Source organism: Lissotriton helveticus, chromosome 3_1 (genome assembly GCF_964261635.1).
Source record: "Lissotriton helveticus chromosome 3_1, aLisHel1.1, whole genome shotgun sequence".
Taxonomy (NCBI): Eukaryota; Metazoa; Chordata; class Amphibia; order Caudata; family Salamandridae; genus Lissotriton; species Lissotriton helveticus.
In genome coordinates this window covers 1,517,716,334-1,517,788,422 of record NC_136061.1, presented here as the reverse complement: position 1 = coordinate 1,517,788,422, position 72,089 = coordinate 1,517,716,334, and positions in this window count along the sequence as shown.

The following is a 72,089-nucleotide window of genomic DNA, read 5'->3' as shown; positions in this document are numbered from 1 at the left end:
CTCTTCAATCTCATCGCGGCCGCAGTGGGAGGGGGACCGAGGGGGCAAAGAACTTCATCTACCAAGTGCCCTTGCGGCCCCGCTTCCGGGGATTATGCGCCAGGAGGCGCTTAAAATCAAACTGCAACCCCCGCATCACAGGAGCGTCCTGGGAGAAGCCCGGGACAAGGGCGGGTCCGTCCTAGGCCGTCACAGGCCGGAGGAGGCCGGGCTGGACCTACCCTCTTATATTTGCTATCCAGGTCTGCTTGCAAGAAGGTACTGTTATCACCATCTGTAGTGTATGTACGATTGTGTCCGGTCATATTTATTTTAGTTCGGTGGCACCTTGAGTGGGTGTCCTCTTGATAATGAGTAAACGCAAGGGGGCTGCGGGAACACTGGATGATTTCTTAGTTCGGGCTGACAATTATATCTCACATGAAATCGAGCTTACTGTTCGGCGCCTATCCTTGGATGCACTAACTACGGAAAGACGTGCATCGTTGGATGCATTACATTAGGGTGATGTCCTCTATCTGCGGTTGTCACTGTCGCCTAACTTACAGCCATTGCCCGAGGACCAGCCCTCTCCAACGCCAACTTTATTAATTATGGATACTCCATCCACTATCCCACCTGAACGTCCCAAACTCGTAGCCTGGACACGCGTCCCCAAAATTACGGCTTCCACCAAGCTACAGGAGCCTGAAGCTAAACGGAAACAAGCTGTCCCCCTTGGCTTTAATACATCTAAAATTCCTTTTAAAATGAGTAGAAGTACTGTTTCACTTCCACTCACATCCTCCACTTCCACTACTGGTCCCCAGACTGACAATGTACCACCTCTATCTAGACCTGACAACATAATGGATGCCCTGGAGTCTTGTATGAGAACAATGATGAGCCATACTAAAGCTCTTTTCGAAAGGAATATCGGCTCATTACAAAAAAAGACTTGCGATCTGGAACGATTGATCACTTTAGGGCCTACCGCAAGTAATCATGTACATTGTGCCCCCCCACTGACCATTGATCACACTCTGGTGACTAAGGCGGCCACTGTTAGTAAACCACCCACTTCTGGTCAGGATGTTTCTATTTTAAAAACTGCCACTGCGGGGGGGGTTCTAGGTCGGTGGACTATAATAAACAGCCTCCACCTCAGTTACCTCCTAATGGCGGGGGACCTAAGGATAAACAGACTAACTCGAGACCATTGCCTATCCATAAAAACCCTAGCACTGATGTCCTGAACCTTACCCTGGCCTCTTGTCCTTATGTCGTGGTTTTGGCAGGCGTCCCTTGCCTATCAACTAATGGGAGGGAGTCTTGGGTCGATTTGCGGAATAAGTGCGTGGACTGGCTTAAGAAATATAAAGGCTTTAACCCCGCTAACCTGCACAAAATATTAATGGTACGCTGAGTGGGGTGGGTTGGTTTATCCCCCAAAAACATTGTAGGGGATTGTATTGTCATTCATTTTAGTAAACCACAGATGGTGCGTAATGTTCTTTCCTCACGGGAGCAGTCTTTTGGGCCTTACACCGATATTTGCGCTCTCCCTCTGGGTTATTTTTACAAACCACCCACCTATCCGCTTTTAAATACACCTGCAGAACTACCCTTGGTTAATCGCTTTTCTGCTTTGTCAGACCTAGATATCCCTGACTGACAATCATTCCCACATATTCATGATGTAGAGCATGTTAGCGTCTCTTCCCCCCAGTCCCTTCTTTGTATTTTAATCATTCACACAGATTAACTAAAATAGCGGGAGGCAATGATTTAAAAGTCTTTACTTGGAACATTGCTGGTCTTCAATCTAGGCTGGAAGACCCGGACTGGCTCAGCCTGGTGAACCAGCAGGACATCGTGATGTTCCAGTAGACTTGGGCCACACAAGAATTGCTTCTTAATGGGTTCCAGTGCCACAACACCCTAGCTGCTAAATCAAGAATGGGCCGCCCCTTGGGCGGCCTATCAACTTGGATTAACATCTCAGATGGTGGGTGTGTTAAGTGTTTACCAACCAATAATCTGCATTTCCAAGCTTTTTTATATAGACGGAAAGTCTCGTTTTTCTTGATTAACTTTTATAATAATGATTTTAATACTACTCCAAATAGACACTTTATAGATTTATTTAATTTTATCACTAGTCTAGAGTCTAGGCAAGACTTTGACAAAACCCATGGTATCCTTCTGGGCGGAGAATTTAATGCCAGGCTAAATAATAGGACACTGTTTAATCGGACAACTGTCTCTCAAACCGATCTGTCTTAGTGAGGTGAGAGAAGCAAGACGTACGTATAAAGTTATTATAAGCAAAAGGAAAACTGAGATCTTAGAAGACCGCTGGGCTGCTTTGGCTAGAGCCGCAGACTTAAAGAAGGGAAATATTTTTTGGCCAGCTGTGAAAGACTTACGCTCCTCTGGACAGCTTATGACCCCAATTAGCTGCTCTATTACAGCCGAATCCAGGGTTACCCACTTCAGTGCAATTTATACTGCACCCCAGTCTGATTCTGCCCTATTGTTCTCCTCTTACCCCCCCAAGGCTGACATAACTCTGTCTGAGGTAGAGGACGGTACCATCAGAGTGCTGGGAATAAGGCTCCCGGCCCGGATGGCCTACCTATTGATATTATTAAATCAAACCCTGATGTCTGGGCTCTGCTCCTATTAAATGTTTTTAATAATCTTACGGTAGCTCCCCTTCCCTGCACCTGGTCAACAAGTATCATTGTCCCCATCTTTAAAAAGGGAGATTGTTCTCAACCAAGCTGTTACAGGCCCATCTCCCTTATTGACAACACGTTAAAAATTCTTGGCCGGATTTTATATAATAAGATCTTGTGCTGGACTGAGGAGAATGGTATTTTGGAACAATGCCAATTAGGTTTTCGTAATAGGGTTGGAACCATTGAGCAGTGTCTTAATCCTAATCTAATCTTGGGGAAATACAATATTGCGCGTAGATCACCAGTGTATCTCGCTTTTGTGGACCTGTCCTCTGCTTTCGATTATGTTAACAGATCAAAGCTCTCGACAGCGCTTTTGGATTATGGTCTAGATGAGTCCCATGTGCATTTTCTGGCCCATTTGCACAAGGATCTGAATGCTTGTGTTAGAATTGGTCAGGGGGGCGAAGTTACAAATACTTTTAAAGTTCAACAAGGGGTGAGACAAGTTTGCGTCTTAGCCCCTCTTCTTTTTATTATCTATATTAATGGTCTTCATAAAAGCCTTATTTCTTTATCCCTTGACGTCCCGAAAATTCTGGGCAATCCCCTACCCGTTCTGCTTTACGCAGATGATGCGGTCCTTATGGGCCGCACACCTAATGCTTTACGCATTCTGGTGAAAGGATTTGTTGATTATATGGAGTCCCTCCACTTAAAGACTAATTTTAAGAAATATTTTATGTCCTGTGGCCCCAACAAATGACACCTAGGCAGAATTTCAGTAGGCGCAGATAAATTGCGGTCTACCAATAATTTTCCCTATCTGGGGGTGGTCTTTGCTGCGAACAGCTCCTGGACTGAGCATATCGCTCACTCCAGGGGAAGGTTCTCAAAGGCCAACAACTCTATACTCAGTCTACCGCGCTCCAAAAACACTGCCACTTTATTCGCTGTTTTGAAAATGTATAAAGCCCAGTGTTCCCCAGTCGCCACTTATGGCGCAGAGGTCTGGGGTGTGGCCAAGTGTGGACCCATACAATTGGAAGAAAACAGATTTCTTAGAAAGCTACTTTGCGTTCCTATCTCTACTGCACAATATGTCTGCCATAACGAGTTAAACTTGAATTTTATCGAAGACTTCATTCATGCCCGCCCTGCCTTATTTTGGCTTTCTATTTGGAACAATCCGACAGACTCACTTATTAGGGATATTATTACTGATTGCCGGAACTGTGATAATTGTTTTGATATTCCCTGGCTTTCCGGAGTATACAAAAGTTTGTGTAGCATTAATTATGGGTATGTGTTCACTAAACACAACGAAGATAAACACCCACCCAAAAACGAAATAAGGAATGCTTTATACAATCTATTTTCTGAAGAAAGATTTATTCGGGAATCCTTTAAGACCACAGTTTCCACATACTTGGCTTTTGACCTTTTTACTTCGCCTATCCCTTATTACTTGACACTTCCAATGAATCACTGGGTGCGGGGATTATTATTTCGCTTAAGGGTAGGCTCAATTAAATTCGCACTCTGTTTTCCCCTTGGTTATCAGAAAGATTTTGATTGTCTCCTTTGTCCGTGCGATGGACTGATCCATCAAACCACTGTGCACATTTTATTTTTCTGTAAATTTTATGTGAAATACACTGAAGTGTTTTTAACCCCATATTTTAGAAAATTGAAACCTATCAGCTTGGAAGATGCTTATCTAATGATTTTAACCATGAACATTGATGAACTCATATTTCGTACTAGCACTTTCTTGCGTATAGCTGTCCGAGCCCGACAGTCTATGCTCGACTTTTGAATCTGTATGTACCATGTTATTGTATGCTGTTTCTTTTAAAACTGTTATTTTTTCTGATTTGCACTTTTATGGATACTTCGTTATCCGAATAAAGTTTTATTGAATTGAATTGCAAGTCAGGAACTGAAGTAAGCAGAGATACAGTAATTAGCCAGGTCGGCACTGTATGGTCGGAAAAGGCTAGTTAGAAGTGAAGCCTGTTATCTAGCTCTCAAATCAACACTTTGTTAACAAGTACTCCTTCCTCAAGGGTTACCGGTGTTAATTAGGGATTAGATATGAGAGCTTTAGATGTCAAAGGTGTGCAAAGTCCCCATGGACACTCAGAGATGCTTAGTATGCGATGTTGCTGTCAAATGAATTTTGCTTTGATCTTCTAAAGCTAAACATATCACAACCCTGTATTTGAATGAAGGATTGTGATATTATGAATCTCTGCAACAGTGGTTCCTGTATTAACATGAAGCTTACTCAGAGCCCTCTCCTACAAAGACTGATTCTAAATAAACGTAGTGGAAATGGGCCAAGATAGGGCCTGGGGGAGGAGTGGGCATGCCAAAGTCAGTGGGGAGCAAATAATAACATCGCGATAACATTTCATCCTTAGCTGCTGAGAGGAAACTGAGGTGACAGGTCTTACCACATGTTTGACTAGTTTGTCTAATGATAAGTGTGTCATCAACGCAACAACGCACTTCCTCAAAGATAAGAATATTCAGGTTCAACAATAATCTCTGTCTCTCCAACAGTGGCCTAAGAAAAGCAAAGGAAGCCTCAATGCAAGGTAAAGTGAGGGCGCCCGTGCACTGCAGGGGATGCGGGAGATCATGTTATGCTCCTGGCTGGGGCTGTGTTGAAGAGGCGGAGCTACATCTTCAGTCCCCAGAGTGACAAGGTAAACATCTCCCTTGCCTTACCTGTTGTCCTCATTGGGCTTCTTATTTCGTCACTTCCCATTCTTTCTGACAATTTTCTCTTTTCTCGCTCCTGCTTTCTCTCTGTGGTTGTGCTTCTTCTCTCCCTTTTCTATTTCATGCAGTGCTTTCAATGGGCCGGTACTCACCGGTACTGAGTACCGGCACTTCTTATTTTTACCGATCTGAGTACCGGCACTTCTCCCCTTGCCAAGGAGAGTACCGGTACTCATGAAGGTAAGGTCACTGATGCTAGTGCTGCTGAGCTCGAGGGTATCATAGCGGGGCAGATCTGTACGGAACAGCCAAAAGCACCTTGAAGTTGCTATCTCTTAGCTGAGTCACTGCTGAACCATTCAGCGGCGGCTCATTTGCATTATGAAAGGGATGCCCAGGTGTTGAAAATGTCACCGTCCTGCTGTGTTTGAATGAGCAGGCCCATTCAGGCCCTGCTTTGTCAATTGCATTCACACTATCCTTGCTGTGAAGTAGGGCAGGAATGGCCTCAACTGAACCTTTTTTGAGAGTATCTGTGTGCGTGAGTGTGGAGCTCAGACAGGAAGGGAATCGGGACATTCTCAGGAGGTAGTTTCAAAGAAATGCGTGGAATGCTTTTATGTGTGTATGTCTGCTTGTTTCTTTGTGAATGTGTGTGTGCACTCTAGAATAAATAGGTATTGTGCCAAATGCAACCAAGTAAGAACAGTATTATAGTAAGAAGATGCAAATATTGCAAAATAAGGAAAGATTAACATATTGTGCTTGGTCTTCATTTTGTGTAATGCGTTAACATGTTTTGTAATATTGAAACATTTCTCACATGTTTTGATATGAACTGCAACAGGTGTAGAACCCATTATTAATGCTGCTATTTAAAAGTCTCTCTTGTTCTGAGGCACACTGAATTTTAGCCTGAATAGTGCTGTTGTTGGTTTGCATATATTTAAACGCTTCTTCTATTATGATTTAGGGCCTGTGCCAAGCAGATCTTCACACCACCCTCGATTAGCATATCCATATGTTAATCTGCAGATACAGGAATTTTAAAACTACTATCAACAGAAATGTAAAGGCAAAATGAATACTCAATAGAAATGTCTATCACCATGTTTCGCCCCGCCTGTAGCCCCGCCCACTAGCTACGCCCCTACCACAATTTAATGAGTACCTGCACTTATTTTACCCCATTTAAAGCACTGATTTCATGTGTCTTCTTCCTGTCTCTTACTTTCTCACCCGTCTTAGTACGTAATAGGTATCTCACTCTCATTTAAAGCTGTTTCTTTCTTTATCGCGTCGCACACAATTCTCCCTCAGTAATATCCCCTCTGTTCCATTGGTCGTCTTTCCCCTCATTTGTCTTTCACATGTTCACCTCTTTATTCCTCCCTTTAGATCTAACACAAAAGCGCACACGCGTTTCTTTAGAACTTTTCTCATTAACTCACTGGTCTGTCGGGGGTGCCTCCTGCTCTTTTCTCCCGTCGATCGTCTCTCCCATGTCTCACATCTGGTCTCGCATTTTTCTCCTCTGTCTCAGCTTTTTTTACCACCTGTTGCTAAATAACCCTTTAATAACCGAACTTGATCTCCCATCTCCCATCTGTCTGTCTTCGCTCTTCCGTCTCTTTCTCCCACTCTCTCACCTGGATGACTCGTACACGTTAACACACTACTGATGCAGAATGTATCTCTCTGTATGACAGAAAGTTCTTCCTTAATTGGCAAGCCACTGAGACTATTTAAAGAAATTTCTACTCACACTGCTTTTATTTCTAATAATTGTTTGTTTATAACTGATAAGGTCTGATTTAGAAGAGGTTAGTTCTTGGTTGCTAGCCACAACCCCTCCATGCCGTAGAACATTTTGAAATAAGTGAAATTATACAGTCTTCTGCAATGTTTTATAGTGGTCTTCAGTAAAATAGGCAACAGAATGTTTTACGATGAATTTGAACATGTCCTCTGCTCTGAAAGGCAAATTCATTGATGGGTTTAGGAGGCAGGTAGGATATGAATGTCACCACCATGCACGGTGGATCATACAACTCTGCTCCTAATTACCTTTACAGTGCGTCCCTATTCATTTGTTTATTTTTTGCCTTGGTTAAGACATGAATCAATAATGGATGCTGAGGACTTTTGCCGATATAAAATGAGACCCAGATTTGGGCTCTGTAGTCTGGAACGGCATCCCCTCTTTTCTGAGTATGTCCAGACATGGGACCCTTGGTCACTTTACCACTGGATTCAAGCTACCCTGGCTGATGAGGGGTGTTAACTTCAAACTGGTCCCAGGATGTTTGTTTCCGGTCCATGGAAGACCTGTCTTGGCAGACTGGACTGGACTGTACTGTTCCCTTGAGGCACAGGGTCAAGACTTATTTGCATATGTTTAGGTCTGAACTGGGTTGGCAAAGTGAGCTAAAGAATGATGATGGATGATGGATTCAACCCAGATCCGTTACTGGGGATGAGTGTCTGAAAAGTTTCAGCGCTCCGTCCATCATCTTCTTGTGTCTGCTCTGTTCGCCCTAAGTTGGTAGGGTATGCCCAGAAGTGGGTGCCTTCCTCACTTTGTCACTGGATTCAAGCTAGCCTGGTTGATGAGAGGTGTTACACTGAAACCGGACCCAGGATGCTTGTTTCCGGTCCAGGGAAGACATGGCTTGGCAGTTCGGGCTGTGCTGTTGCCATGAGGCACAGGGTCAAGACTGATTTGCAACTAGCTGTGTCTGAACAGGGGTGGCAAAATTAGCTAAAGAAGTGAGCTAAAGAACGATGATTGATTCAACCCAGATCTGTGACTGGAGGTGAGTGCCTGAAAAGTTTCAGCGCTCCATCCATCATCTCCTTGTGTTTGCTTTGTTTGCTTTAAGTCAGCAGGGTATTTCCAGACATGGGTCCCTTGCTCACTTTGCCACTGGATTCAAGCTAACCTGGCTGATGGTGGGTGTTATCCCGAAACTGATCCTAGAATGCTTGTTTCCGATCCATAGAAGACCTGGCTTGGCAGTTCAGGCTGGACTTTTTCCATGAGGCACAGGGTCAAGATTGATTTGCATATTGCTGCGTCTGAACTGGGGTGGCGAAGTAAGCTAAAGAATGATAATGGATTCTACCCAAATCTGTGAGTGGGGGTGAGTGTCTGAAAAGTTTCACTGCTCCATCCATCATCTCCTTGTGTTTGCACTGTTCACCCTAATTTGGCAGGATATGTCCAGACATAGGTCCCTTGCTCACATTGCCACTGAATTCAAGCTAGCTTGGCTGATGAGGGGTGTTACCCCGTAACCAGTCCCAGGTTGCTCGTTTCTGGTCCAGGGAAGACCTGGCTTGGCAATTTGGGCTGGACTGTTCCCATGAGACACAGGGTCAAGACTGATGTGCATATGGATGGGTCTGAGCTGGGGTGGTGAATTGAGCTAAAGAATGGATACAAGCTAGCCTGGCTGATGAGAAGTGTTACCCTGAAACCGGACCCAGGATGCTTGTTTCTTGCCCAGGGAAAACATGGCTTGGCAGTTTGGGCCGTGCTGTTGCCATGAGGCACAGGGTCAAGGCTGATTTGCAACTAGCTGTGTCTGAACAGGGGTGGTGAAGTGAGCTAAAGAATGATAATGGATTCAACCCAGATCTGTGACGGGGGGGTGAGTGACTGAAAAGTTTCAGCGCTCCATTCATCATCTCCTTGTGTTTGTTTTGTTTGCTATGAGTTGGCAGGGTATTCCCAGGCATGAGTCCCTTGATCACTTTGCTATTGGATTCAAGCTAGACTGGCTGATGAGGGGTGCTACCATGAAACCGGTCCCAGGATTCTTGATTCCGGTCCAGAGAAGACCTGGCTTGGCAGTTCGGGCTGCACTGTTCCCATGAAGCACAGGGTCAAGACTAATTTGCATATCTCTGGGTCTGAACTGGAGTGCGGAAGTGAGCTAAAGAATCATGATGGATTCAACCCAGATCAGTGACTTGGGGTGAGTGTCTGAAAAGCTTCAGCGCTTCGTCCATCATCTTCTGCTGTTTCATATAGTTTGAGACCCAGATTTGGGATCTGTAGTCTGGAAGGGCACGCTGTGTGCATACCCTCTTTTCTGAGATTGACTGCTGTCACTATTTGCATTGAAAACAACTGGATGCAATGCAGCAAAGCATTGTAGGAACAGGCGGTTGTACCTGTTGCCTTCAGTGGAAGAGTTTCCTACTGGCCTCTTCCAGTTAAAATGTCCACCAGTTCCTTTCATCTAGGTATCCAATCTGAGGTGGTATGGTGGGCAAAATAGTGATTGGTTGGATTGCTACCTAGAGTGACTGCCGTGAATTAGACACATTGCAAGCTTTTCTCCTTTCACCTTTTTTGAGTATGAATATCGTGATACAAGAATATTGTGGACAGAAATATCAAATGTATGTTCATATAGAGAAATGGTACCATTACTAACCCCACATCTATGTGCCTTCATGAAATATAGATTGTCAATGTAAATATATGTGGAGTTAGGTATAGTAATGCTGTACTTACCTTTCGATATTTTAGATTCAGGGGCTTATTTATGAGCCCTTGCAACACTTTTGTGTCGCCAGTGCATTACTTTTTGTGACGCCAGTGTGTCACTTTTTGTGACGCACCAGCGGTGTAAAAAATGTGCCTTGTTGCGCCATATTTACAAAGTGACGCCTCTAGGTAGAAGCGTCACTTTGTAAACCCCTGCGCAACATTATACCTGCGCCAGGTATAATGTATGCAGGGGTGGGTGTTCCAACGCAAGAAAGGGTCGTAGAAGTAATGCAGTGAAATCTATAAGATTTCACTGTGCTACTTCTGTGACGCAAATGCGTCAATATCTTACGCTTGCCTTATGGCAGGCATAAGATTAACGCAGGCACATTTAACAAAGGACTTGCCCATGTGTAATGACCCATTGCTGGAGTTGTGTCACTTTTGTGACACACTCCAGCAATGCTTCATTTTTGCACCTACAGAAACGTCTGAATTTGTGACGTATCTGTAACTCCTTGCGACATGATGCGTCAAACTGTAAATATGATGCATCCTTGGCGTCGTAAGGAGGTTGCAATGAAAAGTGAGACATTGCTGTTTTCTCGCAGCGATTTGTCACTTTTCATAAATGAGGCCCTCAATACTTTGTCCTCAATATTTATACACCTCGATATTCGAGCTTTGATATTCAGGGGGCATACTATTTAAAGACATCTGCTGAGCTCCAAGCCTGGGTTACTGAAATGCCAGTCGTCTTACAGACTTAAATAATCATGAACCCTGCTAAACATGCTGTTAGACTCTATACTTGAAGAAGAATGTGAAGTAGAGAGAGGAAACGGTGCAAAGAAGGGTCTTTGCAGCAGGAGAGCTATGAAGCAAAGGACTATAGCAAAGCAACCAAAACTTAGTCTAAATATGCCCAGAGGAATTTGAGGAAAAACACAATACCTACATTGTAGAGCCTGGGGCAGGAGTGAAAGACTGTGTTGACCTCTCCTTGATAGCCTCAGAGTACATGTTGTCCTTTTGCCCTCACTTTGGGCCTTGAGACAAGCTTAGCCTTGCTCCCAAGCCTTGGAGAGTTGGAAGGTTTGCCAGTGCAGCCACATTTTGAACTTCCGACAGACTTCATTAAAAAACTGCCAACAGTTGCAGAATTGCTCAAAGCAAGACCAGCGTAAGTAGTAGCCATTGTGTGACCTAGTCATCAAAAAATATTGACCATGCTTAGTGGGGTCCCGAACGTTACGCTGAAGCATGACTGTGATTGTGCGGTCCATTAAAATATTGGCAAGTTGACTTGCAAAAATCTCCTTGGTCTCTCTGACATATGTACCAATCATCCCCTCACCACTAATGTGGGGTTCCAGGTTTGCAGGCACAGTGAGTATACATAGTCTAGTAACAAGGACTCACACCTACTCATAGATCCTTCAAGACTGCTAGAAATGTGTGGGCTCTTCTTGTCACAGAAATGGTCTCCTGCATGTCAAAGGAGAGCATGCATCCGTGAAGTACATTGGCCATAGCTAATTCCTGATGGTGTTATGAGTTTGTTTGGCCTGCATAAACAACAATCATGTATGTTTGATGAAGACCCACTGTGACATGGAATCCAATCTAGAGTGGGTCTTTGTAATCTGAAATTGTAAACCATGTGCCCCCTTCCCTGACGGATCATGACTACCCTGACTTGTGGAGAACTGATAGTGGTGGAAGCAAGAGTTTATAGCAGCAGGACAAGACACATTGAATGTCTTCTACCAATGAGAGGTGCCTAATACCCTCTCCTGTTTAAAAATCCTCTGTAATAGAGTCCTTTATTTCACCCATGTGGGAAATATATGGTGCATGCATTCTATATGTGCAGTAGGATGTGTATAGAGCAGGTGTGATGTGCATGGCTGGGGAGCCAAATAATTAATTTTGGGTTCCTACATGAGTGCTACTTTCAATGAAGTCTGGAGACAACTTGCCATCCAACAATGTGAATTGCAGGACGTCTCCAAGTCTTTTGGAGTGGATCAGACTCTAAGATGTGAAGAATAAGTGATAGAAGGTCCCTTTCTAGTGCATGGCCAGTTTTTCCTCTACAAAAGCCATTCGTTCCAAAGGGTGATAATATTTTTGGGTCAAAAGGTAGTTAAATTAAGAAGTATCTCCATCTTTTGTGCCTTGTTTTGGGTCTTCCCTTAAAAAGAGTCCCATACCTAGACCAGTTCCTACTGCTACTAGAGGACCAAGACCATGATGACTTGAACAGTCTGGGAGGAATACATAAAAGTCAAGAACTGCTGTAAATAGGTGGCAGGGATAGACTTGTGGAATAGACAAACTCTGGGGCATATTTACAAACAAGTGATAGAGCGTGTTGTTAGCCTCCTTTGCTTAACAAACACATTCCACCACTTCTGAAATGCAGGGCTGCACCATATTTACAAGAATATGGTACAGCCCTGCTTTTCCCCCTGCGTTGGAGCTACGTTTAGCAGCCTAGCGCCAATGCAGGCACAATTGCACCATAGTGCAATTGTATCTGTGTGCAGGGGAAGATTTTTTATGTGCAGGAAGGTCCACCTTGCTGCACATAAACAATCTTTAAATGCCGCTTTGTAACTTCTATGTGTGCTGCACACACAGAAGTTGCAAAACGGCATTTTAAAAAAATGATTGTTTATGTGCAGGAACGGGGACCTTCCTGTACATAAACAATCATTTCGCTTTTGCTGTTTTCATGTGTGCTGCACAACGCAGCACACACGAAAACAGCACACGAAAACAGCAAAAACGAGGAGAAATTAAATAGTTTTCCTCGTTGCACCAGGGTAAGACCAGGTTTTACCTGGTCTTAATTCTGGCGCTGCCTCCTATTTACGCTTCCCTTGTCAATAGGAGGCAGCATCAGAATCAATGGGTGTTGTGGTAGAACTCCCATAGCAACACCCATTGCCCTGCCCTTTCACCCTAAGCATAGTATGAAAGTGGGCCTTATTCACAAGTCAGTATTAAGCCATGTTAAGTGGCTTGACACTGCCTTGTAAATAAGGCAAGGCCCTTATCGCCATCACAACACTGACGTTGTGATGGCGATAGGGGCTTGTTAATATGCCCCGCTGTCTGCAAACCTATGGACATATTTATCAAGGGTTTTGTGTCACTCTTATGCCACACATGGGGGCACAGTTTGGAACTAAACCTACAATGAGATTTACCAAGCTGTGCAGGCCACCTTGCGTGGGCCTGCGTTGCTTGGTAAATCATGAGTACTGCAAGGCAGCACCAGTCACTGTGTGCATTACACTGCCCCAGGAAGGTGTTCCATGGAGGAGCATGTGTGTTCTAATGCATCCACCCATGGATCCTTAAGCCTTCCCAGATTTACTAGTACAGGTCGACCTGGGAATGATTCAGAATGCTACGCCTTCGGGGGTGGGGGGGTGGCATAATGATGAGAAATGTTTTTTTTCTCCTAGCTTTTCCATCTTTCTACGTGTGTTGCAGAATGGAAGAGGATTATTATTGTGCAGGAAGGTGTCTCTTCCTGCACAAAAACAATCATGTCTGTAACACAGGCATCATTGCACCATGGTGCAAGGGTGTGTGCATTGGCGTTAGGAGGCAATTTGCACCAGTGCAGGAAGATAGCAGGAATGTGCTGTATCTTGATAGATTCCTGCCATCTCAATTTCACTCAGCGCATATCAGCAAGGTGTCTTGCTGTGTTGCACTTCATGAAAAAATGATAAATATGACCCTTACTGTGTGTATGGCAGAAACCAGCTGCCCCTGTGCCAGGATTTCTCTTCACCCAGTATCAAGGGTCCTATACCAATTGAGACCAAGAAAGCCATAGAACTAGAGGGCTGGGTTCACTGACTCTCAACTACCTTTGCAAAGTGTGGAACCAGAAACTTGGAACAGCTACATTTTGCCAGAAAGATGCCTTACAACAATTTGAAGGAAGGAATGAAGGACTTCACTCACTGCTGAAGAGGAGTATTGAAGGAATCCTTGAACAAATGGCCAACCATAGCCTAGAGAAGGATTAGGTCTTCTAAGCTATGGATGTGTCCCTGTATTCTGGTCTTTTTGCGTCATACTCCAAGTGACTTGCACTCCATATGCCTTCTTGTGGTATCCTGTGCTCATGTCTTTAAGTCATTGTAAAGGTTCTTGAAAAGAACCCCTGTGTAATTGCCATTCTTTGGTGATGGGACCTTGTGTGTCTAAGCTCCATGGAAGCAGTGTATTTCTTTGAAAGGGAGAATTGTTGGTAAGCTGATTGGAGCTGGGACTAGCAGGCTGAGGTGTATGAACCATCCTGAATAAAGACATAAGCACAGGATACCACACAACTGTAAGAAACAACCCAAAGAAGAGTGCTCTGGATGCTGGCTCCAGAATCACTGAGCAGAGGTTTCCTTTAGACTGTCCCTCACAGTGTACCTATTTTTTTCCCCAGACTTTCTCTTAGACATTTTCCATGAGCCAAGTCTGAAGCGCCCATGTCCCTGTCCCTGGCATCACAATTTAGGTTTATTAGACGTTTCTGAGACCCTGAAGCTCTAGCTAGTGCTCTGGAGTGCTAAAAAAATAATGAAAGGAATAGGTTATATAGTTTTAGAGAGAGAAACTCAGATTAACCCACGTAAATGAGATAGAGCTAGACATTATGGGGGTCATTATGATGGCGGATTTTCCGCATACTCCGGGCCGGCGGAAGCCACCGCCGGCCCGGAGTATGCGGGAAATCCGCCGAGGAGGCCTGAAAGACCCACCGCCAAATCAGGATGGCTGGTGGGTCTCACAATCTGTCCGCCGCTTTTCCGCCGCGGTCGGAAGGCGACCACGGCGGAAAAGCACTAACATGGCTGGCGGTGTCTATCAGACACCGCCAGGCATATTAGGATGTCTGCAATTTTATGCTTTTCCACGGCGGCTCTTCCGCCGTGAAAAAGCATACGGACCTTCACTTCGGGGGCCCGTTGCGGGCCCCCTGGGTGAAGGGGTGGTGGGGGGTGCACATGGGGGGTACCTATGGTACCCCCCTGCATTTGCATGCACAATGCAGCAGGCGCCGCGCGGTGCCTGCCGCTTTGTGCACGCAAATGCTGTGCATGCATTTTTTACATTGGGGCGGGTGCAGCTTGAAGCTGCACCCGCCGCAATGTTAGAGATAGAGGATGTGACCGCCACCCTGGCGGTCACATCCTAATCAGATCGGAGGGAACGCCGCAGCCCATGCGGACGTTCCCTCCTCCTCAGGGGTCGCGGACGGACTCAAGTCCGTCCGCGATCCTAATCGACCCCTTTGTGTGGGTCCAGGGAGAGAGAAAAAGGGAGCAGAATATTCAGGAAAATAAGAGATTGGTATTAAGAGAAAGAGCTATTAGTTCTGGAGAAAGAGAGGCTCAACATAGCATACTCTGGTAATACTGACTGTTGTGTCGTATGCCAGAAGGAAGACACAGCACCGCTTAAACAGCTAGACAACTTTTATTTGTAACTCACACCAGCAGGCTGCTCACAAGCACACCTGCTGAGCTTTATCTGTCGAACCTAAAACTCCTCATCCATCTTCCACCTCCAGCTGGCTGTGTCGTCACAGCTTCAGCCTCAGGCAGCCCTTAGGCCCTATGCCCAAATCTACAACTCCTCCCATTTAAAGATGAACCACAGTTCTTCTTCATGAGTCTAGATGTCTTAAATATACTGTTGAAGCTTAGTTATTACATGGACTGACCCAATGGCCATCACTCGGGGAGTTGGTTCTTTAACTACCAGGTCAAAAGAGGCATCCATTGGTGTCTAAGAGTTCATTGCCGTACCAGGGCAGATGTCATTGTTCTGCATGTGGGCTGGTGTCTTAAAGTGCGACGCAATCCGGGTGATAGACTTCCCCGAGTGAGTCACCATGACCATACTTCCTTTTACGGCTGTCACTTGGAGTGGTTTGGTATCAAAAGGAGTGTCAGTTTTCCTGTTGTCTCTGCTTTACCACTACCCATTCACCAGCTTCAGTGAGAGTTTCTTCCGCTCGCCGCATGGTGTCCACATGGCTTTCATCTTCTTCTCCCAGTCAGTGGCCTTGACCTTGACCAGGTTCACCTGAAACTGGTGTGACCATTGCGGCACTTTGGTGCAAACGGATCAGCCAAGCATAAGTATGGTAGGGCTGTCCCCTGTCATTGAGTGAGGGGGTACTGAGGACCTCTTTGATGTCAGCTCCTGCGAGGTTCTTGAGGTATCTAATCACATTGATTTCATTGGGTTTGTCCAGAGCTTCAATTAAGTCATCAAATTGTTGGATCCAGTCAGCCCACTGCGCCCCATTGTTATGCTTCATAGACATGTCAAACAGGGCAGTGGTCTCAGAAACGCGGCAGCCTACTTGGACCGTCTGTCAGTAGGCATGGTAGCTGAAGTCATGTTGCACGCTTTGTGCCCTCAGTGCAGGTGACGGGCATGCAGACATTCACTAAGTCTGCCTCCCAGCGGGAAAAGCTGCCACCACTTGATGATGGCGCGTAGCATGAAACAATTGGTAGTCCATCCCAATCCAAGATGGCTTCCTGGTGGATGCTGGCACTAAGGAAGCAGTGCGCAGGCCTCCCCAATCCAAGATGGCCACCAAAGGAATGCTGGCACGGGGCAAGTGGCAATCAGTAGGTCTCCTTAGTCTAAGATGGCTGCTGGTAGGGTGACAGGTCCTGGACACTTGCGCATGCTGGCAAACACCAGGGGGTACCTCAGAGAGCCTCGCGAGGGGCTGCAGGAGCTTGGGCGTACTGGTAAGCAGTGCAGAGGGAAGCGTTGACAAGCTGCACTGGAGACGGGGAGGTGCCAGGAATTCGGCAGCTGCTGGAATGCCATGTGGGTGGGTGCTAGGAGTCATGGGCGCCATGTACACACCCTTCAGTGGTCAGGCGAATGTGCTTGACAGCTGGAGGAAGGGCTGATGGAGGCATGGGAACAACAGTTGCACAGGCTCATCATTGCCATTTGACTGGTGTGTATGTGGGTTTCTCCCCTCGTCACCAGTTGTCATGTCGTATGCCAGAAGAAAGACACAACACGGCGTGGACCGTATGCCAGAAGAAAGACACAACACGGCGTGGACTGCTGGGCAACTTTTATTTGAAACTCGCACCAGCAGGATGCTCACACGCAAGCCTGCAATGCTTTATCTGCTGAACCTAAAACTGCACCCACCATCTTCTGCCTTCGGCTGGCTGTGTCGTCACAGCTTCAGCCTCAGGTAGCCACTGGGTCCTAAGGCCAGACTTTATAATGACTCCCTAAAGTAACCAAGGTACTGATACAGACATATGTTCCTGGTCCTGATATTTTGGGGTAGTTCCATAGCTTTGAGATTACATATAAAACCAGGGGGGGGAGATGTACTAACATTTCACAAAACGCAGCACAGCAAGGCAACTTACTGCACTGCTTTGAGATAAAGGAAGACATCGGAAATGCACCATAATTACAAAGATATGGTGCATTTCGGCTACCTCCTTGCTCTGGTGTGCTGGCTAGTGCCAACATAGGCACCCTTGCACCACTGTGCAATGGGGCCTGCTTTATAAGCAGGATTGTTTTTTGCAGGAAGGGACACTCTCCTGCACAAAAACAGTCCTTTAGAGTATTTTCATTTTTCTATATGTGATGCAGAATGCATCACACATACAAAAAAGAAGTAACAAAGAGAAATATATTTTTCCTTGTTACACCTGTGTCTTAGAGGCATACCATTTTGACTCATTCCCTGGTTTACAACTCTTTGTAAATCTGGAAATGGAATGTCTGACAAATTATCGAAATACAGAATATCGTAGTACACTAATATCGGAACAAAAATATCGACTACACTATTATCGACTTTCTATACTTAACTATAGATATACAAATATATGGGATACTTTATATCGATATACACAAACATCGTTTTCATTTATATCGACTACTTTGATATCGGTAAACATCGATATCGATTTCTGAAAAATACATACACATTAAATAAAATATCGACATCAAAAATATCGTCAACATTAATATCGGTTTTTCAGATATATCGACAGTTTATATACATATATTTGCACATTTATTTAACATATTATTATTTTATTTGCAAATAAATACACACTACTTAATTATACATTTTTATTTTTCTTATAAAATATTCAAAACTTTTCTATATTATCTAATATATAACCTACACATAGAGAATTATTGTCTGCTATTGCTATAATTATATAATTATCTTTCTTTTCCCTTCTATTACATAATACTCACAACTGAAATTCTAAAATACTAACTAACCAATCAAGACACTGATTTTTTAAAACAACCAATAGCAAACTAATTACTAATGACACTCCTCTATATAAACAATTAAACCCAAAACACAAACTACTTGCTAAAAGTCACGGAAGGAGATACATCTCTGGATGAATTGCAGCACACCTACAAGAACATCACGACTATCAACATATAATCAAATCTTCCAAGTAAGAACATAAATTAAACACTAAGTAAATAGCTGCTACTACATTACTTACCTGCTAAATACCCAGTGCTCCTTTCCTATTACTACTACTGAACATGCTAATAATTTATATATACAAATGTTTTTATAGATACTACAACTAGAGAAAATTCTACTAAAAACAACTGTGAACAAGATAAAAAAACTACAGATAATAATAAGTAAGTAAGTAAATTGTCACTTTTAATTTACTTGTAAAATATTCTAAAACACAAACAAACAATTACATTTATCACACATATGTACTTTTTTTCTCCAGATTCTACTACTGAAAACTACACTACAAATGAACCAAGAACATTATTCCTATTTCTACATTAAATATTACTAAGTAAGTATTTGTAAACTGAAATAAATGTGGTAAAAACCGACAAACATTAGCACTTGTTCTAATTAGTTGCTATTATCTATTTTTTATACACAGCTAACACTACAGATAAATATACTGGAAATATTCAGATCTCCAAAATAGGAATACCAAAAATACAACTCACTAAGTAAGTATATTAAAGAACATAATTAACTGCTAAGTTGTTGAAAACCTACAAACATGGTGAATGTTGTAACACATATGTACCTTTTTTTTTTTTAGATAACACTACAAACTACTCTCCACAAAAAGAACATACAACTATACAGGAAAACCCTACCTAAAACAAAATAAGTAAGTATCTTGACAATGTAAACTAAAATCCTACACTTATTAGGATCCACTTTTGTAGTAGAAATTAGCTGTAACATTGTAAATATACACAAAATTGAGTAATAATATTGTCTTTTTATGTTTTTCCTAACAGCTCTAACAACATCAGAAAACAGTATCCACAACGAAAGAATAAAGCATATCAAAAGATTTCACTGATTTCTAAAACACGTAAGTATATACATTACTAATAATCACTTACTTAAAATTATAAACACATTTTCCTTGACATTAACTATTATATATATATTTTCTAGATATACAAACAACAAAATGACAGAAGGAGCAGAATTTGTAACCAGCCAGAAAGGAAAGCTATTACTGTGCTACATGGGTTACACTTATACACAAGAAAAGCAATATGGCATGAAAGTTAATTGGAAATGTTGTAAATATTATTCTAACAAGTGTTATGGAAGGGCAACAACAAGAGAAGCTACTGTACTGTATACTAGGGAACACAATCATCCACCAAATGTTACTGAATTTGAAGTTAGAACAGCATTGGAAAATATAAAAGAGGCAAGTACAGGTTCCCAAAAACAAACCAACGTCATTTTAAAAGAAGCAATTCCTAAAATCCCTAAAACTGCCACAACCCAAATGCCAAATATTCTTTCCCTAAAAAGAACTATAGCACGAACTAAAAAAGCTACTACTACTACCACACCAGCTCCCAGAACATATCATGATATCAATTTAAATGCCAACCAAATTATAACTTTAAACAAGCAACCATTTATAATTTATGACAATGAAAACAATGACAAAAGACTTATTATTTTTGGGACCAATATGAATCTAGTAAAACTTCAGCAAAGCCAATATTGGATGATGGATGGGACTTTTAACATCTGTCCCAAACCATTTTTCCAATTATACACAGTACATGGCCTCTACCAAAACTGCAACATACCACTACTATATGCACTACTACCAAACAAAAATAGTTCCACATATATGGAATTATTAAATAGAATTAAACAAAAAACTAATGATTATTCTCCAGAAAAAATAATTCTAGATTTTGAGCAAGCAATGCTTTCAACTATCCTAAAAATCCACCCCCATACCTGCATTCAAGGCTGCTACTATCATTTAAACCAGTGTCTATGGAGACATCTACAAAAAACTACCTTAAGTGTAGAATATGCTACTAACTCATCTTTTGCATACCAAATTAAAAAACTCATAGCACTGGCTTATGTTCCCGAAACAGACGTAGCAGAACACTACAACATTCTTATAGACAGCCCCTTCTACAAACAAAATGAAGCAAAGTTGAGTCCATTTCTGGACTACTTTGAAGACACCTGGGTAGGCAGACTCCATAGATCTGGCCACAGAAGAAACCCCAAATTCCTAATACCCTGGTGGAACGTTTACAGAAGCACCTTAAATGGAGAATCTAAAACTAACAACGCAGTAGAAGGTTGGCACAATGCCTTTATACAATCAACTGGCAGAACAAAACCAACTCTAGAACATTTTATTAAGTGCCTACAGAAAGAACAAAGCTACCAGGAATTCAGAATGGACCAATCCATAACTGAACTAGTCCCAAAAACATCAAAACAAAATAAGCAAATGCACACATACCTAGAAGAGCAAGTGAAATTATACCCTAGTACAAAAGGCATTCAATACTTAAACATCATTGCCAAAACTCTACTCTGAATAAATAACAACACCAAAGCAATCCCTAAAACTATCACCTAAATATGCATAACTGTTTAAACTTGATGTTTAAAAGTATTTAATGTATGTAAATTGATACTTGTAAATTGATACTTGTATAGCGCACTACTCACCCGCAAGGGTCTCAAGGCGCTTGTACGAATACCGCGGTGGAACCCATCCTGGCTTTCCCTGTGAGGTATCCACTCCTGGGCACCCCCAAGGTGGAGGCCAGGCATCCTTAGCGTTGTGGGGGCCGTTGTGGAGATTAAGCAAGCTATTGCCCAGAGTTGCAGAGTGGGACTCCATGATTGGAACAGGCACCGAGGCAAGAATTATCAGGTCCGTGGAATTTTGAGCCCAAGACCCGCCGAGGCGGGGAATTGAACCCTGGTCCCGGGCTAGACCTCTGCATCAGGGTCTGCCGCTCTAACCATTGAGCCACACTTCTCCAATGTATGCAATATATAGAGATATTAATCACATATATGCACACATTAAATAAACATAAGAACTATTAAACAATGCAATATTAATAATCACATTACCCACCCACAAAAGACCAAAAATAAATGACTTACCAATCATGTTGTAAATCCAATAACGTCCTTCTCCACCAAAGTAATCCAGGTAGTGCAAATGTAACCCAAAATAAAATGCAAAAATACAACTGTTCCAAAATAACCAAATCCACGGTGTGAAGAGCCACCAAATAACCATAAAAAACCCGAAAAATAGTAAAAAGTTTAAGAAACGCTTCAGGAAAACCGAAAACTTAAAAGAAGTGTTTGCAAAGCAGTGGTGAATAAAACCAACAAACACTTCCTTTAAAAAAAAAACGGAACTTCCGATATAGCGAACACCTATAACAAAAACATAGAAAACAGACATTCCCACCCAGATTAACCAACACATAAATAAGTACTAACATTAGTAAAAACATTATTTTGCTAGTACATAAACTTAAAACCTAGATAAAGTTACTCTGTAAACAATCCTATAACAAAGTAAAACTACGTGTATCTACCACATGGAAATAATCGTTAGAAAAATCTAAAACACAACTCACTCACATATAAGAACACTAAATAGAAGCACACTACTCTCAAAAGTACATTAAAATACACATAAAACATATAAAAGAAACCTTACCTGAAGCGACGTGAAATCTCTCCCAACCGCGAGCTGCTCTTCATCCAAATGACCCAAAACGACCTAACCCGGTTACAAAATAAAGAACCCAAAAGTAATAAAATAGTCCAAAGTAAGAAATATAATAGAAATTATTTTGACAATTACCTGAAATCATTTAAAAATTGCTAATATTTGCTAAAAAATGTTACTTTTTTGCTAGTATGAAATTATTTACAAATATGTATAAAAAGTTTAAAAATAAATATTATGAAAAAAATAATATTTATGACAACAATGTATAGAAATGTAAAAAAAATGTCACACAATGTTTAAATGTACTAATTATGTTTACAAAAAATATCCCTTTTTCAAAGAAACTGAAATGTAAAAAATGTAAGTGTTTAAAAAATTATTAATAATATTATTAATATTATTATTAATGTTTTATTTTATTTACTATATAATATGTAATACTATAAAAAAAATATTACATATTAAATATAACCATTTTATTTTATCTTCTTCTTCTGTTAATTTTATTGTAATTGTGTTTGGAAATTATTATCAGAAATATAAATGTTTCATAAAAGTGAATTAATTATGATTTAAATTGTTATCTCTGCTAAAAATACAAAACATAATAAAAATTTTTTTACAAACATCTTGAACATTTTCTATTTTGTTATTACTATAATCTCACAATAATATTATTGGCAAAATCCAATTAGGTACAAGATATTAATAACATTTAACTTACTATTCCCACTCCAATCTATATGACATTATAATTGATGCTGGACACTAATTTAATAAAAATAATTATTCCAACTCCACTCTACTTAATATAGAAATAGTCGCTAAACACTAAAAAAAAATTACTTACTATTCCCACTCCAGTGTACATTAAATAAAAGTAGGTGCTGGACACTAGATAATTAATAATTACTATTCCAATTCCAGTCTACATTAAATTGAAGTAGGTGCTGGACACTAATTAATTAATAATTACTATTCCAACTCCAGTCTACATAAAATTGAAGTAGGTGCTGGACACTAATTAATTAATAATTACTATTCCAACTCCAGTCTACATTTAATTGAAGTAGGTGCTGGACACTAATTAATTAATAATTACTATTCCAACTCCAGTCTACATTTAATTGAAATAGGTGCTGGACACTAATTAAATAAAAAATACTATTCCAACTCCAGTCTACATTAAATTGAAGTAGGTGCTGGACACTAATTATTTAATAATTACTATTCCAACTCCAGTCTACATTAAATTGAAGTAGGTGCTGGACACTAATTATTTAATAATTACTATTCCAACTCCAGTCTACATTAAATTGAAGTAGGTGCTGGACACTAATTAATTAATAATTACTATTCCAACTCCAGTCTACATTAAATTGAAGTAGGTGCTGGACACTAATTATTTAATAATTACTATTCCAACTCAAGTCTACATTAAATTGAAGTAGGTGCTGGACACTAATTAAGTAATAATTACTATTCCAACTCCAGTCTACATTAAATTGAAGTAGGTGCTGGACACTAATTATTTAATAATTACTATTCCAACTCCAGTTTACATTACATTTAAGTAGGTGCGGGACACTAATTAATTAATAATTACTATTCCAACTCCAGTCTACATTAAATTGAAGTAGGTGCTGGACACGAATTAATTAATAATTACTATTCCAACTCCAGTCTACATAAAATTGAAATAGGTGCTGGACACTAATTAATTATTAATTACTATTCCTACTCCAGTCTACATTAAATTGAAGTAGGTGCTGGACACTAATTAATTATTAATTACTATTCCAACTCCAGTCTACATTAAATTGAAGTAGATGCTGGACACTAATTAATTATTAATGACTATCTAAACTCCAATCTACATTAAATTGAAGTAGGTGCTGGACACTAATTAATTAATAATTACTATTCCAACTCCAGTCTACATTAAATTGAAGTAGGTGCTGGATACTAATTAATTAATAATTACTATTCCAACTCCAGTCTACATTTAATTGAAGTAGGTGCTGGACACTAATTAATTAATAATTACTATTCCCACTCCAGTCTACATAAAATTGAAGTAGGTGCTGGACACTAATTAATTAATAATTGCTATTCCTACTCCAGTCTACATTAAATTGAAGTAGGTGCTGGACACTAATTAATTAATAATTACTATTCCAACTCCAGTCTACATTAAATTGAAGTAGGTGCTGGAGACTAATTATTTAATAATTACTATTCCCACTCCAGTCTACATAAAATTGAAGTAGGTGCTGGACACTAATTAATCAATAATTACTATTCCAACTCCAGTCTACATTAAATTGAAGTAGGTGCTGGACACTAATTAATTAATAATTACTATTCCAACTCCAGTCTACATTAAATTGAAATAGGTGCTGGACACTAATTATTTAATAATTACTATTCCAACTCCAGTCTACATTAAATAGAAGTAGGTGCTGGACACTAATTAGTTAATAATTACTATTCCAACTCTATTCTATATTAAATTTAAGTAGGTGCTGGACACAAATAAAATATAATTTACTATTGCCACTCCAGTCTACTTAAAATTGAAGTAGGTGCAGGACACTAATTAATTAATAATTACTATTCCTACTCCAATCTACATTAAATTGAAGTAGGTGCTGGACACTAATTATATTATAATTACTATAATTTAGTTAAGATATTTTTAGTAAATGTTTTATATGACACTACCACCCTTATCCCCTATGAACACAATTACCCTCTCCTAATGATTTTTATGTAATATTAATAAATTTTTATAAAAAATATTTAAATATTTAAAAATTCTTGTATTATCAATACATATGATTATTTATAATTTTTTATTAAAATATTATAAAAACAATTATTAATTGTAATACATTTTAATTAATTTTTATAGATATATTTTAAAACACTCCCCACCCTTATCCCCTATTAACCCAATAACCCACTCCTAAAACTAGATATGTTTATTTCATATAATTTTTATTTACAAATATAATAATAATATTTAATAATTTTTTTAATTTTTAAATATTTTTTTAACATATATTTTAAAACACTCCCCACCCTTATCCCCTATTTACCCAATAACCCGCTCCTAAAACTAGATATGTTTTTTTATTAATATTTTTATTAATAAATATAATAAATTTTATAATTTTTTTATTTTATTTTATTTTTTTTAATATATTTTAAAACACTCCCCACCCTTATCCCCTATAAACCCAATAACCCGCTCCTTAAACTAGATATGTTATTTTAAAAATTATTTTATTAATTATATATTATTTTTTTTTAGTATTTAAATATTTTTGATTATTACTTTTTTCTAATGGCATTACATTTTTTTACTACTTTAACTTTTTTTTTTCCACTAAAAAAACGATATTTTTTATAGTCGATATTTTGTCTAACGATATTCTTGCTTTCGATATTTTGTTATACTTACTGATTACGATATTTTTGTATTCGATATTTTCATATTTCTATATTATCTACCTTCGATATAAAAACTTCGATATTATGTCTTGTCGATATTATTTTTTCGATATTATGTCTGATTACCCTGGAAAAGGGCCAAAACCCTTCGGTGGATGCACTAGAATGCCCACACTCCACCTTTGGTAGGCCTCCCAGCCGCAAGGTAATGTAAGGCAGCAAAATTAGTTGCCTTTTGTGCTACCTTGAATTTACTAAAGCACACAATGCCACACAATATGGCTTTGTGTGGCTTAGCAGATGCCAGTAAAGACTAGCATTGCCTTGCCTGGCACATGAGCAATGAAAACCCTTTGTAAATATGTGCCAAAGTTTGAATAACAAGTCCAAGACAACACCAGTACTGAATCACCTCCCTTATGAATTGATAGACAATTACAAGGGTGCCTGAAAATGACAATTTGACATAACAGTGCATGAACAAAGCTTTGATTACGCAGGTTAGAGGTTCAATGAGACCAAGAGGTAGATGTGGCTCCATTAGAGAATCTGATTCATGACAAAGTGATTGATTGAAATGAGTGGGTGCAAAGGATGGAAGTGAAGGGCTACCAATATATTAAAGCTTGATGGTCTACATTGGTTTAGAAGAGAAACAAGGTGCTGGGTGCTTCATCGCAATTACCTGGTAGCACCACATTATTTCCAGCATATGAGACTGACATGCTCAGAATTAACATCAGTGGTTCTTACAAGGGCACAGATGCTTGTCACCCTAAAGAGAAGGGTGTTGTCACTACAGAGGTGGTACAATCTGAGAAGTGTACTACAGTGTGGAATAGAGCAGGCTCTACGAAGAAACAGCCATGGTTCCCTTTGCTCACCTCATGATGGGAGGCAGATGAGGCCCCAAGTCGGACCAAATGTTAGAGTCTTGATTAGAGGTGTGCGAAATTCTCATAATTTTCAAGAGTGTAATTATATGAAACGATCGCAAAAATACTGCAAAAGTTTGGGAAATAAGAAATCCATCTCACACTCTAATGATTACCCAAGAAGTCCATTCGGATAAAAGTTCAAATGAAAAAATTTAATTTTGAATTGATTTCCACTTTCTCACGTGCATGACATTTGCATGCAGATTTGTCAATCACAGCACGGGCTCTTCAGTAAAAAATCTACCTGATGCGTTGTTGACTGCCCACGCTAAAGGAACTGATGCTCGAATACAAAACACTGCCACTCTCATTCAGGTGTGCTGTGTTGCACACAAAAAGTATCTGAAAAATGTCCGCTTAGGTAAAAAATCCACCTGAAATGCCACTCGCATCCAGAAATTTCCAAATCACAACACCTTGCATTAACATTTCTGACGACTATGATGTGATGTGGCGTAATAGAATACTCGCTGTAACTTTGCATACATTTTGTTACACGAAAATGCCAACATTATGTCAGTTACACCAGCATAATTAAAATGCCATTGATGCTTAGTCTGGATCACTGCAAAGCTGCTAGTGGCTGAAGGTTCCACTTAACACAACAGAAGTGCCCTACACTGTGGGGCCTTCATAATGTGAACACTGGAATGATTGGCACAGACATCAAGGTCTGGGAAGATATGTTCCTGCTCAGTGTGCCTCTGGACCCAGGAAACCAGTGCCAGCAAAAGTGTGGTCATCCCATAGCCACTCAGGAAATTTCGGTTGCTTTGGTAGAGAACATTAAGAAGAACAGGGAACACTTTCTACGATATTACTTGTTCACTTACAAGAACATTTGACAAAAGGGAGTAGGGTTTTGACCCATTGAACTACTGTTTGGACATCATGCAGTAGCGGCCCGTGGAGGGAGTTCCGTGGGGCGGTAAGGCGGGGCAGGGGAGGGGCAGGTTCACAAGGCCAATGGAGGTACGTATGGGTGAGGCAGACTGGCCTCAAGGGCAGGGCCAGCCTTAGCACTGGTGGTGTCCTGTGCATTAATGTTTGTTAATGCCCCCAATGACCCCCTCTGCCATGAATTCCCTCACTACCACCCTTTAACTGTGCCCCCCCCAAGTTTCAATAACCACTCTCTCTCAGTTGCCTTTAATTTGATGTACAGCGCCACTCATACCATTGTAGGGTGTCAGAGCACTTTACATCACACACATTACACAGAGAGAATCAATATGTGTGTAAATCACTGTATAGAAAATGTAACATAAGACTAAGGACTACAAGGTGTAGGAGTCACATGACAACCATACTAGTAGCCCGTATAGTTTTATAGTGATTGGTCTGGAGAAACACAATACCCGGAATTTAAAACGTAATACCATGGTTGGGGGTTCTCCTTCATAATCAGAATTGATTTCTGTCCAAAAGAACACTTTTTGGGACATTAGGATAATCAAAGACTGGGGGGGGGGGGGGGCGACATAACGCTCTAATTTATACCTTGCAGTTTGTATGCAGCTCTTAGATGACAGTTAATAGCTCACTGTTCCAAGTTAGGATTTTAACTTATAAACTGCAAGTAACAAAAGGATCTCTCTGACAAAAGCAGTAGCCCACTGACCTATTTACATTATGTGCACTTTGTAATCTGCATGGCGCATGCTCTTTGCAGCCGGTACATTAACCCTCTGAGCTACCTTTCCATGAGTCAAAACTTCCACTAGACAAAATTCTGATCTCTCTCTAGGAAGAACATTAATCACCAGAGTCATCATGACATTTTTATTGTTGCCGAAAATTGCTAGAGGTCAGGAAGGAGGCAGCAAGCGATTTAAAAACCATAATATACTTGCAAACATGATGCCTCCACCTAAAGTCAGCACCCGGTGCGGTCACACTGGTTGCACCGCCCTAGAGCTGGCCCTTCTCAAGGATCCTGTGACCTCAGTGACTGTTGTTCTAGGGTGTGCTGCTTCATAGGCCTTCCCGTAAGACTGGAGGTGAACTTCAGTATGGATAGTGGTGGACAAGCCTTGAAGGTTAACCTACACTTGTCATGTTAGGGTCCATCTGCTGGTGCGAAGACACCAGGACTTCTAAGGTGTTGCAAAGCCTTCTAAGGTCTAACATGTGATTGTGCTCTTGCAGGAGAGTGGTCTGGTGGACTGGTTATTAAGGCTGAACCTGGTTCCCAGTTCCAAATTCAGCAGCTCTGACCATACTGCCACATCCTCTCCCCCACTGAACACTGTACTGCCCCATTGAGAAAAAGTCCCACTGTCTTCAACTACAACCCAATTGTTGCCCGCTATAAACACCTGGATGTGGCTTCATTTAAATTACGCACTAGACAAGAGCAATATGCGGCCTACAAAAAAAAAAGTAACAACATCCTAGAAAAAGCAAATACTTATAGGGAATGCAAAATTTAGCAAACCATGGGAAATGTAAGCAGGAACAACATGGTTATCTTAGTGCGTTTGCACTCACTATTCAGAAATCAGGGAGTGCTTTTGCCTGAAAAGTTAAGCACACGACTACAGGGCCCTGAATGGACTCATTTCAATGGCCATTGCTTATATCCTTACAAAACGTAAGCAGTATGGTAAAAAGACAACATCCCTGGACGCAGAGCCGCAGCACACATTTTGTTTTCCAATCCACACATTTTTTTTTGGGCAGAGTTTTATATAGCGCGAACTAGACCCAAACCAAATCAGGTATCAGAGCGCTTTACATATTTTCCTGTTACGTTACATGAGGACACATTTTAGGCACGGGGAGATTAAGTGATTTGCCCAGAATCACAGGAGGTTTTGGCATCGTTACCGAGACTCGAACCCAGATCCCCAGGTCCGAGGTCGAGCGCCCTAGCTGTTAGACCAACTCCTCTCCACATTGCAGTACCTCCAGGATTGGTGCACTAGTTCCAAGTCCAGGGAAAACAAAGACAAGAAAACAAAAATAGAGCTTCACTGGCAAACTCTCTAAAAGTGGCGCCAATGTGTTTCAGTGTGAATAAAATCAGTTTGGCCAGTTTGCTACCACTCTGCCTTACTTTATTTAGTTATTTATCTATTTTTCATATGTTTATCCTTTTATTCCCAATGCTGCACTTTAGAATTAAAATTTCAGAAAAATATGACATTTCCAGCAAACGCGTCTTTTTTTTTTGATCCATTTCACAGGGAAGTAAATAAAAGAAAGGAGAGGAAAGAGAGTGAGAACCCTGTCTTGAAGTCACGGTTTTCATGGGCATCCGCAGGGGGGGCAAGGAGGGTCGCTCCAGGGGGGGCAAGCGCCCCTCCTTGCCCCCCCCCCCGCCGCGGACGCCCATGGCAGGGTGGAGGGTAATGAACACCGGAATATGGATGATCGGAGGTAAGTAAACAATTAAATAAGTAAAACAAATTGCGTTCTGCGGGCTGTATCGCATTTTGCGATGCACCGCACACAATGAACTTCGTTTTATTTATTTCATTGTTTTTTTACATCCGATCATCCATATTCCGGTGTTTACTACCCCCCACCCTGCCCCTCCCCCGCCCCGCCTTACCGCCCCATGGAACTCCCTCCACGGGCCACTACTGACATCATGTCTGTGGTCCACTAACTTGGTCAGAGAGGGCTGGGAAGGTATCCCTCAGTCTCCTTCCCTTGATGTAATAGACTGTGTTCAGTGCCTCAGGAAGCTATGACTTAGCTCATGACCAAAGTAAAATGGGATGGCTGGGCCAGTCAAGAGCTGGTGAATGAGTGGTACGATCAGAAGGTGACATTAACTGGGTACCAGGAGGGTCAGGAGGCACCAACTTGCCTTGAGCTATGAAAGATAAATGGAGTGGCTCATGCACAGTGGTAAGAAAGGTCTCTGATGTTAACTATTTGGTTGACAGAGGTGTCACTTGGAGGCCCCAATGGGTGTTTCATGTGAGCCAGGTTAGGTCATACCATCACAGCATCCTGGTAATGGCAGAAGAGGTCAAGGAGGAAAGTGAGCACTACCCTAATCGGTTGCACAGCGATGAGAAATATGGCTCCATAGATGCTGAGATACTTTCTCCTCATTTGACTCATGACCAGAAAACAGAATTTAGAGATGTATTGGGAAGGTTTGCTACCTCTTTTTACTCATATCTGGGTTGACCCTAGTCTGTGTATATGACATACGCTTAGGTAGCCTTGGAGTGAAAAGCTATAAACACCAGTGGCGGCCTGTGCAGGTAAGCATGGTGGGGTGGGGTGAGGTGTGGGTGGGGCAGGGGTGGGCGGTTGGAAGTGACGAACGACACAATAGGGAAAATAAGATAAATAAATAAAACCACTTACCTTGCGATTGCCGACTCGCGACGTGGAGAGCGCAAAGTAAGTGGTTTTACCTTTGTCACTTCCACTATCCCCAACCCCGCCCTGCCCCACCCCACCGTACCGCGCTTACCTACAAAGGCCGCGACTGATCTACACTAAATGTCAGACCATGTCTAGGAGCACATCAAGGTAGAGGTTGCCACCAAGTTGGACCTGGGAGTGATTGTACACTCACTCCGACCATGCTCCCGTCCTGTAGTGCTGGTAGATAAGCAGTAGCACATAACATTTTCTTTTGCATGGATTATGGAGTTCTCAACACCATCATGAAGACAGATGATCATATTATCTCCCGATTTGATGAGCTTGTGGACAGTTTGACTGATGCTTAGTGGCTTAGTATTTGTGACCTGACCAATAACTTCTTGCAGATTGCCCTGGAACCTAGTGTCAAGGAGAAGACTGCATTTTCCATCTCAGATAGCCTTTACCAGTTTAAGATTGTTCTTTTATATTCTCGGAAATATAGAGTGTGCATCGCTACCCAAGGGCCCTCCCAGTGCTAAACATAGCTGACCAGACTTCAACCATAATTGAATCCGTATTCCAGACTCCAACCGGACATACCTAGTTAACAACCAGCCATGCCATTAAAATCTTCCTAAAGCTTATTTTTGTTTTTGATTTTGTGAATCCTGACAGGTAAGGAATGCAAAAGCTTAGGGGTCTTTGGCCTCCACCCCTTACTTTGCGGAAATGTGGAATGGCCATTCGCAGTGCACTAGCGGTCCTTAAAGCCCTGGCTGGTGTATAGGGCTATAGTAAAAACTGTATCAGTTAAGGACCTATTTTATGATAAGCCCTATAAGCAATAGATAGGGCCTTAAATTGTATCCTCTGCTCAATTCATAGCCAATGTAAGGAAGCCAATGACCCTGACAATGACTTATGCCTGAGAACTTTCAAGAGAAGATGGGCCACCGTGTTTTGCACTATCTGCAGTCTATTGGTAACATAATGTGGTGAGGGAGTTTGCGTAGTCAAGGCATTACAAAATAAGCTCCATTACAATTAGCCTTCTAGAGAGGAACGGAACATGGTCTAGTATTTTCCTGAGCATTCTAAGCAAGTCGTAACAGTTTGCTGTAACCTTCCTGAGTGTCCAAGATAAGTGTGCTGTCCAGCCAGATGCCTAGAATTTTTAGGAAGACTTTAGCGATAGAAGGGCTTCCTAAAGACTCTGGCTAGCATACCAATGGCCAGTTGTTTAAGTCATTACCAACCACAAGAACTTCGGTTTTGTCACCGTTGAGCTTGATGCAGCAGTGGGCCATCCAATCTGCTCCTTCCTTAATGCAGGGTCCATGTTGGCACCCTTTTGCACGGTTCTCTAAGGTAAGGGACAGAACTATTTGTATGTCATCTGCATATATAACTATTGAAAGACTAAGGGGCAGATTTATGAGGCACTTGCGCCACGTTTACGCCGCTGTTGCGTCACGCAAGGCGGCGTAAACGTGGCGCATCCCTACGAACGATTTACAACGTGACGCATCTAGGCAGATGCGTCACGTTGTAAAGCCCTGCGCCGCTTGTGGGCGTTCCGGCGCAGGGTGGGCGTTCCGGGGCAGGTGCGCCTCGCAAAAGTGGCTGAGTGAAATCTATAAGATTTCACTCAGTCACTTTCAGGCCAATGCTGCATCAAAAGCCTGCGCCTGCTTGAAGCAGGCGTAGGTCTTGACGCAGCATTGTGGAGATGGGGCACCCCCGAGCCTTGCTGGAGCTGCGTCGCGCTTGCGACGCAACTCCAGCAATGCGTCACCTTTACGGCACAGATGCGTCACGCATCTGTGCCGTTTTTGCCCCATGGTGCGCCGCATCATAAATGCGGCGCACCATGGGTGGCGGAGCTGTGGCGCACTGTGGCGCATGTTAACTGGCGCATCCCTGGGGATGCGCCAGTTAACATAAATCTGCCCCTAAAGGTTTAGACTATCTCCACAAGAGTGGCCCACAGAGATTAAATAAAAGCGGGCTTAGTGATGGACACTGAGGCACCCCACATTTCAGGGGGAAAATCTCCAAGCAGCAAGGTTTATCAAATACTTGAGAGTGACTATCATCAAGGAATGATGTGAGCCTGTTCAAAGGAAGAACCTTTACATCCAAGCTCCCAAGTCTCTCTATGAGGACTGAGTGGGATACAGTATCAAATGATGTGCTTAGATCCAGTAGTATGACTGCTGCCGTGCTGAGTTAAGGTCCTAAACCTGTCTGTGTGGGGTGCAGAATTTCATAGATTAAAGAAACAATGCTAAATGTTGTTTCACATGCTTTTCCAGCAACTTCCCAGCTCCCATTATCAGGGAGATTGGTCAGTATTTTCCAATAGCAGTGGATCTGAAGTGGATTTCTTAAATAGAGGTTGTTGAAATTGGCCGCAGGGTCATCCAAAAAGTTTTTGCCTACTATTTTCCTGACCCTGTTTTTGTTGGCTATACGTATTCTGGGCACTTTACCACTGCTGATCAACATGAAAACATTGGGAAAAACAACATTTATGCTCATAATGCACAGTTCCTAAAATGGATACTCATTATTTTTCCTTCAAAAAGATTGTAACAGCATAGTACTTCCCCCCAGGGCACAGGATGCAATAACCCCTATGAATCATTATCTGGGCCAGGAAGACTCCCTGTAAATCAGGCTTTGAATGTAGGCAGCAGGAACATCTGTAAGTTTATTATCAGCATTGAGGTAATGGCAGTAGTGGACAGAAAAAAAGAGGAGGAGCAGGAGGTATATTCCGCTTGATGGTAGTGATCTTCTCGATGAAGAAGTCATTGAGAGCATTGCAGAGAGATTGGGAAGGGATGGGCTTAGGGGCAGCTCTGTCAGAGGCAGCTAGCTCATGTACGATCATGAAGATCTCTTTGTGCTTATTAGCTACACAATGAATTTTCTCAGAAAAGTATTCCAATTTGGCAGCAAGTATAGCATTTTTATAAGCCCTAAGGAGGATCAAGTATTGGGCCTTAAGGTCAGGACAATATCTGCATCGCCAGTGTCGTTCAGCCTGTCTGAGCACCAATTTCTGGGATTTGAGGGCATTGGTAAAGCATCTGTTGGCGTCGCGTTCTGAACCGTCTGAGAGGAGCAACTTGACTGCAAGCCTCCGATAGCCAGTTGTTAATGATGGCAACCTGTGTGTTGGGAGGAGTATCTGTGAGAGCAGGGGCAGAGGAAGCTGAAGAGTGACCTAATGTGGCCAGATCCACCCGATTCCAATTACGGGCCCAAGTGTTTTTGGGAAGAGGGAGAGAATTAACCGCCCCCAAGTGGACAGAAAAAGAAATCAGGGAGTGGTCTGGCCACACACAGGGGAATATGGTGGTGGTAGAAATTAGCAAATTGGCGCAGTATGGGTAGGGAGAGAATTGATGCAGTGAAGAGTATCAGAGAAATCTTTGGACATAATGTCCTCGTGGGGATCACCCGGCCAAAAGTTGAAATCCCCTAATAGTAGAACAGCGGAATTGTTGACCACGAGAGTGGCCAGCAGTTCCTGTATAGCCGGGATGAAATGAGGCATAGCCTGAGGGGGCCGATAGAGAAGCACACAGGTGAGTGGGGTCGCGAGGTTAGTAGAGCGAACAACCAAGAAGTTAACTGATGTTATAGGGCGGTGAGAGAGGAGTTGGAATTGAAGATTGGACCGGACTATCATTGCCACTCCACCGCCGGTCTTCCCCTCAGGGCGGTCGTAGCGGAGGATATAATATGGGTCGGGAAGGGTTGTGAGGACATCTGGCAGGGAATCAGGGGTATACCAGGTTTCAGTGAGAAATAGGATCTCAGGCTTGGTAGTATCCAGGAGGTCAAAGGGCTCTACTTGATGTCTGACCGCAGAACAGGTGTTAAGAAGAGAGACAGAGGCCGTGGGGAGGGGATTTGCACAGGGTTTAGGCCGTGATAGCGGGGAGGCAGGGGGTAGCAACACCATCGAGGTCCAGGCTTCAAGGCTGGGAGGTTAATATGGTTGGACTGAGCAATATCGAGGGTGTTAATCCGAGCCTGAGTGGATAGGCTAATAGGCCAAATGTCATGACATGCCAGTAGCTGGTTAGATGAATAAATCAGGGGACTGGCATAGTGAGGGGCCCCGGAACCCGGCCTGGCACGGACAGGCGCAGACGGGCTTGCCTTTGGCGCACCTTTGGCGCGCCGCCGGCACGCCCGCTGCCCACGTCCGCTGCGCGGCTGGGGGAGGCACATCGTAAAATAGGTGGAAAGGGGTGTGACCTAGCATCAGCAGGCGTGGCCAAGCTTCGTCCCCCAGGGTTTCCCCCGAGAATGGCAATGATCCTCCCCGTGGCCGTAGCAGCGCCTTAATCAGCTGCACGGGTGCAAGCGCTGAGGGGAATAGAGGAAGAGGGTAAGTGCCCAGTAGTTAAAACAAAACACAGATTGCACAAAATTACAATTTAAAACACAGCGTTGCTCCCGGCTTCCACCTCAGGAGTTAGTTTCTATCTGCAGCGCACGGTGCTAGGGGCGCGGTTAAGTAGAGGAAGGAGGGGGCATGGCCTAGCGTCAGCGGGCGTGGCCTAGCTCTGTCACCCAGGGCTTCCCCCGAGAATGGCGGAGATCCTCCCCGTGGCCCGTAGCAGCGCCTTAATCGGCTGCACGGGTGCAAGCAGTGAGGGGAATAGAGGAAGAGGGTAAGTACCCAGTAGTTAAAACAAAACACAGATTGCACAAAATTACAATTTAAAACACAGCGTTGCTCCCGGCTTCCGCCTCAGGAGTTCGTTTCTATCTGCAGTGCGCGATGCTAGGGGCGCGATTAAGTAGAGGAAGGAGGGGGCGTGGCCTAGCATCAGCGGGCGTGGCCTAGCTCTGTCACCAGGGCTTCCCCGAGAATGACGGCGATCCTCCCCGTGGCCCGTAGCAGCGCCTTAATCGGCTGCACGGGTGCAAGTGGTGAGGGGAATAGAGGAAGTGGGTAAGTGCCCAGTAGTTAAAACCAAACACAGATTGCACAAAATTACAATTTAAAACACAGCGTTGCTCCCGGCTTCCGCCTCAGGAGTTCGTTTCTATATAGGCTTGCCATAAGCGATACACCTTGATGAAGTAAGAGATTGATTGATCAGAGGGACACAATATCCCTGGATATGTTTGCATGTGGATAAACATGTATCCTGCACACTAAAAGCTTTATCCCTCCATTTCATTACACTTTAGAGTGCAACTACAAGGGTCCCTATTCCCTTCGTACATGGGATGTAGAAAACCCATCCTTGGGATAAGATCGTGAGCTGTTCTCACAACTGTAAAAATGACATGATTGTACCTCTCGTGAGAAGTACCACTACACCACGAAGCATGCAAGTTTTGCATGCTTTCAAATATACAAGAATTGTGATGCATTGCCCACAGGTAGAATATGGAATGGTAAGGATATTCTTGACTGCCCACAGGTATTGGAGAGCAAGATTAGTTAAGAGGTAGACACAGGTCACTCTAGTTTGGAGGCAAAGCACATTGCCTCATTAGGATTCTGTATGCCCGCCCTGATCAAAGCCATGGACTCAATTGAGCCACAAGGCAGAAACATGTTGACGGTAACAGTGATGATGGGGTACTAATTCCCCTTATCTCCACAATTGATTTTAATCACCAAGTGCCATCTCTATCAAACAAACTGTTTTAGGATGCCACATTGTTTTTAACACACTTATATTACAGATCCATTCTAAATTAGAAGTGCCTCCCTGACTCCAAGGTATAGGCCTGCTTTCCATCAAGCTGAGGTTTTGGAGAGCGAGTATTGTCCTACAATGAAACATGACACCTGGTGGTGTTTGAGTAAAATCTGTTACATTTTTGTGTATCCCCAACACTTGCGCTGAGGAGCGCTGGGAGGGATACATCACATATCTCTATAAATTGCAAAATTCTCGGGGAGCTTATTTTGAGTACATATAAAGTAAGAAAATTCCCACTTTCCAAAAGTGGCATTTTCAAACACAGAATTAAAAAAACACCTTTACCAAAAGGTGCATTCATACATTCTGAGTTCAGAGGGTCTAAACTCAGTTGTTCTATCTTGTCCTTATTTCAAGCTACACATGTAAAAATGTTACAGTGCAACCCCAGTGATAAGCCTATGGGGCAGATAGCCTTTCAATAATAAAAAATGAATTACACAGTATTTCACTATCCAGACATTTCACACACACCAGTACATGTTTTATCTTTCACATACAAAGCACCCTGTCCATGGGGGTACCCGGGGCCTACCTTAGAGGTAGCTTACATATAAGGAAAGGGAAGGTTTGGGCCTGGCAAGTGAGTGCACTTGCCAGGACAACATGGCAGTTTACAACTGTGCATGCAGACATTACATTGGTAGGTCTGAGACACATTTACAGGGCTACTCATGTCCGTGGCACAACCAGTGATGCAAGTCCACTAGTAGAATTTGATTTACAAGACCTGGCACACACCGTGCACTTTACTGGGGAACTACCGGTAAATCAAATATCCCAATCATGGATAAACAATAATTGTCATAATTTATACAGAGCATATGCCCTTTATCACTTATCAACAGTGATAAAGTATCCACCAGAATCCTTATAGCCAACAAAAACAGGGTCAGAAAAATAGGAGGCAAAAGGCAAAGAGTTTGGGGATGACCCTGAGGAAAGGGTCAGTTCCAACAGTGGTTTAACTACCGCATGTCTCTATGGGGGGAGTGGGAATTGAAAGGTGGGGGGAGGGAGCACCTCCATTCCTTAAAGAAAGATTAAGCAGTTTTGTTAGCACTGTGAATTATGCCCTTTGGAGTAAAGAATTCTCTTGCAACCTTCCTGTCCCTTGTTTTACTGAATGCTGTCTGCCATTGCTGTTCTCAGAAGGGCATGGAAGGACTATTTAAAGCGCATAGAGCAGGTACTCTTGAAGATGCAGGTGGTCAAACTGGCAATCAAAGAAGTGACAGGTGGATCAAACCTTTGTAGTCTGTATCAGACATCAAGCAGGAAACAGACAGATTCATCCTTTGGATGTGAAACTGTAGGTAGAACATGAATGGATAGACATTGAAACTCAGATCCGGATAGCAGCATTCTTAGGCCTCACCTGGTACTACCAGAACTTTGCAGCCAACTATTTGCTCATAGTTGATCCTTTTACAGTCCTGCGGGCATATTTACAAGGGCATTGCACCACCGAAGCATCAGTTTTTAGGACACCCCAGTGGCACAAAGCCCTGCTAAATATTTACAAAGTGGCGTTAAGCCACTTTGCGTGACTTAACGCCGCTTTGTAAACATTGTACCCTTTCACACAGGTATCTGCATGAAAGGGGCGTGCAATGAGTGTTTCTGTTGACCTTCCACCACAACACCCATTGCTTTTTGATGCTGCCCCAGATTTACAAGGATGTTTGAATCTGAGGCATCTCCAAAAGCTAAGGCCACTGAATAGCAGGTGTTAGATTGGTGCAATGAGGAAAAATACTTTTATTTCTCCTCGTTTTTGATCTTTCTATATGTACTGCATTCTGCAGCACACTTAGAAGGAGCAAATTACATTTAAATATTGTTTATGTGCAGGAAGGTGTCCCTTTCTGCACAAAAGCAATCACCCCTGCAACTCAGGCATCCTTGCACCATGGAGCAAGGGTGTTGGGGGTAGGCAGCTTTTTTTAGTGCCAGCGCAAGGGAAAACACAGGGGTGCACTGCATTCTTGTGAATACTGCACATCCCTGCTTTTTATAAATTACGCAGCGCTGCACAGCTAAATTGCTCACAGCGCCACACTGCTCCATTTCTTTATATATATACCCTTGATTTTAATGAAGAAGCCAAGGAAGAAAATTTACACTCAGAAGTATTAGAAGACCTTCAGTGACCTAAAGACTGCACTTGTACAATGCACTAGTTCTTCAGCCCTTCATTGAGTGGAAAGGCACTTCCTATAAGAGAACTGGGGTGCAAGAAGCAACTGGTGTCCTTCATAACTGATAGAATACTGAATATGGTGCCGAACTGGGCTTGCATTGAACAGGAGTGTTTTGTCAAAATGTTGGCACTTCACGTGTGTGATGAAAGCCCACTGTGACATGGAATGTAACTCAGAGCATGGCTCTAAGGTCCTACTCCTGAGACACACACCAGTCCACCCATCTTTACTTCGCATGACTTCCGTCAGCTCATCAGGCTTAACTGTGGTGCAAGCAACAGATTATAATGGCTGGTCTGAAACTTTTACTTGTCTACTGCAGCTGGGTTGTTTGCCCTATTCACGTGAGACATGGATAGCAGATGTATGATTACCTTTGATATGTGCATCAGGGTATGTGTGAAGTGAGTGCTATATATTGTTGTGGCAACCAAGATGCCAGTTCAAACAAATGAGCTCCTTTTAACCACTACTATTGTTCTCAGTGGTGATATTCTGTATTCTGTATGCACAAATGTCTAAAATCTCGTGCCTGGATTCTCACATCGAAAACATACTTCATTCAAGTTTTCGAATCAACCTTAAAATTTCACAATTTAAAAACAGTGGGGCATATTTACAAGCCCCCTGATCCACTAGTACATCACTTTTTGTGACGTACTGGTGGCACATTTTACTGCTCCATATTTACAAGGACAGGAAAAGCCTCCCTGCGTGACTATTCCTGTCCTTGTAAATATGGCCCCTTTACACACAGCAATTTGCGTGCAAGGGGCGTTCCATGGGTGTTGCTGTGGGTGTTCCTAAGCAACACCCTTGGAACCAGACACATTTCCAGATTTACGAGGAATCGTAAATCTGGAAATGCGTCTGAATGCTACGCCTCCCCAGTGGAGGCGTAGGAAGGAGCAACGAGGAGAAAGTTTTTCTTTCTGCTAGTTTTTTCCTCTTTCAATGCGTGCCGCATTCTACAGCACACATTGAAAGAGGTAAATGCCTGTAGTGATTGTTTTTGTGCAGGAAGGTGCCCCTTTCCCTTGACCCAGGCATCCTTGCACCATGGTGCAATAGTGCCTGCACCGGCGCATGGCTGCAGTTTGGGCGCCAATGCAGGGGGACGCACAGAGATGCAACATATTGTTGTAAATATGTCGCATCCCTGTGCTTTGAAAGTGACTTAGTGTGGCGCAGCCAAATGGCTTGTGGAATGCAATGAGTCACTTTCATTGTATATCTGCCCCAATATCTTTAAAAACAGCACACAGTGGGAACTGATGTACAAAAGATATCGGCTTACCTCTATTAATGTTACCTTTTGCACATACAGTGCCAGATTAAACCATGTGGAGGCCCCTAAGCAGTCAAAATATTCGCCCCAACCCCCTCCAAATGACCGCCTATTACCAAATGCACCAGGTTTTCTTACAAACTGACAGCAACCAGAAGATGTGCTTCTAAGAGACATATTATTATGTGAATCTGATGACTCTGTTTTATGTACTTTAAATTGTTAATGGGTACATTATATTAATACAGTATTTTCTCTATGGAGTCTTTAATGAAAAGTTTTCGTTTCTTTGGGTTTATTCATTTTTTTCTATCTGTTGGAAACAATATTTAAGAAAGCTTGATTATAATTTGCTTTCAAGATTAAATCAATATTATTTTGATCTGTTGTCACGGGGCACCTAAAAGGAGTGGGGCCTATAGGCCTGTACCTATTTGGTAATCCGTAACTGCGCACATACAACCACTCTGTATCTAGATTGTATTTTCTTTCAACCTCTGTGAAATCTTTTCGAACAAAGACTGAAAACAAGCCCCTTGCGCCGCCGGTACCTCACTTTTTCCCATGTTAAAAGTGACGCACTGGCGGGGCAAGGGACTTGTAAATAAGCCCCTCAGTGTAAACAGTAATTTTTACCACTGCTCCCTCTAGAGTGCGCCCCTGGACGCCCGCACATTGCAATTTATAACTGTGCCAGGGACCACCAGGAGCGTGCATTACAAAGGCACTTTCTTTGGAACAGCAGGAGATCCCATTACGTGCTAAGTATATGAAAGATCCCGAGCAGAAAAGAATAGAGAGCTGCTGTATACAATGAAACAAGGAAGGGGGAAATGGTTCTCACATGAAAATGTGTGCTAAAACTATTGTTGCATTTGCTCTGTGTTTTACTAGTGTCTATGTGGACTATACATAAGGACATAACTGGTCAAGTAGAACACTTGGGGGCCTATTTACAAGCCCCTTGCGCCACTTCTGCGTCATTTTTTCCATGTTAAATGTGATGTAAAAGTGGTGCAAGGGGCTTGTAAATCTGCCCTTTGAAACGTAAATTGAAAGGGCCTCATTTATGAAAAGTGACGCATCGCTGTGTGAAAACATCGATGCGTCACTTTTCACTGTGCCCTCCTTACGACACCAATGATGCGTCAGTTTATACAGTATGACGTATCATGGTACAAGGAGTTATAGATACGTCAGTATTTCTGACGTATCTGTAGGGCGCAAAAGTGACGCATTCTGGAGTGTGTCACAAAAGTGACGCAACTCCAGCGATGTGTCCTTTCACATGGGGCAAGCCCTATGTGAAATGGCCTACGTCAGTCTTATGCCTGCTGTGAGGCAGGTGGAAGAAATTGACGCATTTGTGACCTAGAAGTGGCGCAGTTAAATCTTATAGATTTCACTGAGTCACTTCTATGACCCTTTTGTGCGTCAGAACGCCCCCCCCTGCATACATTATACCTGGCATAGGTATAATATAGTGCAGGGGTTTACAAAGTGACGCATCTACCTAGATGCGTCACTTTCTAAATATGGTGCAACAAGGCACATTTTTTACACTGCTGGTGCTACACAAAAAGCGACACACCGGCGGCGTAAAAGTGACGCACGGCCTCATAAATGAGGCCCAAAATGTCTAACTTAGGCACAAACACATATATGACAAACAGAGGTGTATTTTCTGTTTTTTGATAATAAAATGTTTCCTGTTTGTATCCTTTACACGTTTTATGGAAATCATTTTCTTTATAGGCCTAACCATGCACCTTTCTGAACGCCTACTAAAAGACAATAGTAATATAAACAAGTTCAGATGTGGCCAGTAACATGCAGCCTTTCTAATGAAAGGCCTAGAAACATTTTCGGGTGTAAATGAAGCAGGTTGAATGTCTCCTGTTACATTGAACGGCGCCACCCGATCCTAGAGGCATGGTGCCCTTAGTGGCATCCGGGGGCGGAGCCAGCAGGGATGTCTGCAAGGCGGAAACAAGGACAGGGAAGAGCCAGCAGGATAGGAGGATAGGCATGACCATGTGAGCCTACCACGCGAGCCTAACGTCATCAGGAAGGCAGGGCCGACCTTCCCTCCCCCGAGGGTACAAAAGCCTCGGGGGAGGCTGAACAAACCCTCTTTGTCCTCTCTTAACAGTTCCGGTGGCAGCAGACCAGAAAGGAATTACAGTAGTAGCTGGGTAAACTGTACGTGGAGGAAAGGAGAGGGCCTCACAGCGTAGTCATTAGGTGAGTGTAAAAAATGTCTGTGTTGCTGACTAGGACGAGTGCTCACCAAGCGCAGGCGGCGCTACATGTGCAGTAGTGCGAGATTCTCAGTCTAAATGATTATTTTTATTTTTCCTTACTTCGAGGAAAAGCGCTGGAGAAAGGATTGCAGTTGTGGAGATTTTCCAAGCCCGGACCAGGAGCCTAGCCCGGTAATATTGGCGACGAACGTTGGAAGAAATCCTCAGCGTGGCAAGCAATGGCGGAAGCCTCAGGGCTAGTGCATAAAGGGTATGGTATGGTGATGCAGATAATGTAGTGCCCTCCTGTAGTTGTTTATAAAAACGTGGATAATAGTGATGCTTCCTGTAAAAGTGGTTTAGAAATGCTCCTGTATGCGTAGGATTCAATATTGTTGTGCATTCCTAAACGTTACATGCTCATATTCATATGTCGAATGCAGTTCTCTGTCCATTTTATTGTATTCCCTGAGACATGTCCATTTTGTAAGAGAAGACCTATGAGTTAGCCTCACAGCATACGATGGGTATTGCAAACAAAATGACACAAGTCCAGACGCGCTGCTCATAGTTCTAAGCTTAGTAAAAAATCGGACCGTTTACTACAAAGGTGCTTTCTCTTCTTGCCCGATTGAAGCATAGTTAAATGGTAGTAGGCTGATACCTCTAAGCCCAGCATGCGCGACCATTCAGCCATAACGGCTAACGCAAGCTCAGACGCGCTGATCATTCGGACCGCTCTGCACCGAGTGTGCTTTCCTTTCTTGCACGATCGAAACATTGCTGCTTATTCTTTTCCACTTATTAAAGCGGACCGCTCTGCACCGAGTGTGCTTTCCTTTCCGGCACGATCGAAGCATTAGTAAATTGCGTGGGCTGATATCGTTAAGCTCAGCGTGCACAACGGGGTAAAGAGCTCCTCTAGTGAAGCATATGTCACGTGATATTTAATGAAATATAACTATTTTCAGACCGCTTCACACATTATCAAACAGAGGGAAACGCGATGGCAGCGCGGGTTAACGTGCCTTAGGGCATTCATTTGAATGCGTTGTACTAAGGAAATGGACGCCGATCTGGAGAGCTGAATGTTGTTTAACTGGGTGGCCATTTAAGGAGAGTCGGCAGTTTAACTGGGCGGCCATTTTAAGAGAGTCGGCAGAACACAAACAAAACCGGACCAACATAGGAAACCCCACTTAAACACACACTCCTCCTAAAGTAACCATGGGATGAATAATTTTGGTCATGCCGGCTCATGCTGGAAACCACAACAGAGTGGTGTCGAAACACAAGCAAGGTGATGTTTCTCTTACTCCTAAAACAACCAAGGCACAAATATTTCTGGTTATGCCGGCTCATGAAAAATATTTTATTTTTGTTTGCAACTCGCATCCCTATTGTCAATTAACAAACTGTTTAATTAACGTCTCCTGCTGTACCATCGCTGTTTTCTTCTTCCGTGTGCTTCAAATGGTTTCAAAAGGTTATACGCTAGTTCTGCACGTACAGCTCACTCCTGACTATTTCATGAGAGGCTTGTTTTGTGGAGAGCTTCAAAATGCTTCAGCTATACTTATTTTGTCCTAGAGCAGCGAAGCACACACATGACTTTTCATGTCACATAACTAGCTGCTCAAGCATGCACGTAATTAAAGCTAGCAGAACTTGGGCTGCTTCGCTTAGGTGCACGTCCATGTAATGAGCTACATTCATAAATGAGTATGTGCTTAGTAAGAGAAATTCATTTTCGTTTTATTCTTCAACTATGAACAACATAAATCCTTAATTTATATAGTGCCTCTCAACAAGTTTTAAACTGTTGACAAACAGAACATGCGCAACGAACACGTCCATGTAATGAGCTACATTTAGTATTGTGCACAGTCTACATAAATGAGTATGTGCTTAGTAAGAAAAATTCATTTTAATTTTTATTCTTCAACTATGAACAACATAAATCCTTAATTTATATAGCGCCTCTTATCAAGTTTAAATTGTTGACTAACAGAACATGCGCAACGCGAAATGTAGCATCACTGTTTTGATGGTCGGACTTGTGGGGGGTAAACTGATAACTTGTATGGTGTCAGGGAACATAGTTTAGTTCAACCCTAAAGCACTGCACAAGAGCTCCGCCTACATAGAACAGAGACTTAGGCAGTAGGTGTTTTATACATGTATGCTGCAAGTCCATGACAGTCAAGATCGATGGACCCCGTGCAACTTCCATCAGCACCCTGAGACCCTGAATGGAAGAGTAGTATGCGCATGAAAGGAAAGGCCACGATATGTCCCAGTCCAGCAAATGCAGGCTCACCTCACAGCTGTAATATAGGGTTTTATGGCTTGATATAGTCAGAGCTTCCAAAGCAACGCCTGGTTCCTCTTTTCTAAGAAGTCTCTTTCACCTGTCACGTTAAAGAAGAAAGCTACCGTTGCCTCTGGCCTTCCCATAGAAGTGGATAAGGGTTTCCTTAGTCAGGAGGATGGATCACAGTTTGGTTTGGACAGGCGTTTTCCTTCGTCCCCTTGTGGTAAGCAAGGGAGGGCCTAATCGCAAAAGCGTATTACCAGAGTTATGTCAGCAGGTCTCTGGTGGTAGTAATGTGTGTCAAGAAAATAGTTTACAACATTCTGTGGTGGTGATGATGCGTTCATTGTTTCTATGCTTTTGTGTTGTATTTTGCATTTCACCATTATAATAAGAGGAGTTTTACTATGGTATAATCCTTTATTCCACTTTTAAATTGCAAATGATGCATACAATGCGGATCGGGACCCTCAGTTGCTGCCTAGTGTGCTGTGAGAGGGAGAGGATATCAAACGGTGGGACACCACATCGCTGCCCCACAAGCTAGTCTTTGAAACAAATATATGCATTCGTGTTGACACGCACTTAAGCAACATTGTAGCTTTTTCAGGTTGAGTTACATTTTTCCCTATGCAAATTTAATATTGCAAAACTTTAATATATGAAATGTCTCCTTTTACAAATCAGATTATGTTCCTATATCGTGCCCTGATGCTTCTGCACGGGTAGCCCTTCCTGGAGGGACTCAAATCCAAAGGATCCCATTAGAGAAAAAATATTCCGTGAAATTGCACTAGCCCTTTTCTCAATATTTCAAATAATATTGGTAACTGCCATCATTATATAGTTGTGTTAATAGCTAGCAATGTGCCAACGCACACTGAGCACCCATAAGCCAATGACTATCCCATTCATTATAGATTGGTAAACGATTACTTAACAAGCGAAGTGAACCGATTGTTCCCCAGCTTCATATTAGGTATTGCAATTCATTACATTATTCTGTTAGATCGGACATCCTTAGCGAGGTATGCCTATTTGCTGAAATCAGATTTGTTGGCATGAGGACAATTAATACGCGGTTAAGGTTCGTGCACTTCCCCCTGTTAAATAAAAAAGACATACACGCAACTGTCTCATTCTCTGTACTTATTAGTTCCTTTTAGGTGTTCAACATGCACCCAGGGCCTGTGTATTAAATACTACAAGTGGGCTGCAGCACTCACTGTGCCACCCCATGAAGTAGAATAGGAAAACATTCTCAAGCCTGCACTGCAACCTGTTGTGCATTTTTAACCTGTTAATTATCCACAGCAAATCAAACCTCTTTGCCTAGCTTATATGTCCCCCTTTTTAACGCTGTTAAGTCACCCATAAGGCGGGCCCTAAACACTAATAGGGCATGGGGCTTGGTATTTCAAACATAGGACATATGTGATGATGTTCCATATGTCCTGACAGTGAAAAGCGCAAAAGGTCGCTGTCATCATTGTTTCATGGTTCATTTTCCAATAGACCAGCACTAGGTTACTTTAGTCTTATAACTGATAACCTCATTTCTGGGCAGAAATGTTTAATTTGTTTCCCACTCTTTTGAGTGGTATTGTAAGTTGCACTTTAATAATTAAGCGTAAATTCTAGAAAGATGCCATTTTTTCTGCCTAAACGAATGTGCCTTTCTGGAAACGTCCATCTCACATGACTGTGGATCTTTTCTCGGTGTCTCCCTTTCACTCTCACTGGCTCACCCATTCAACAAACCAAACATGCGAAATTTGACAATAAATGGGGACCAATTACATTTAATTAGAAAACAGATATATTTGGTATGTCATTATCATGAATGATTGGCGTTAATTTGCCATTTTATCAGAGCAGGCTGCGAATGTGTACAATATAGCCTGTGAATCAGTGTTTCAGTTTATAGGTTCATGGTCGAGGCGTTCACATTCCCCATTGTAAAGATGTGAAGCTTGCATTCATTTATATATGGAGACGTCTTTAACGTGATCGCCTGCAGTTACTAAGGGTCATAGTTTACATTCACGGCAAATACTTCATTAACTAAGTTTAGGCTCCGTCAACCTTGGGGAATGCTTCATACTATTAATTCTCTGCATCATCTTTCCTCGGGAGTCGCGTTGTCAGGCATCATATTTGTCAATGGAGTAAAGTAGCCTTCAAGAACATAGAATCTCCAGATGCTCCCCAGGCTGGCAATCATCAATGTGTATTTTATTCAGAGGATCATTGCTGCCAGGTAGCCTGACAAAAATACTTGTCACTACAAGTATTCGCAGTCAGCCTGGAAGTTAATTTTATTAACTGTCTACCTTCTACGGTAGGACTGGCAGCCACAGGTCAGCGGAGAAGCTGCAAGTGAGGAAAGCCACCCTGGAAATGAAGGGAGGTTTCCAAGGTCCCAGAGATGGGTTTCGGGGGTTAATCCCAGTCAGCCCACTACGGTGCAGTTGTCTTGATCAGCCCTCAACATAGGCATCATGAGGGAGGGGGTGTTACCGATGGGAGGCCCTGCATGCCATCAGCTGTGAATTTGTACATGAACAGGGAGTGGTGCGGAGGTGGCACCCAGCAGCGAAGGCTGTTAGGTCGGGGGAGGGCGAGCGCGCCAGTAAGGTACTCGCCCTGTGGCGGGGTCCCAGGCAAGAAAAGGGTGTGGACTTCCCCCTTTTGGTATGGACTGGCTGCCCATGGAAAGGGCAAGCAGTCATTGTGGGGCTCTAGGCTGGCGGGAGAGGGGGGACTGACCTACTGGTGGTCCTGACCACTCCTGCCCTACCCGTGATGACGGGGTGTCGGTTTATAAACATTGGAGGGGGTATACCCCGGTATGTTTGTCACAAGTAGTGGCAGATTATTTACCTGCGGCTCTGTTGACCGGAGGGCGGTCAACTTAAGGAGAGCAGGCTATCTTGGTTGTGGCCTGCTGGCACAGCCCGAAGGGCAAGCAAAAAGGCCCCTTGGAGAGGGGGGCGTAAATATAATGGCAATCTATAACTTTGAGACTATTTAATGCTGTTGTGTTGATAAGCAAGTATTTTTAAAGATTTACCTTAAACCTTAATCAAGATGAATAAAGGATAAATGACACTGCTTGAAGTTTTAATAAAGACTACGCGGTGAACAACAACAATCTGCTTCATGTCTTTTATGGGGAGGGAGCGACTTGCACCCGGTATGCACACTATGAACGGCGCCACCCGATCCTAGAGGCATGGCGCCCTTAGTGGCATCCGGGGGCGGAGCCAGCAGGGACGTCTGCAAGGCGGAAACAAGGACAGGGAAGAGCCAGCAGGATAGGAGGATAGGCATGACCATGTGAGCCTACCACGCGAGCCTAACGTCATCAGGAAGGCAGGGCCGACCTTCCCTCCCCCGAGGGTAAAAAAGCCTCGGGGGAGGCTGAACTAACCCTCTTTGTCCTCTCTTAACAGCTCCGGCGGCAGCAGACCAGCAAAGAATTACCCACCCACCCATCCCTGCAACAAGGAAGAGAATGGCGGGCTCCCAGGCAAGAAAAGGGTGTGGACTTCCCCCTTTTGGTATGGACTGGCTGCCCATGGAAAGGGCAAGCAGTCATTGTGGGGCTCTGGGCTGGCGGGAGAGGGGGGACTGACCTGCTGGTGGTCCTGACCACTCCTGCCCTACCCGTGATGATGGGGTGTCGGTTTATAAACATTGGAGGGGGTATACCCCGGTATGTTTGTCACAAGTAGTGGCAGATTATTTACCTGCGGCTCTGTTGACCGGAGGGCGGTCAACTTAAGGAGAGCAGGCTATCTTGGTTGTGGCCTGCTGGCACAGCCCGAAGGACAAGCAAAAAGGCCCCTTGGAGAGCAGGGCGTAAATATAATGGCAATCTATAACTTTGAGACTATTTAATGCTGTTGTGTTGATAAGCAAGTATTTTTAAAGATTTACCTTAAACCTTAATCAAGATGAATAAAGGATTAATGAAACTGCTTGAAGTTTTAATAAAGACTACGCGGTGAACGACAACAACCTGCTTCATGTCTTTTATGGGGAGGGAGCGACTTGCACCCGGTATGCACACTACGAATTTTCGCATGTATCTGTGCAATAGACTTCTCGCCCTTTGGCTACAGTGTCCACTGGTTTGAGCTGCTGCGGGTTACAGTGATGAGGTAAACGTTGGATTTTCTTTGACCAGCTCTGTGTATTCTTGGACTTGTGGTCTTGGTTCACATTAGCTGATTTTTCATGCATTTGAACTAACACACATGGAAACAATGATTTGAAATAAAGTCATCCTTGGGGACATGGAGACATCTGGTAACATGAAACACACCTTTGCAATTACAACTTTACTTTGTGAGATGCTAATTTTAGCAAGCACATAGGTGCACTCTTTTTTTTTTTTAGAACAAACATTGGCTAATGGAGCTAATCTTTTCAAAAGCAGTGCTTGTGGTGCACACACTAAATGATTTTGCTCTAACCACACACTGCTCTGCAAAAAGTCATCCGTATGTCTTGGATTTATAATCAAATGGCATTCATGTAGTTAGTGTTATAAAGAGCATCCATGTGTTTTAGACTTATTGGCCATGTGTTCTGTTTACGTTTCACATTTATTAAAAAAATTATTAAGGTTGTTGATGTTTTAAAATAAGTGTATCTGTTTGCAGACATTTGCAAGCATGTCTAAGTCAGTTTACAGTTTATCTAAGCATGTCTTATATGCACTTTCCTAATACAGTCGTAGCTTTCTCTTTTATTCCATGTTTTCGAAAGGCCAATTTCAAAGCGAATCACACACCCACTCACACACCCAAAAAGCCGCTCACACACCCACACACAGACAGTGTGATACATTTATAGAAATTGCAGTGGCATATGTTTGTATTAAATGTGTTGTAGTTTTAATATTGAATGTGGGCTTTCGGTTGGGAATAGATCCGAGGATCCTTAAAATGAATTTAAAAAAAGACTTGGTGCATTGTATGTATAGAAAGACTACATAAGTTACATTACCTTCATTTAAAAAAAATGTTGTTTCAAAATATATAATAAGAATAAATGTGTGAATAAAATGTATTTCTAAACTTGTGAAAATATATATTGGTATATTGAACTTATGGCTCAAATTGCAGTACAATTTATAATTTTTAAAATTGTGAAATTCACTAAAAAACAAAGGTTGCAGGGACGTTATAATTAGGAAATAGCATTAAAAACCATAGAAATGCACTGAAAAAAAACAAATATGACAGGGACATTATAGTTAGGAAATAAAATTGAACAACCTGGGAGCATGAGCCTGTGGCTTGAGAGAGCTTCACTGTGCATGAGGTGTTTGGCGGGCCTGAGACAGCAGGCCAAACACCTCATGTGCAGTGAAGGGAGTGCCCACCACTCCCCCATCAGAAGTGTCATCCATCTGGACCCACCCCCAAGACTAGTCAGAGTCCTGGGGGCGGGTGTGCAAAATTGCACACAAAGACACTGCAGTGGCAGGTCTGAGACGTGGCTGCAGGGCTACACCTTTGGGTGTCATACTCAGGTGCTGCAGGCATACTAGTAGCGTTTGATTTACAGGCCCTGGGCACACCTGATGCACTTTACTAGAGACTTACTAGTAAATCAAAATTGCCAACCATGGATAACCAATGCCCATCATAATTTACATAAGGAGCACTTGCACTTTAGCACTGATTAGAAGTGGTAAAGTACCCAGAGTTCTAAAAACAGCAAAATCAAAGTGCAGCATACAGTCAAACAAAAACAGGAGGTCAGAAGCAAAAAAGACAAGTGAAAAACACGCCAAAGATGCCAGATTTAACACATACATACTGCTCCAAATCATCCATAGGGTGAGGGAGCACACAGCCAACATGCAGCACCAGTTCTCACTAATGCACTCAGGTTATTGTGGTTCATATTAATTTCAAGTCTTAACAAATAGAAAATATTCGCCATTGAAGCTAGCACAGCCAATAATTGCACTTCTGTACATGTTTAGTAGTCAGTACTATTCATCAGCCTGGAGTATCTTTTTTTTTTGCAAAACAATTTTCATTATTTTCTGAGCATTCAGGTACAACACATCATTACATGCTTCTTCCATCCCTCTGCTCAATCCGAGGCCTTATACATGTGCACAATCCAGGTCAGCCTATCATCCCTGCTCATTCTGCTGAAACCCCTCCCAACTGCCCTCCCTCCTCCCCCCGTTGTGTCATCTTGATATTTTTCACGTCAAGTTGTCAATAGGTATCATAGGTCTGCCTAGGCCATCCTATCATGTGTACCCCCTGGAGGCGCCAGTACTATCAATCCTTTCCTATTCGTCTTCCCGTAGGGTATCTAGTCCCTGTACCATTAGTTCCCACGCCCTCGCCATTCCGAAGTCCTTTTCCTTTTTGGTGTGTTGCGCCTGTGCAAATCTAATCTTACTATCACTGCTGGCCCATTTCTGCAGTTCCAATTTCCACCGCCCGCTGCTAGGGCCCTCTCTCGCCTTCCAGTGTTTCGTTATCTCCCTCTTGGCCAGTAGCAACCCTAAATCCACAAACTTACTGGTCAACTTTGTCTTGGGCGTGTGGGGAAACCAGTGTAAAATGCAAGTCGCCATGTCATAAGTCAATGCCCGGTCAGTGACCTCGTTCAGTATATTGCCCACTTCCCTCCAATAATCCTGTAACTGTGGGCACTCCCATAACATATGCTCTATTTCCACTCCTTCTCTTTCACATCTGGGACACAGAGCCTCGTCCACCCGAAAATATTTCTTAATCTTCCAAGAAGTCAGGTACGCCCTATGTAGTATAAAGAAGTGAACCAACTGGAATCGCGCGTGTTTCGTGCCCTTCCATGCTCTATGCACTATGCTGTCCCACGTCGGTTCCGGTATTGGCTTTCCAATCCCCTCCTCCCATCTCCCTTTCAAACCCTCCAGGGGCGCTACCCCTTTCTGCAACAGCCTTGTATACAAGCACGTGACCGCCTTGAAAGTCCCCGCCGCCATTACCACATATTGACACGCCTTCATCAACGGGGGCTCTGCCGTTCCTTCGCGCCAGTGCTGTCTGAGGGCATGCGTTACCGCTGCATGTAACAAAAAGCCTCCCCAAAGGAAGATCATACCTCTCCTGCAAAGCCCCATACGGCATCAACACTCCTTCCTCATACAAGTCTCCTACCATCTGTATCCCAGCATCCTCCCATTCCATCAATGGCGTCCAGTCACTCCTGTGTGGCAACGCTGTGAGCATCCCCAGCGGAATCTCTGGCGCATAAGGGTGTAGTACTCCCGCCCTGCGCTGGGTGCGGTTCCAGCACAATCGTAAAGTTTTCTCCTCCTGCGTAAATTCAGCAAGATCCAACTTTTGTTGTAGTATTATGTAAGACAGCACATGGCGCGGCATTCCCTTCCCTCTCTGCGCTTCTGGGCCCCGAAACTCCCTCGCGACCTCCTGCGTTAATACCTGCAATTGCGCCGCCAAGTAATACAGCTCAAAATCTGGGACCGCTAGTCCCCCTTCTGCTTTCGGGTGCATTAAGGTGTTCAAAGCCACCCTCCTTCGACCTGTGCCCCATAAGAACCCTATTACAATAGAACGCAGGGAACGAAAAACCGAGGTCGGTATCCAGATCGGCAGCGTCCTAAAATAATACAGCAGTCGCGGCAGCGCCACCATTTTCAACAAAGCTTTCGGCCTATCACTGAGAGCGGCAGCGCCGACCAGAAGGCCACATTACCCTTCAGGGCTCTCACACATCGACCAATATTGCCCTCTAGTAAGTCCGTTGCCCCATGGTATACATGCACTCCTAAATATTCGAGACAGGCCGGTTCGCATCGTACCATTCCTCCCTGCCTCGGTGGGCCCCCTCCGGGCCTCACCGGAAACAGACAAGTCTTGGCCCAATTCACTTTCAATCCCGACATTCCTCCAAACTGTGACAACAAAGACGCTGCTCTGTCCAGTGCCGCTTTAGCGTCTCCCAGAAACAGCAGCAAGTCGTCCGCATACAATGATATATACTGCTGGTCGCCTCTAAAAACGAAACTGTCATAATACGTTCCTGATCTCGCTCTCGCGGCCAGGGGTTCCATCGCCAAGGCGAACAACAACAGGGATAAAGAGCAGCCCTGCCTCGTCCCTCGCGCCACACCATATTGACGCAATACCAATCCTCCAACCTTCACTCTGGCTACTGCATCCGTATATAACACCTTCGTCCACGTCACAAAATCACCACCTAACCCAAAACGTCCCAGAGTCGCATTCAGGTGTCGCCATTCTAAGCTATCAAAAGCTTTTTCTATATCCACCGAGAGCACCACCGGGTTCGCAACCTCCTGATCCACTTCCCCCATAATCCTAATTAACTTCCGTATATTATTGGCGGTATTCCTGGTCGGGATAAAACCAGCTTGGTCCTCCCTCACCAGTTCCGTCATATGCTGCATCAAACGGGTCGCCAGTATCCTACTCAGGATCTTATAATCCGTGGTCAGCATTGACAACAGTCTATAAGCCGTGACATCCGTACTGTCCTTCCCCGGTTTCAACAGCAGGATAATCAGCGCCTCTCTCATAGTGTTAGGGAGGTGACCCAGTCCTCTCGCCTCATTATAAACCGCCAGTAATCGAGGAGCCAGAAGGTCAATAAAATATAGATAAAAGTCTATGGGCAAACCATCTACTCCAGGCGTCTTATTACGTGCCATTTGTTTGATAGCGCACCTTACCTCGTCTATTGTGATATCCATGCCCAAACACTTTGCCTGCTCTTCCTCCAACTGTGGCAAGGGGGTAGCCTCCAAAAAGGCCTCTATATCCAATTCCGTTGCCAGCAGAGTGCTTTCATACAATTTTCCATAGTAGGTCAAGAACCTGTGCAGAATTTCCCGTTGCGTAAACACCGTGGCCCCTTCCCGATCCTTCAAAGCCAAAATTGGAGAGCCCCGCACTACCGGGTTAGCCAGCCATGCCAATAACTTTCCAGCTTTATTGCCCTCAACATACATTCTCGCAGTATACTCCTTGTAATCATAACTCCTGAATCGTTCCACCTCCACCGCTACTTCCTCCCTGGCCGCCAGCAAGTCCTCCTGCCTATCTGGGTGGCTCGGGCGAGCCCGCTCAGCCGTCCTCAACTTATCCTCAGCCTTTTCCACGTCTTGCAACAAAACCTTCCTGACCCCGACATGTTTACTAATACAAATCCCTTGGATCACTACCTTGAATGTGTCCCATTCTACCGCCCTCGTAGTGGCTGTATTCTCATTTTCTACGAAGTAATGTGTGATTCCCTCCTCTACAGCACCGCGAAAGGCCATATCCTCCAACATGTCAGGTCTCAACCTCCACGTTGGTATAACCGACCGCGTTGTCATCCAACGCAAGTCAAACATCAGTGGGTTGTGATCTGACAACGTTCGTGTGAGGTATTCCATGTAGGCTGCAGACGTGGCCATCTGCGGTGAACACAACACTGCATCCAAACGAACATGCAGCTCGTGTACTGCCGAGAAGTACGAATAGTCCTTCTCTTGAGGGTGGTGTGTACACCATACATCTATCAGCCCCCATTTGGTCTGCCAGTTCGACCTGCTCCTAGCTGTTCTGCGCACCGGGGAGTCCAGTAAAGGTGGATGCGATCTATCCAAGGCCACATCCACAATGGAATTAAAGTCTCCCCCCACTATCACCGGGCCGGTTAGATAATGCGCCAGCGCGCTGGACAATTTCTCAAAGAAGGACCCCTGGTCTGTGTTTGGGGCATAAACACTGCACAGCACAATCTCCTGCCCTCGCAGCCTCCCTTCCACCGCCACAAATCTGCCTTCAGGGTCTATCGTGTGCTTCGTGACCTGAAAGGGCACTCCTGCTCTCACCCATATCAATACTCCTCTTGCAAATGCTGAGTATGCTGTACTGTATACCTTTCCACTCCATCTTTGTTGCAAAGCCAATCCCTCTGCCTTAGTGAGGTGTGTTTCCTGAAGCAGCGCAATATGTATACCTCTCCGAACCCCCCCTTCTTGTCATCGTGTGCAAGCCCTTCACATTCCAGGTAATACACCTTAAATCAGGTATCATCCCCATCATTGTTCAATACCAGTAGCTGTATCTCCTTGCCCCTTTCCGACACACCAGGTACCCCCCCATTTCCCCATACATCCCCAACATCCCTCAACCCCCCCAAGAAGAGGACCTAGAACAACATCGCTAGCCCCCATCCAAACCGTGCAACAACTCAAACGTCACGTAATCCACCAGTCGTCACTGATGGTGTACCATAAGGGTAACGGAGAGTGCTTGGTGCCAAACAGTGGTAATATACAGTTACCAATTCCAATCTCGCCTCAACCCCTCTCTGGGAATATTCTACACCATAATCCCCCCTCCCCCCTCCAGACATCAAAGCAGCCTATAAGGTGATACGGCAGCCTGATCCCGGGTTCTCTACATTGTCACTAGTCCCTGGATCCACAGTTAGAGCCAGACAATCAACAAAGTCCCCTTTCAGGGAGCAAATCCAACCGACCACCTCCCGCCTCCCAGATCCCCAAGTCACTCCGACTATATCCAGTCCTACTCATCCAGCAGTTCGTCCGCCGTGCCATGAGTGACCGTCGGCGCCTGTACACTATCAGCTCCAGATGAGTTAGTGTCCGAATGGTCTGCTTCTTTCTCGACATCCGTGTCCTTCTGTAAGTTCTCAGATTTTCGTCACCTCCTTCAGAACCACCCGCCTTTCCACCTCCGTTTGTGACAATGTCGGTTTCTGTAGTCCGCGGCGTCGTATCCTCTGTGACTTGCGGAGTTGTTGGCGACCCTCCCCAGGATCAGCCACCTGGCGTTCAAGGCCGTTTTTACCCGTCCTGTAAGACTCCAGCCAGTCCCATGCTTCCTCGAGGGTTTCAAAGAAGTGAGTTCTGCCCTACAAAGCCAGCCACAATTTAGCCGGGAAAATCAGTGAATACTGCAGGCCTTCCGTCCTCATTTCTTTCTTGACTGATTGGAAGGACGCTCTCCGGCGTTGAATCTCATAGGTATAGTCAGGGAACAGGGTCACTTTGCTGTTGCCCACATAAAAAAGGGCCATCTGCCCGGGCTTACTGGAGCAACAAGTACCGATCTTTGAAGTGCAGCAGTCGTGCTATCACCGGTCGCGGAGGTCGACCCTGTTGTGGCGGTTTCGCTGGGACTCTATGTGCTCTCTCCAACGTATAGTAGTTCGACAGACCCTCCGGCGCCACCACCGTTCTCAGACAGTTCTCCAAATATGCCACCATATCTGTCCCCTCTGCTTTTTCCGGCAGTCCCACCACTCGTACGTTGTTCCGTCTGTTCCTACTTTCTGCGTCCTCTGCTCACTTTTCCAACACTTCAATGCGCTCCAACACATTATCCACAGTTGCCTTAAGCGCTTTTTGTGCCGGCGCCATCTCTTGAATCACTTTTTCCACAGATTCCACCCTGTATCTTAGTTTAGAATTGTCTGCCTTCAAAAGCCCTAGGCCCATCGCCACTTGAGCTATATCCTGTTGCAAGGCCATGCGGGTGTCCGTGATGGCCGCCAATATTTTATCGAACTGCGATTGAATCCCAGAATCCCGATTCACTTCAGGCGTCTCTTGTTCAGTTGTGAATGGTTCTCGGTGTCGGATTGCTGTTGCGAGTCCTCTTTCCTCACCCTCGGCTTGCCCATGGTCCCGGGTCGCAGTGTCTGATACCAAGACCACCTTCTTGTTCTGCGTCACACCGCGATCCTCCCAGGCTTGTTCCGATATGGTGTCCGCTTTAAGGCAGATGACGCTCCCAGGTCGCCGAGCACCTCAGCTGCCGCCATCCCTCTTTAGATGTCCTCTCTTGCAAGCCTGCCTCGCATATGGAAGCCCAATCACCACTCTTGTCGTCCGCGGCCTGGTCAGTCTCGAGCTCTCGCCGCCATTTTCCTCCGGCCACCGCTTCTAGGACCTATCGCTCCGGAGCCCCTCCTACTCAACGACTCAGACAGGACCGTCGGGCGACACCGCTGCCCGTCCCTCACCTCCAGGCCCTTTGTATTGCGTAGAGCCGTCACAGCACCCGTGCCCCTGAGCTTCATCACAGCCAATACCTCAAGCTGGCGACGCCATTTTCTTTTCCCCTCCGGTCTCCGATCGTCTCCCCAGGTTCCCTCGGCTAGCTCCGAAATAGCCCTTACCCGGGTGCAGACCAGTGACCCAGCGCGGTCCCCGGGTCCACTCACAGCATCTGGAGGGGTTCGGGAACAGTTTCTGCGTTTTTTTCAGGATTTATACAGGGTTTTCAGTGGAGCTCAATGCTCACGCTGCCATCCGTATCAGCTGCCAAGCAACACCCCCCAGCCTGGAGTATCTTGTAGGTCTGGGGGGTGCTTTTAAATGCTGTGTATAGTTTTTCAGATATAATACCACTTCAAAGCATGCAAATACATTCCAAAACTCGCCATTCAAATTCCTTGAGGAGGAGCCTATCAGTTACATAGTGGAAGGAGCACGCTGACAGCATATCGGGACCAGTTGTCCCAGAGGCATTCTGGTTACTGCAGTTATTCAAGTTTTAGTTCAGGTAATCAAAATTAGAAGAAGTTCGCCATTACTGTTAGCACAGCCAGTGCTTGAACCTCTGCACATATGTTTTTCTTGGCAATTGCCAGCCATTAGCAGAGAGTAGGCAGTAGGTGTATGGGTGCTTGAAATGCTGCTTGTAGTCTCTCAGGTAAAGTACCACTACATATCAGGCAGGTGGCTCATAGATTAGGGAAGTATCTGCACCCACAGGATGATTGGATGAGACTTTTGCCCCCGGTCCTCTCTAGCATGCCCGGGAGTGAAGCAACTTGAAGGGAAGGAAATATAGAAAAAATGGACATCAAGACCTGTCTCTTTGGAGGACCTAGCACTCAGTGAAGCCGCCCAGCCCTCCCCCACCCTCCCAGCACCTTGAGACCCTCGCGGGTTAGTAGTTGCTCTTTACAAACCCCTGACTGGTTGATTGGTTTAGAGTTCTAATGTGGACCTTTATGTCAGAAAATTGTGAAGCTAAAACGACATCCCTTCCTGCCCCGGGGTTTTGAGATGTTAGTATGGTTTTTCGGGACAGAACAAGGAAGGAGATCTCAACTAAAAGGGGTGCCTCCTAAGATGTCTTTTCAGTTTTTGATCCCTGAGGCTGTTAGGTAAAAACAGCCTTTAGGTGAGAGATTAGGGTAAGCGGTATGGGGGCAGAAAACCATGCTCGAAAACACCGCTCACCCTTGCAATGATTGCAAGATAGTTCCAAATAAGATGATGGGTGCGCTGCTCGCTGTTCTGCTGAGCATGGGTACTGCTACTGTAGCACTTTCTTTTTGGGTCACCCTGTTTAGTATACAATATCCCCCCCCCCCCCGTTCACTCATCACCATTCTTAGTTTCCTTCCTCTTTTTCTCTTTTCTCATTCATTTTCCCTTTCATATGCCTCCATTGTCAGCTTATCAGGCTGTCTCCTTTTTCTTTCACAGCCTGGATGTTTTTGTTCTGGCCGTAACAATCACATTGCCCGCTTTTCTCCACCGGTCTGAGGTTCTGTCCGCTCATTTGTCTATTCTCCCTTTCCCCTTCTGTCACATACAAGCTTCTATTATCTCTGCTCTTACAGCTGGTTTTTATTTTTGCCACCCCTGTTATTTCTATCTGTCTCCTTTTATTTCTCTTCTGTTCAGGCCTTGCCATGTCTCCCCCATCCACTATTCCGTCAATCAGCTCCATTGAAAGCACTGAACTGGCTTGGTGTTGTCAAGAGGAGACGTGGTGCGTTAGCGGGGAGCACTCCCAGGCCCCGGAGCCCTTTCTCCTGGTCACGCGGAAGATGCACGAGCTAACACCAATTGTCGCTGTCTGCTGAACTAAGTGTGACAAGCATGGTTTCCATTATTCAAAGCTATATGAGAATTTATGACAGGGAAAGACTGACATATTTGGCACTGCTCAGCCCCTTCCGTCGGAAGCATGCTCTCAGAGGCCTGCCTTCTGTCATTACTCGTAGTGTAAACTGCAGTCACAGAACAAGAGCCTTGCCTGGTGCTGATTTCTGCTTTGCGAGAGGAACAATATAGTGGCCATGGGTAGCAGGCAGCGCTTCCCAAGGACCCCACTCCACCTCCTCACGCAGGCGAATTGGCACGTGCTCCTGACAAAAACAGCGGGGACTGGCTGCTTTCCAGTGTGTTTTCGCTAAATCATGTGTCGCCTTTCAAGCAGAAACAAACATAAGCCCGGGCACCAAAATAAAAGTGGCCCCCATTAGCGAACCAGGTAGCTAAAAAAGTGCCCACATTTCCAAATTATTTCCGTTTAAAACGTGTAAAGTCAAGTTACATGGGTATTTTGCAAAGTATGGGAGACTACACGCATTTGCTTCTGCTGCAGGCAATGGTTGTCGTTATATCAGTGAAATCAACAGTAAAATGTGGCACGAAAACTGGTCCACCAACTGCTAAAAACAGGCCCAGGCACTGATCTGTCAGACAAGTTCATAGGTCACTGCTGCCACTGCCTGATTACCCTACATGCAAGTCCTACCCTGCCTTCAAGATCCTCATCTAAAAACACTGACAAACTCGTACCACTGACTGTTATGTCCTCATCATGCGGTCTGGATAACGTTATTATGGAGCATGCAATATACCCACACCTCGCTCTGCTCCCAATGAAGTGTGTATAATATGGATGCGGATGTATGACGTTACAACGCATACTTTTACCACGACTACCATTACCACGCAATTTTTACAACGCAGGATCCATTACAACGCAGTACCATTACAACGCATGTATTTACAACGCTGGTACCTTTACAACGCATACAATTACATCGTAAGTATTGGTAAGTTTAAAATATTTTTTTTAATGTAAATTAATTAAAATTAATATAATTTAATTTAATTTAATTAATTAAATTTAATTTAATGTAATTACTTTATTTTAATGTAATTTAAATTTAATTGTATTTAATTTTTACCCTGTACCCCTTTACCCAAAAACCCAAAACTGACCCTTAATCTTAAAAATACCCCTTTACCCAAACACCCAAAACTGACCCTAAACCCTAAAAATACCCCTTTACCCAAAAACCCAAAACTGACCCTAAACCCTAAAAATACCCCTTTACCCAAAAACCCAAAACTGACCCTGAACCCTAAAAATACCCCTTTACCCAAAAACCCAAAATTGACCCTGAACCCTAAAAATACCCCGTTACCCAAAAACTAAAAACTGACCCTGAACCCTAAAAATACCCTTTACCCAAAAACTAAAAACTGACCCTGAACCCTAAAAATACCCCTTTACCCAAAAACTAAAAACTGACCCTGAACCCTAAAAATACCCCTTTACCCAAAAACTAAAAACTGACCCTGAACCCTAAAAATACCCCTTTACCCAAAAACTCAAAACTGACCCTAAACCCTAAAAATACCCCTTTACCCAAAAACCCAAAACTGACCCTGAACCCTAAAAATACCCCTTTACCCAAAATTCCAAAACTGACCCTGAACCCTAAAAATACCCCTTTACCCAATAACCTAAAACTGACCCTGAACCCTAAAAATACCCCTTTACCCAAAAACCCAAAACTGACCCTGAACCCTAAAAATACCCCTTTACCCAAAAACCCAAAACTGACCCTGAACCCTAAAAATACCCCTTTACCCAAAAACCCAAAACTGACCCTAAACCCTAAAAATACCCCTTTACCCAAAAACCCAAAACTGACCCTAAACCCTAAAAATACCCCTTTACCCAAAAACCCCAAACTGACCCTAAACCCTAAAAATACCCCTTTACCCAAAAACCCAAACTTATAATATTTTTAATAAATTATATACTTACCAATACTTACGTTGTAATGGTATGCGTTGTAAAGGTACCTGCGTTGTAAATACATGCATTGTAATGGTATTTCGTTGTAATGGATCCTGCGTTGTAAAAAATGCGTGGTAATGGTAGGTCGTTGTAAAAGTTGCGTGGTAATGGTTGTATACCTATGGATACTATGTGAAAGGAAATATATCATTTCACCTTACCTCGTTTAGGTGGTATGTCACTGCACTGTGTACACCTCCCTCTTGAAAAGAAAGGGGGAGCCGCTCGGCCCCCACGTAAGCATGGCGGGGCGGGCCCCCACCCCCTCCTGCAGCCATTGGGTTGCGCCCCCGCGACCCGGAAGCACTATCGGTGTTTCCGGGCCGTGGGGGGCGTGGCTTGTGGGCTAAATGCCCGGCGAGCGCGCGAGACGGTCTCTTTGTCCCCGCGCTCGCCCCAGACAACAGCTTCGCTCCCCCCACCAGGGCCGGGGAGCCTTTTAATTTTATCTTTATATTCCAGGTTCCCGACGAACAGGAGATTGGGAGTGGGACCGCCAGGTTGAGCCGAGCAGTCCGACGTGGGACCCGGTTTAATCCCGGTGGCTGCAGTGTTCGTGGTGTCAGGGGTCGAGCAAGCGGTCAACAGAGCGGTAATCCAGGACGGGGGAGCATAAGCCAGGTTCTTTTACCCCTTCGTGGGGAGGCAAAGGGGAGGGTCGATTTGTGTGTTGCACGGAGGGGTTTAGGACACAGTTTTCGTCATAGAAGCGAAGCAGGCTTCTCCCCGGCAGCAGTTGGATGGGAGACCTCCAGTAAGATACTCTAGCAGGGGGATAATTGTACTTTTAAACGCTGAATTTTTTTTAACATTGGTGGTTTTAAAAAAGGGCAGCTTTTTTGGTGCTACTCTAGCAGGGGAAACATTTTTTAACATTGCTTGGTTTTAAAAAGGGCAGCGTTTTTGGTACTACTCTAGCAGGGGGATAATTGTACTCTTAAACGCTGGAATAAATTTTAACATTGGTTGATTTTAAAAAAGGCCAGCGTTTTGGTGCTAGAAGTACACGAGGGACATTGTTGGGGCAGGTATTTACAACATTGTGTGCGTAATACAGAAAGGGTTGCAGATATAATTTAGTTATGGCTGCACGGGGCGCGAGAGGCTCTAAAGTAGAACGCATGTTACAAACAATGATGCGCAGGATGGAAGCAATGGACAAAAGGTGGGGGAAAGTGGATGCGCTGGGGAGGACTGTGGCTGAGATGGGTGAGAGGCTGGAGGCTAGCACGGGGAGCAGGCCTAAGCGAACGATAGTACCACCTAAACCTAGAGGAGACTGGGAGGTCCCCCCCGCGCGCGGTAGGGCCAAAAAAGGAGGCAAGGGGCGTAATAACCCCAGACCGGGTGGGGAGTCACCGGTAACAGGGCCAGTCGACGCGCCAGCACCCGCCCCAGCACCCGGGCACCCCGTGATTCCCCCGGTAGTGCCAGCAACCCCAGTGACTGCACCAGCAGAACCGGCTCCAGCCACGCCGCCGGTGATAGTGGTGCCAGCAGTGGTGCCACAGGGGAGTCCAGCAGGCCAAATCCCGGGAGTGGGGCCGGTTCCCCCGGAATTGGAAGCCCAGATAGCGGCGCTGGTCCCATGGTTGGGGATAGGGGGTGTCTTACCGGCCACAGCAGATCCCTTAGCAGAGGCACTGAAGGTGGTGGCCCGAATTATGGCGGCGAGGGCAGGGGGTAACATGTCAGGCACTCCGATTTCTCCCCTAACAGGCGCAGCAGATGACGGGGGAAAGAATAAGATTATTGAGCCTACACGCAGTGCGGAAAGTGGTAAGGAAGTTGCTTTACCCCTTTTGGGGGTAGGCGTGCTGCCATGCAGGGGGGAGGACCTGGCTCAACACGTGGCCCAAGCTGTGAAAGAGTGCATCTGGGCAGACAAATTTATCAATATGTTTTCCTTGCTCATTGATAACAGAGAGTGGGAGTACGCAAAGACCCAGAAGGATATGTTACTGCCTAGCGAGTGGCGATCCCAGTTGTTGAAGTTTAGGGTGGAAGAGACCCTCAGTAACTGGCTCAAGGCGTTTTCAGTATTTGTAGCAGTAATCGCTGAGCGTACACCAGGGATGCAGGCCCAATTGGCCTGTTACCAGAGTAGGATCATAACGTTTAGCGAGAAGCATGGGGAGGCATGGAAAGAATATGATATTGCGTTTAGGAAAGCGAAGGAATTTAACAAATCTTTAACCTGGGACAAAGTTGACTCGGCATCATGGCACTCTCAGTTCTCGGGGGGGGCAGGCGCCGGGTGGGGCCAATACTTGGAATAAAGGGTACCACTACAGGCCGCAACAGCAATTCCAACAGCCAGCCCAACACTCTGGCCAGCAGCCCTTTCGTGCGGGGCTTGGGTGAGACCCGTCCAGCAGACCCAGGGGCAATGCGGGAGGAAAGGGGGTATGCTGGGACTTTAATAAGGGGGCATGTACTAGGGCCCCGGGCACATGCAGATTTAAACATGCATGCGCCAGCTGTGGGCAGGCTTCCCACACTGAAGCCAACTGCAGGGGAAAAGGTCCTAAGAACGGTAGAGGGAGGAGGAGACCAGAGTAGGTCTTGTCACACCCTGGTTGCCCACACCCCTATTGACATATCAGTGATGATCCCATGGCTGAATAAATACCCAGACCATGACTCTGCCAGGTTACTACAGGAAGGTTTCACGCATGGCTTCAGGATTCCAGCCGCAGGCTATGTGGGTAGGCCACAGTGCAGGAACCAACTCTCAGTTAAACACAACCCGGGCGTAGTGGAGGAAAAAATTGGAAAGGAACTGCGCCTGGGCAGAGTGGCGGGCCCCTTTGACGATATCCCGTCAGCAGATTTTGTGTGTTCACCGCTGGGGGTGGTCCCGAAGAAAGATAGGGGTGAATTCAGGCTGATCCATAATCTCTCAGCACCCAGGGGCAATTCATTGAATGATGCAATTGATGATGACATATGCAGCGTGAAATATGCCTCTTTCGACCTAGCAGTGGAGATGTTGAGAGCACTGGGGCATGGGGCATTGATGGCGAAATCTGACATTGAATCCGCTTTTAGACTACTCCCAGTCCATCCCGAGGATCAACACCTATTAGGTTTCACCTTCCAGGGGAAATACTATATGGACAGATGCATGCCCATGGGTTGTTCCATATCATGTTCATACTTTGAAACTTTTAGTTCATTCTTGGAATGGGTTTTGAGACGGTCCACGGGACACCGACATGTAATGCACTATCTGGATGACTTCCTCTTCCTGGGGGCGGCGGGCTCACGGGAGTGTGCAAAGGCATTGCAGGATTTTTGCGTGCTGATGCGCGCTTTCGGAGTCCCGCTGGCTCAAGGCAAGACGGTGGGCCGGGCTACTTGCCTGGAATTCCTAGGTATCGAGTTGGATTCGGTAGAGGGCTGTTTCAGGTTGCCAGGGGAAAAATAGCCAAATTCAGAGCAGCCTTGCAACAATGCTTAAGTAAAGAGAAAGTGACATTACAGCAGTTGCAACAGACGGTGGGCCAACTTAATTTTGCATTGAGGGTCATACCCATGGCACGCCCCTTTTCACGCTCTATTGCCCAGGCCATGAAGGGTCTGAGAGAGAAAAACCACCGGACTAGGTTGTCAGCAGAGGTTCGCCAGGACATGCTCATTTGGATAGCATTCCTGGAGGATTTCAATGGCAGGGTGGTGTGGGGGCCCTCACTTGCGACGTCGGCGGAGTTAGGTCTGTGGACCGACGCCGCCGGCAGCGTTGGCTTTGGCGCCATCCTGGGCAATAAATGGGTGGTGCAGAAATGGCCGAAATGGTGGGAAGAAAATGGGCTGACTGTCAACATAAGTTTCCTGGAACTATTCCCCATTTGGGTGGCATTGATGGTGTGGCCCGGACAATTGTCCAACCGATCAGTGGTATTCTGGTCGGATAACATGGCGGTGGTCGAGTGTATCAATCAGCAGGCAGCACGTTGTCCCTTGATATTGCGCCTCATGAAAGAAATTGTCATTGCATGCATGAGGTTGAACGTTCAATTCAGAGCCACACACGTCCCAGGGGTGCTGAATAATGCGGCTGACGCCCTTTTTCGCTTCAAGATGCAGGTGTTCAGGGAGCAATTACCAACTGCAGAGGCGTCACCGGCACACTTCCCCACAGCGCTCTGGCAGATTGGTGCCCCCGACTACAGAACCTCGTGGCAACGAGCCTAGCCCCCAGGACCAGGACGGCCTATGAAGGGGCGTTCAGGTCGTATTGTGAATTTCTGGGGCAAGAGGGGGAAGAGACTTGGGACCAGGAAGCGAGCTTTACTCTCTATTTAGAATCAATGCGCGAGGGGTGCGTTCAGCGGCCACAGCTAATAGACACAAGGCGGCGGTGTCATTCTTCGCACAACTAAGGGGCGTCAGGGATCCCACAAACAGCTTCTTTGTGCGAAAGGCATTGTATGGGTGGCGGCGGGAGCAACGGCGACTGGCCGATGGCCGGAGGCCGATAGGCCTAGAACGTTTGGCGAAAGTACTGGTTGCCCTACAGGGCATATGCAGCTCCCCTGGGGAGGTACTCTTGTTTAGGGCAGCTTTCACACTGGCCTTTTATGGGGCACTGCGGATTAGTGAACTGGTGTCCGCCAACAAAACAGACATGGTGGGCGGCATTCAAAGGTGCGATACAACGAACCGGGCGATGCATTATGGATTACAATTAGGAAGTCTAAGACGGATCAGGAGGCCCGGGGGGAGAGTTTGGTGCTGCATAGGGCACGCAGTAACCCATGCTGCCCAGTAGCCAGCATAGAGGCATTCATCAATCAGAGAGTAGCAACACCAAGTGGACCTTTACTGGTACACGCGGATGGGACCCCTTTGTCCAGATTTCAATTCCAAAGGGTATTGGCAATGTCTATTAGAGAAGCAGGATTGGACCCCAAGGAATTCGGTACCCATTCATTCAGGATTGGGGCGACGACAGAAGCCGCGGCTAGAGGTTTGCAGCCAGGCAGTATAAAAAAGATCGGAAGATGGTCTTCTGACGCCTATAGGCGCTATGTGCGGCTGCACATGCTGTAAGGTGGTAACATTTCTCAAATTGACATTTGCCTTGTTGTGTGCTTCCCTTCCAGTTTCCCGGATCTGCCACGCAGGACGGGAAATTGCGCAAAGTCACCCGACGCCCACACCAACAAGGTTGCATCGCCAGGAGGAGCAAGAGAATAAGCGGATAATATGGGTTGTAGGTCATTCTTATGTGCAACGTGCTAATCATACTTTTATTTCAGGTGGGTTTAGACGGCGGCGGAGGCACAGGGCTCCAGGGTGACCTTTTTCGGTAGAGGGGGACTCTGCATTAGTCAGCTAAGGGGCTATATGACTCAGTTGTTGCAAACACACACGCCACCACCCTCAGTGGTAATACTGCACTTGGGGGGAATGATCTGGTGAGACTGAACAAAAGGGTTTTGGTGGAAGAGATAGTCTCCGCGGCTGGGTGGATAGCTAGGGAATTGCCAGGGTGCACAATAGTGTGGTCCCACCTCATTCCACGACTACAATGGAGGGGGGGCAATTCAGTAGCGGCATTGAACCACTCGGTAAAGAGGGTCAATAACAAGTTGGAGAAACCCTTCGCACCACAGTACTACTGAACATACCGCACGGATGCATCTGGGGCAGCCAATTTTACTTGAAGGACGGGGTGCACCTGACTGAGGAGGGCAATGACTTATGGGTGAGAAATATAATGGCATGGATTGTGAGTTCTGGTAAGTAATCATGACCTTATAAGCGTAGGGAGGTTTTGTGGGGGGGCCAGATAGCCGGTTGACTATGCTGGCCCGTGGCGGTAAGGTCATAATTGGTGAGCCCAATTGGAGGTCCTTAAGGGGGGGGCGGCACCATTAGCATATGGGCTCGCCCAGGGGGAGGGGCCACTGGTATCTCCCAGGGTACCTCTCAGAACTCCAGGGGCAGGATATACGTTGGCTTACAGGGGTGCGGGGGGGGGAGCAACGCTCTATCCTTTTGTGGAGTAGCCACCCCGCACATACACTATGATGTCGGTAAATGACGCAAGTGTAAGGGCCCTCCTATCAGGGGTTAAATGGAGTTCCCGGTGTGTCCGAGGGTAAACAGGGTACAGACTCTCCCGGTGAACGGGCCCTCGTGGCGCATGCGCACTCGGTGGGAGAGTGCAGCAGATAAGGATCGGACACCGGTTAGCGACCTTGCCGTAGGCCCAGTAATTATAAAACTGCAAATGATGTGAAATTAGATTCGGTTAGGAACACGCTGTATTAGACAATTTGTTAAGGTTAGCCCTTTCAGACATGTCTATCACACTGTAATCTATTGTGGATATTTGCCGTTTTATAATTGTGTAAAATACAGTTTTTAATTTTGACAAGTTTAATTTTGTTTTCATATTTAATAAATACGGCCGGGGGATCTCCCCCGCTTCCAAAGACTCCAACTGTTTTCCTCCAGTTCATTTCATTGTGCTTTATCTGTGTCAGGTGGGGGGGGGGCCGGTAGTCCCTGCCCATGAAGAAAGGGGGGCCGCTCGGCCCCCACGTAAGCATGGCGGGGCGTGCCCCCACCCCCTCCTGCAGCCATTGGGTTGCGCCCCCCGCGACCCGGAAGCACTATCGGTGTTTCCGGGCCGGTGGGGGGGCGTGGCTTGCGGGTTAAATGCCCGGCGAGCGCGCGAGACGGTCTCTTTGTCCCTGCGCTCGCCCCAGACAACAGCTTCGCTCCCCCCACCAGGGCCGGGGAGCCTTTTAATTTTACCCACCCACCATCCCTGATACCTTTGGATTGGAGTCTTTGGTTGTGGCTAGCCGTTAAGTAGTGTAACGAATAATGGTTGTTGGCATATGTTAACGTGCAATTTTCATTCCTTAGGCCCTTTTTTTCCCTAGAACAGGCAAAGTTGATTTACCGTGTGCAGTGGTTGTGTGATTAATTAAAGTTTTTCCTCAGGCCTTTTTTCCCAATTAGTAGCAATATATTGTCGTATTTATTATATCGGTCAGGCGGTAAGGTCATAATCGGTGAGCCCAATTGGAGGTCCTTAAGGGGGGGGCGGCACCATTAGCATATGGGCTCGCCCAGGGGGAGGGGCCACTGGTATCTCCCAGGGTACCTCTCAGAACTCCAGGGGCAGGATATACGTTGGCTTACAGGGGTGCGGGGGAGGGAGCAACGCTCTATCCTTTTGTGGAGTAGCCACCCCGCACATACACTATGATGTCGGTAAATGACGCGAGTGTAAGGGCCCTCCTATCAGGGGTTAAATGGAGTTCCCGGTGTGTCCGAGGGTAAACAGGGTACAGACTCTCCCGGTGAACGGGCCCTCGTGGCGCATGCGCACTCGGTGGGAGAGTGCAGCAGATAAGGATCGGACACCGGTTAGCGACCTTGCCGTAGGCCCAGTAATTATAAAACTGCAAATGATGTAAAATTAGATTCGGTTAGGAACACGCTGTATTAGACAATTTGTTAAGGTTAGCCCTTTCAGACATGTCTATCACACTGTAATCTATTGTGGATATTTGCCGTTTTATAATTGTGTAAAATACCGTTTTTAATTTTGACAAGTTTAATTTTGTTTTCAAATTTAATAAATACGGCCGGGGGATCTCCCCTGCCTCCAAAGACTCCAACTGTTTTCCTCCAGTTCATTTCATTGTGCTTTATCTGTGTCAGGTGGGGGGGGTGGCCGGTAGTCCCTGCCCATGTAATGTATTTCCCTGTGAATGGGGTGTTTTTCCTCGCGTGAGCTGTGCTGTGTAACCTTACCTCACCAGCCACGGCCCGTGGTAGGTGTCACTGCAGGGCGGTAATGTGGGGAGGGGGAGGGGCAGGGGAGGTTTGTAATGTATGAATTACGGACTTTAACAGGTAAGTAAACATATAAATAAATACAACGAATTTCGTTGCGCGCACTGCATCCCATTTGGTGATGCAGTGCACACAACGAAATTCGTTTTATTAATTTATATGTTTACTTACCTGTTAAAGTCCGTAATTCATACATTACAACCCCCACCCTGGCCCTCCCCCTCCCTACATCACCGCCTGCAGTTACACCTACCACCGGCCGTGGCTGTACCTCACATATTACGTACATGTTAGTGCTGAGTATTTACCTCACTGAAGCTTTTATAAGTGTACTACTGCGTTGCCTGCTGCTCAGCAATGCTTATCCTCTGTTCTCACCTTGGCTGTCCAATGTATTCTGTAAAGTAGCTGGCTATTCAAAACAAGTAAAGGGGTGACAGGATATACTGGGGTAGAACTAGAAGCAAAGGATCACACTGAAATAGAACTACAAGCAGAGCAATACACTGGGGCAGGAAATATTAATTTATTTATTATTTAGGTTTAAAAAGTGCCTCTGACACCTTGGGGGCCACTTCCTGTTTGTAAGGTTTTTAACCAATAGCTTATTGAGCGAATAATGTAGACCGCTAGCGGCTGCCTAGTCTTTTGCATGCTCACTACAGCCGGCAAGACTTTTTGGGCTTTCAACTAGACTTGCCAGCCACAAGTGAGCATGCGGAAGACATCGCTTTTTTCATGATATTTGCGAGTGCGTGTGATCGCGGCTGCACATTGAGCAGATTCTCTACGCGAGAAGCAGCTAAATCTACTTAAAAAGTCGTTTTTGAGCTACTATTCCACTCCAATGCTTGTTTTAGTGCGAGAACCCTTTTTTTATTCTACTTTTTTTTACAATAAAAGGAAGTGCCCCAGAGATTCCAACTTCCTGTTTGTGTCCAGCAGGCTCCTGCCACTGTTTTGCACATCTCCTGGTCACTTTTCATTTGGATTTGAAGCTGGAAGGACCACTCTCCTTGTCTGCTGCATATACACCATCGGATTTAAAAACTTTGTTTTTGAGATTTCACACTTAAGTTCAAAAACTTTTGTAGAAGGGTGTTGTTTGTTTGATAGAGGCCATGCACCAGTATTTATTTGCACTTTTATTCGATTTTTAAAATTGATTGTGGCGGGTGGCCAGCAGCTTCATTAGGGGCCTTGTTGTATTTTTGCATTTACTTTTTCTTCTTTCGTTAAGGAACAATGTTGCACAGTTCAGTACATTTTCTCTATTCTTTTATTTTACTATGTTGCCAAGTCTGTCAACAGGCCATCCAGGCAGTAGACCCAGGGCAGTACTAGTCTTGGGTGATTGTAACAACTGTTTCTGTGGTATATGTTATTTTAAAACTGGACTGGGCTGACATTGGATTAAACTAAAAATGTAGTGTTTTTTTTATTTCAAGTTCTTTTTGTGTGCAAGAAGTGTATGTGTGTGGTAATATTTGATGTCTTGGGAGGATGTGTAGTGACTTGTTGTAACATTTTTAGTGCTCAGTTAATTTTCATTTGTGCCATTGCTGAATTAATGGTAGCATTTTCTTCCGTGTTACCAATGCCTCCTTTGTCTGGCCAGTTTGTGTGTGTTTGCTATAGGCCACCATTTGTATTTGTTCCCCATGCCATGTGGCCAGGGCCCATTTTGTGCAGTCACTGTCCATTGTCCTGCATTGGTTCTTTGTTTTCCATGGCTCATTGCTTGTTGTTGTTTCACCATGTGGGCGGTGAGCATTTTGTGTAGCCAGCCAGTATACTTTTGCCATTGGCATGCATGTGTTCTTTGTTGTGGCCATGCCTTCTTGCATACTGTTATTTGATCATGTGATCGGTGGCCATTTTGTGTAGCTAACCAGTGTGCTTTTGCCAAGGGCCTGCATGTGTTCTTTGTTGTGGCCATGCCTCTGTTCTTGCTGTTGTTGTATGACCATATGGTCAGTGGCCATTTTGTGTAGCTAATCAGTGTCCTTTTGCCGTAGGCCAGCATGTGTCCTTTGTTGTGGCCATGCCTCCTTGCTTCATGTTGAATAACCAGGGGTGTAGGAAACATGAAATGTCTGGGGGTGCAAGGACAGCTTTGGGGAATTTTTATTGACCAAATAGAACGTGCCAGTCGTCTGAGAGCTGCATACTTTGATCAATGTACACAGTCGCATAGTTCTGAAGTGAAATAGCAAGGAAGGAGGGCATGACATCACAGTCTGTAATTATGCTTTATTTTTAATTAAATTCTCGAAAGTAATCAGAAAATATGTGCAAAAACATAAAGCTTGCCGCCTCTTCTTTCACCAAGCAAACAAGCGTAGGACAGAAAAAAGGAAGAATAAACAACATTTTCTTAGTGACTTTCATGAACCTTGAAATGCAGCTGGACTAATCAGAAACCATTCTTTTTGCTGCAGGTAGTTATAATAAAATCCTGAACTTTTGTTTGAAAAAACAAATATTTTCTTGCACCATTCAGTATGAAGGACACATTATTTTGCTATTGTAAATATGTCAAGTGATTAAATCATCTCTTTATATATGTTGCATATATCATGATTCAGTCTTTTCTACAACATAATTGACCTTAACCAAGTTTTCAATTGGTGGAGACCAATGAAGTTTCTCCCAGCCCCAACGAAAATACTAGAATAATTAAGATAACCTGTTGTAGCTTCACAACCTATGTAAAATAAAAAAGGTTCTCTCTATTGGAAGCATTTTTTCAAAGTATGTCTGCAAGTTCTGGCCATGGAGAGTATTTAAATAGACTTGATTATACCGTTAACGGAGGAGAGAGTAGCAAAGGGTCAATGTCATGGTATTGAGCAAAGGTGTCTTGTGTGTTTCTCTGTGCCCATTTTTGAGGTTTTAGTCCATACTGCCATTCTCTACAGTAAGCTCACAGTCTTTTGAAAGGCAAACCTGTAATCTCACATTGAATTTTTATGGGTGTGATTAATGTATCGTGCTGTAAGAAAGTCACCATCCCTCTTTTACCTTGTCTAAACCTTGACTGCTCACTGTTGCGATTATTGTAGAGATAGTTCTGTGAAAGCTTATTGAATTGGAATTTAAGAGTATCCTAGGCAATGGGACACCAATAATAAAAACAACATCTGTTAGACTTGATCTTGTATGCAGGGTCACCCTTCTGTTTTTCATAACTGTTTTATTGGCCTTCAGAACTCTGTGCACTTTACAATTGCTAAACAGAGATAAAGGGCTTGTGCTCTCTGCTTGAAACATGGTAAAATTGCCTTACATCCAATTGGCACATATAATTTACTTATACATCCCTAGTAATGTGATACTACATGTCACCAGGGCCTGTAAATTGAATGCTGCTAATGGGCCTGCAGCACTTATTGTTCCACCCACGTAATGGCCCTCTAAAACATGTCTAACACCAGCCACTGCAGCCTGTTGTGCAGTTTTAAACTGCCATTTTGACCTGGCTAAATAAAACCTTTTGCCAGGACTAAGCATTACTTTTTAATTCATATGTCATTCCGAGTGTAGTCCCTGAACTGTCCACAGGGTAGGGTGCAGTGTATTTAAAAAGTAAGTTGTCCATGTTGTCCATACCCACGGTGACAGTGCGCTTTACAAGCACCCCCCATGTGCTTTTAAGTTTTCCATGTCCTGGTAGGTAAAAACTCTTAAATTCATTTTTCATTACTGCAAGGCCTGCCTCTCCCATAGAATAACATTGGGTTACCTTATTACATTTAATATGTGATAACTCAATTGGGAACAGATAGGAAGATTGAGTTTGGTGTCTAAAGAATTGCA